Source organism: Symphalangus syndactylus, chromosome 1, assembly GCF_028878055.3.
Source record: "Symphalangus syndactylus isolate Jambi chromosome 1, NHGRI_mSymSyn1-v2.1_pri, whole genome shotgun sequence".
In the NCBI taxonomy this organism is placed as follows: Eukaryota; Metazoa; Chordata; class Mammalia; order Primates; family Hylobatidae; genus Symphalangus; species Symphalangus syndactylus.
Window position 1 is genome coordinate 26,166,729 of NC_072423.2, and position 72,089 is coordinate 26,238,817.

The following is a 72,089-nucleotide window of genomic DNA, read 5'->3' on the forward strand; positions in this document are numbered from 1 at the left end:
AGCTGTTAGAGAGTGATCTCAAGTTCAGCATATCTGAAGCTAAAACTTTCATCACTCCTCTTCTAACAAAGCAAAATTATTTTCCCCGCCCCCACCACACTGTAACACACCAGATCCCACATTCATTCATCTCACCGTATTTGTCGAATATCTACTGTTGAGTGAACAAAACAGACAAATATCCTGTCCCTATGACGCTTTGCCCTTTTTTCAAGATCCTCTATAACCCAGAACCCATCCTGGGTGTCCAGACAGATTCCACATGGATCTCCGTAATTTCTATTCCTTGCCTCAAAACATGCCATCCTTACTCTGGCCTCTCCTATTTTTTCCTTTTTATCTCAACAACTCCCACTCTTCTCAGTGAATACTCCTTATGCTCAACTCAGACTAAAATCAAATGAGAAAATTTATTTGTTTATAAAACTAAATCATCTAGAAATAGCATTAATCTTTCTAACGGGGTAGATCTCAGTGAATCGGAGACTATTGTCAAGGCGCGTATTTCTCCTTGTCTTTCCCATCACTTCTTCAAGGTGTGGTCTTTCTGCCTGCACTTCATCATTCTCATCACTCAGGACACTGCAGTTGGTTTCCACGCCCATCACATTCTTCTTGCCAAAGTCCCCAGTGGCATTCTGCAAGTGCAGCACAATTGACACTTAACGCAGGCTTCATCCATGGACTCTCCCCAGCACATTTGACCTCATCATCAGCTCTCACATTTGATACTTCATAATGCCTTCGTTCCTGATTCTCCTCCTGCCTCCCTAGACTCTTCACACATTCTTCTACCCATTCGCCACATCTAGAAAAACTTAAGTGTTGATTTTTCACAGGGTTTCACCTTTGACCCAAAGCCCTTCTCACTTTCCGTGGACAATCTTGTCTAAACACGTGCCTTCACCAGCTACATATATATTTTAAATTTAAACTTGATCTCTCTTCTGTACCCCAATATTACAGTCTAGCTTTTTCACCTGAACTTTAATTCATCAAAACCAAGCTTATTACCGTCCGATTTCTGGGCCATATTTGCCCTTTTTTCATTGGTAATTGTTGACACCTTCACCCACTCAGTTATCTAAAACAGAAATCTCAGAATTATTCAAGAGTCTTTCTTATGTTTCACTTGCCTCATTCGAGCCTATCCATTCTAGCTTCTGAGTGTCTCTGGAATGACAAAATACCCTTCACTTCCACCCCGACCTCTGGCCACTCTAATTGAAACCTATAGGATTTGGGGACTCGAGTATTCCATTATACTTCTGAGCAGTTGCAAAGCTCAGGGACTTACATTATTCAAAGTGTTGTCTGCCCCACAGCTAGAGTGACCTTTCTAAGAACATCTTGCTTAAATTCTTCAGTGCCTTACCAATGAGATAAAGTTCAGACTCTTTAGTATGGTACATGAAGCTCTTCAGAGACTACTGGCTTTCTACTTCCAAGATTATTTATTCTTTTTTATACAGAATTATTACCACATTCCTGTGCCCCTGCACACTGGTAAAGTTTCATACATCTTTCAATACTCTTCTAAACCATCACCTCTTCATTGAATCACTTCCTGACCTTCTCTGTCAACTTCAGGTAGAAGTAGAGATGTCTTTCTTTGTGGTCTTCCTGCACTTAGTCAATATGTCTCTGTCACAAGTTACTTTGAATTGTGCTTATTTCATCTTTCCCATTGCACTGTCCCTCCATGGACACATGTACTCTTTATATCCCCAGGAAAAGTCATAAGCTCTGGCACATGAATAGTAGTTACAGTGAACTATTGACCATTCACTCATTCAACAACTACCTAATGACCTCATATGTTCCAGGCACTCTTACAAGTGGCAAAAATAAAGAAGTTAAAAATGTAGACAAATATTAGCTCTGATGGAGCTAATATTCCTCAGAAATAGCATACTTTAATAGTCATATGGTGAATTATTAGGAAATCCAGAAGGTACAGTTATTTAGTGAATATCTATCAATTGATTGGATTTTCCTAACATTTACACCTAAGTGATATCTTGTTTCTCGTTAAAATAAAATTTTTAAATATAAAAATGAGTAATATTTTGTATAAAAATATAAATATTTAATATATATTTTAAATACCAACATTTTAATATTTGAAATACTTTTAAACTGCCATTTTACTTTATTGAAATGTTATCTTCTAGAAAAATTAAATGAAATCAGGAAAAGATTGCATAAGTACTTTTCTTTTTCTGTGAGCTATTATTTTGATCTAGTACATGTTTGGCCATTTCTGAATTTTTAACTGTATTATGAAATATACTATTGCCAGTTCAGTTATGGGACGCTGTTTTCTGAAAGTATCAAAGACAAACTACAAAGCTTCCAGAAGTTAGTGACTGGAATGCGAAAAAGGTTCTCATTCTTGTCAAATGGGAAATGGTGGAGAAATAGGAAAGGTTTGCCTGCAAAAATTGATAATAAGAGTAATATTAATGATATTAAAGCTAACATCTATAGAATATTTACTACATGTCACATATTGTTGAATGCTCTTGACTTATATTAACATATATTAACTTACATAAACCGATTTAATGTTCTACCTTTGCAGAGGTCACGTCATTTGCAAGTGGCAGAGTAAAGATTCTGGCAGAGTTCTCTTCTTAAAACATTTTTAATTTCTGTGGGTTCATAGATGTATATATTTGGGGAGTTCTCTTAGTCCTACACTATTCCATTTCCCTATATTAGGTTGCAGTAGACTGGCAGCAGATATAATAACTGTTTTCTGTTTCATGGAAAATGATTAGAAGTCATTTAAAATCAAATCCTGACATAAAAATGTTAAGTTGTTGTTGAGATAATGAGCTGGGCACAATATGATCCAATGTGTGCATACTGTCATTCTGTGATGGGTGCCAAGGATGGGCCTGTGTTCCCCCATCCCCACAAAATCGTATGTTGACTCCCTAATCCAAAACGTGACTATATTTGAAGATATCATTTTTAAGGAGGTAATTAATGCTACATGAGGCCATAAGGGTGGGTTCTTAATCTCATAGGATTGGCGGCTTGAGAAGAAAAGGTAGATAGAAAAATATACCTTCATCTCCCTCTCTCTCTTTCTCTCTCTGTCCACAAACAAGCATCAAGGAAAGGTCACGTTAAATTTTTGTTTTTTAAGCCACCTAGTCCATGGTAATGTGTTATGGCAGCCTATGCTGACACATGACTTATGGAAATATTCAACACATCTCCAGTTCCTTTAATTGGGGTGCAAGGGGAAAATACAAATCATTGGAAGATGATACAAACACTAAGAAAATCTAAATATTAAAACATTTAGAAATATAGTATTAATTGCCTTTTCTGGTAGAAGAAAATGGGAAATGATAAAAATAAACGTGTTCAAAGCCAAGTAGCATGAATAAATTTAGACTATATTATAGCAAAATGCCACGTTGTTTTCAAATTAACTTTTGGTTTATATTAGGGAGAGGGTGTAAAAATCACCTGTGCAAGGTTAGCACCACACACCTCTTTAGAGAAACATGCTGTAGGTTGTTAATCCACATAGAGTTGAAGCTATACCAAGCAAGATCTTATTCAAATCAACTTCTCTATTTACCTCAAGTTAGATAGCCTTTTGGCAGCCTACAAAGAGGAAGACTAAATACAGTTGAGCCTTGAACAACTTGAGGGTCAGGGGCGCCAACCTTTGCGTAGTCAAAAATTTGCATATAACTTTTAACTCCCCCCAAACTTAACTAATTACAAATAGCCTATTATTGACTGAAAGCCTTACTAATAACGTACAGTCAACTAACCCATATTTTGTATATGTATTATACACAGTATTCTTACAATAAAGAAAAAAGAAAATGGTATTATGAAAATAATAAGGAAGAAAAATACATTTGCAGTACTGTACTGTATTTATTGATATAGTTTTTGATATAGTTTATGTCATTTGTTTATAAGACGGATTTTCTGAAATAGTGGGCAGCTGCAGCTGTGGGTTTCAATCTATGGTAGATACTAAGCCGTTCACCTTTTTCTTGTAATGTCATGACTTTTCACTGCTTCTTGGGAACACTTCTGCATCACTAGTGGCACTTCATAGAGGCACATGGTGTAATTCAAGGTTTGTAGTATTGCACAAAACAGAGAAAAATACGCAAGAACCTCAAGAGATCGCTTTTGACTGTGATATGCAATTTATTGGAAAGATGAACTGCTCACCAGAGATGACTGGCCTCACAGGGCATTTTAAGTGAATACTCCCAACACAAGCTCACATACATAACAGCAACAGGAGTTGACTACAGCAAAATTATTGCAGAAGTGCAGTATATACTACAGTTAATTTTATGCAGTTATGACTTAATTCTGCATCTTCATGTTCATTTACACTTCTCTCAACTGCAAATGGTGCCATGTACAATCTTTAAGTGTGTGTATAATTTGATAAATTTTAACTTTTTATAATAACTATTTTATCATAGGGAATGATAAAAATAAACTAGTATCTACACATATTATATGCATATATAGCTAACTTTTTCTTAATTTTTAAAATATTTCCAGGTTATATGGTTTGTGAGTTTTTTCAAATCATCCCAAATCTCCACAAAAAAAAAAAAACTGTCCAATATATGTATTGACAAAAATTTGCTTGTAAATGGATCCACACAGTTCAAACCCATGTTGTTCAAGGTCAACTGTAAATGGAACTAGAAGAATTCCAGTATTTAAATGTAAAGTCATATGAGCATATTCTGAGCTCATTTGTTCAAATAAATTGATAAAAAGACCTAATTAAGCTGTATCTTATTGAACTAGTTATCTCCCTTGTTTTACTTCACTAGTTCTTAAAATGTCACTACTATCAGGAAATTTAATGGAGGAAGAAGCAATTAATTTATCTTGGCTTTATTCATGTCCATACTTTAAGATCTCTAAACATACCACAGTTGGTACCTCAAAAAAATATATTTACACTTAAACTTGTACATAAAATACGCTAATCTTCGCAAAGCTGGGCAGGAAATCAAATGGCCATCTTTGTTTTCCAAAGAGAAGAATAAGATCATTTCTATTTTCACATGGCAACATTTATCTGTTTAGCATTCAAGAGTCTGGGTTCTAATCAATCAGTCTCCCTCTCTCATTAGACTTCAAAAAGAAAAAAAAGATCTCTTAAATTCTTATCTTTGCTATTCCCATGGGTTAAGGTGGTGTCAGACACAAAATAGGCATAAAAATATTGGAAAAATGAAAAAACAAAACAAGAATAATGACTTACAATGTTGTTAAGAGATTAAAATAAAGGGCTAAATCTAACACGGTGAACTTAATAATATAAACCTGCAAAAATGTGTTGAAGTGCAGTGTGCAGAAGACATGGATGAGCAGCAGTGCATCCTATGGTTTTCTGTCTACATGAATAACCATAGTGATGTTCTTGCCAGATTTGCTAATGCAATCTTCAATGAATATGTATAGAATTAGTATGGGGTGTATGAGTAGGGCCAAATTAGAGTGTTTAAGATAATTGTGAAATTTTAATCCATCTCAAATGAGGAATGGGTAAGAACACAGGAGATTTATCCTGGAAGGAGGAAAAAAGCTAATAGTAAATTTAACTATTTTGAAGTACCATGATGTGGCAATGGGGATTATATTTGGTCTGTGAAGCCATAAGAAACAGAACTAGAACCAATAGTTAGAAATTGCATCAAGATTTTGGCTTGATAAAGAAAAGTACTTTCTAATAGCCAAAGTTATCTTGAAAATGTCCTATAACTGAAAGCTCACTGTTCATTGGTTATCCATGCAATTACCAATGAAACTAAATAAAAACCTTAATTCAATTTTTAAATGAGTTAGATTTTTAAATTCAATTTTTAAAATTTTCTATAAAACAAATTCCAAAGAAGGGTATGAGACAAGGAATCGCTAAGTGCTTTTGTATGTATTGGATACATACAAAATGTTCAACGGGAAATTTTCAAATAAAAATAAAATTATGATTTTCATGCAAATATAAAATGAACATATTTTAAAGATTTTATTAATTCATTATTATGAAGAAGCCAAGCATATGTTAGTAACAAATACAAAGGGGAATCCAAAGAACAGATACAGGTACAGATTAGCAACACTGAAGTGAATTTGTAAATTGACTCAAAACTGTTCTTCCATGAAAGGAAGAAAATTAAATTGGGCCTCTGACAGAATCTATTTACCAGTTTATAGTTGAGAATTATTTGCATTACTATTATTTATCAACTACTTACAGAGTCATAAAATTGTAAAAGGCAATGAAAGTTCATATCCTCCATAGAACTAGAATCTGACAGCACAGAAAGGTATGCTCTAAATAATGCAGTTTTCTATTGAAGACACACAGTAATCTTTTTTCTTATTTTAAATGTCCTTGCACTTTTAAGTCCTAAAATTTATGTTATATGGTCAAAAGTGAGGAAACATTCAGATAACTTATTTTTTTATTTACCTATTGCACTGATGCATGAAATAAAATTCTAATTAATACCCTTTATTGGTACTTGAAGATGACAACCTCTTAAGACTATGGCCTTTTCATTTTTAAAAATTCATGAAATTGAAATGGTCATATCTGAATTTGATTTCCTTATAATTTCAAATATTTCCATAGAGCTAATTCTAAAGTTTGATGTGTATTATAAATCTTTCTTTCTTTCCTGGGTCTTTTTGTCTAAAAGCTTATTCTCTTACTATTTTTATTTTCTCCCATAATAAATATTTCATTGGGTAGCCCTAATTATAATAATTCATTATTAAAAAAAATTTCAACAACCAAAGAGAAAATAACAAACTTGAATCATTAAACAGGTAAAACTTTCTGAATAAAAAGACTGCTTTCATAGCGCCAAAATGTAGTCCTTCTTTCATTAATTCATCAGGTCATAAGCAGAGTGATAGGTCTAGTCAGATGAAACAATTACCGAGAAAAAAATGTTAAAATATATGAAACCTAAGACTTTGAGGCCTAAGCATTCAGGCTGACTACCTACATTGATGCGTTTCAATATATAATTGAGAAACTATCCACTTATGTTCCAGTTGTAGACAGATGTAAAAGTATATTGGCTTAACCATGGAGAAAAACAGTCTAGAGACGAAATACCACAAAAAAAGTCACATCAATTGCCAGGTCTGGTTTGGAAATGCCTCTGGTTTGTTATGGATGAAGACAGGTGACAACACGCTGCTTGCTTCTTCAAGATACTGTACTTTCCTTAGGAAAAGTAATCACTTGTAGAGTGCTTTGCAGCTGAAAATAGATTGTCATATACACTATTTTTGAGCCTCACAGTGACTAAGTTAGGCATTATTTGTCTTCTCAATTGACTGATGGGGAAACTAAGGATCAGATAAATGCTGTCTTGTCCAATGTCATTGAATTTTTAATGATGGAACCATGAATAGCATAATTTCTGAAGCCATTTTTGTCATAGTCTAGTGAGAATACATTGTTCAAAACAAGTTTATTGAAAACAACAGAAAGAGAATCATTAGAGGATGCCCTTAAAATGATCTTAACTAATTACATCCACACAGATATATGAATTGGTGAGGAAATATAAGAGAACAGATAATACTGATGATTCAACTCCTATTACTATAACTAGATGTTTCCCCCCCCCAAAAAAAAAAAAAAAGATAAAAAGCTAGGTTACATGTGTTTATGTATGTCATTCTATTAAGTGGTTAATAATTCAAGTGTATCTTATGAGGAAACATTTTAATTGGCTTATTTATTCATATTTATAGTGTATATTGGGGATAGGATAAACCTTAATTTTAGTCCCTCTACAAAAAAATAAGATCAAAGAGCAGAAAATGAATAGCTCAGTTTTTTTTTCCAGCTATATATTTTCATTTCCCTTGTGGAGCAGTGTTTATATCAGAGAGTTAAGCAAGTAACTTTTCTAGCTATCGCTGTGGTGGTTTAAAAGTAGATTTATTTTCAATTTGCAGTAAATTCTTAGACTCTGCTTTTGCAGCTAAATCATTTTTGCCATCCTCACAGCACACTGAGCATGCGAATTCCTTTGAGCAATAAATATCTATGAGACTCTTAAGACAAATATTAGGCTATAATTTTGCTTACTTAAAACCAATATCTGAAAAATAAGCCCTAGAGAACTTCCTTTATTTCATTTTTTCTGACCAAAGGGCAGCCCAGTATACTGACCAAAATAAGATAAGTGCATACTCATCAGTAACTGAAACTTTTCTTTAAAACTTACTTGGTAACAGAAAAATATGTCTTTTAATTTTAACAGAGATACTCCTTTTTCAGTGATGTCACAGCTAGTCATTTCTGATTTCCATCCCAATTTATCCTCTGTCAACAAATACCTGAAGAATTATAAAATCATGCATCAGGTCACCGAGTTATTCACTAAAGTCATATTGCATATTGAGACATAATCAAGGATTTTTACCTCAAACCACTGATCAAAAGACTTAAGCCTCTCACTTTGATCAAGGGAATATTAGTCTTCTGGTGACAGATAATTATCTTCTTGTGACAGACAATTATTCTAGAGTTGATACAAATTCACAAATTCTGATACATTTTTAATGCATCAAATTATACATCTTAAAAAAAAAACAGTAGCATAGAAATACATCCAAGTAACCAAAACTAAGTTGAATGTTTCTTGTTTCTCTAGAACTTTGACCAAATGCTGGTGATAAAAGCAATGATCAATTATTGCACTTTCTAGAGGAAGCTTCAAACACTGGGAGCCACACAACCCTTCCAGAGCTTACTAATAGGCCACTTATTTCCCTCCATCTGCCTATCATTTGCCATCGCCAAGCTATATGCATATCAGACCACAAGAGAAATTGAATCAATGGAATGAGAATTATTTGAATTGTGTCTTCAGTTAGGCAAAGAAGTTAGCTGTAAATGAGAACAGACTTGTTTATCAGAAGGTTGTCCAAAAATAGGGAGATGGGGCAACATCAAAAGATGACTTGATCTGCCAACCAAGCAATGCAAGGTAAGAGGGCTGCTTTGGAGTATACTGAATGCCTACAGGCTACCCAGTCAACTGCTGGCCTGAGCACCCAGCATCATTCCTGATGAGAAATTGATGGGACCATGATACCTGCAGCAGGTGTCAACATAGGCCTCAGGCCAGATGAGGGTCCAAAGAGGGCTGTTTGTGCCACAGTAATACAGCATGACAACTGAATAAGTGCAGAGGATATAGAGTCAGGACTAGACAGACGAGTAGGTATAACCCTGAGAAATAAAGGAAACCCTTGATTAGGGCTGAATGTTTAAATATTGTTTTCACTTATGCAAAATTTATCAATGTTATCAATGATAGATATGTGAGTTTATGATAGAAAACTATAATTGGGTTATAGAAATATAGATAAAAATATGAAGATCTGAACTTTAGCTTAAAATTCACATTTCATTAGCACTTTTATATTGAATATGTAAATGCTTATTCATTGAACAACAACAACAAAAAATCCAAAACTAGAAATGTTGGCTCTGTGACTATAGCAGATTTGCAGTAGATACTGTAAACCTGTCATTAGTAATGAAACACATTTAAATGAAATATCATGTTAATAAAGCTGCAGTTTACATTTTCAAGTTCTGTCAAATACCCAACACCTTACAAATGTACAAATAAAACTCAGGGTACCCTAATAAACTATTTTACATTTACTCCAAACTTATTTTACTATAATTTATACTGCCAGTAAACAGTAATAAATTTAGAAGTTTCTATTCAGCTAGCGATGGCCATGCTTTACTGGGATCAAATATTGATTTGCTTATAAGTCCTGACATAATCTTTTAATATTGATTTCCACACCTTTGAAGTTTAATATAAAATGCAACAGCAACTTATCAGCATCACTGACTCATTTATCCTCTCTACATTCTCCATTAGAATATTACTTGTCTGTTTTGGTCTCTATTACATTCTCAGCACCTAAAATATTCCTGGGCTTACTAAACAAATGTTGAATGAAAGAGTGACTATTTGACTATTAGCCTATAGTCCAGTGACAAAGGCAGAAGAGATACCGTTACGGGCTCAGTTGTAAACCCCCAGAATTCATATGTTGAAGTCCTAAAAACTGTGATTGCATTTGAAGACGGAGCTGTTAAATAGGTAACTAAGTCAAAATGATATTATCAGAGTGATCCCTAATGCAATATGACTGGTGTCCTTATAAGAAAATAAAATTAGGACACAGACACACACAGAGGGAGGACCATGTGAAGATCAAGGGAGAAGACAAGCCATCCACAAGTCCAGGAGGGCATCCTCACAAGAAACTAACCCTGCTGACGCCTCGATCTTGGACTTCTAGCCTCTAGAACTGAGAGAAAATAAATTTCTATTGTTTAAGTGACCCAGTCTGCAATACTTTGTTACGACAGCCCTAGCAAACTAAGATACAAACTTAATGAACTTTCTGGTTGATAGAATTAAAAAAAACACACACAAAGAATTTCAGGAAAAAATTGTAATTTTTTTTTTTACAAATGTTAGATTTCATCATGGAGCAATAATCAAGCTATGATTATGAAATATTATATGGTCCCTGTAATGTTGAATTAAAAGGTTTTACCCCACTTATTGTATTAAAATGACATTTGTGAAACTATGCCAAACATTGTAATCCTGATACAATCCATCATCAATGATCATAAAAGCAGAATATTACCTATATTAAATGTCATTGCCTAATCCAGGAGCAGGCATTATATTTAAAATTACTAGAACCCAAACAGAAGCAAAGGCTATGATATGGAAAATATCAGATCAGAATTGTAAGCGTACTTGACTGCTTGGACTTTTAAGCAGCAGTTGAACGTACTGTGACTAAATTTAATTTTTATAGAAAATTTGGTCTCCCCAATTACGCATAAATAAACAACTTTATGGAATTTTGGAGGAACGGAAGGCTAAGACAATTGAGCTACAATAAAAATGTGACTTGGGAATATTTATGCTTTTTGGATTAAAAAAACTTTTGATGATTTTATATCCAATGAGTGTGCAGAGGTTAAATAATAATGTTTACATAATCACTCAAAATACTGTTCATTTAAACAGGCAAAACTCATTTAATGTTAATAAATCTTGTGTAAGGAAATTTCCCCAAGATAAAAGCTATGGCTAGCTGCAAAACCAGCTACAGAGTAATATGTTTTCAAAGTTCTAAAACTTTAAAGCCAAATGAGAGTCATGTCCTAGAGTAACAGAATTCACATTGAATGACATTGTTGACTGGGGAAGTGTGAGGAGCAACTGAAGCCAAAGGATATTATTTAATTGCCAGAGAACTAACATCTGTTATTAATCTTGTTAAAGAGACTTGAGTCTAGTGTTAGAGTCATCTTGGTAAAACTATATCCCACTAATTGCACTAGACAGGAAATCCATAAATAGAACTATGTACTTGCTTTGGAAGATTGTGGCTTGCCACATTTGCAAAGAAGAATTAAATTGAGGCACTAATCTAAAAGTTAGTATGCCTTTTGTTTAATACCAAAAGGGGCTGTTAGTAAGCCAAAGGAGAGTAAGTTAAATAATAAAAACAGGCTCTTTTCCTCTCACATAATTTTTAAGAAAAGAACAGTTTCTCTATTAACTAAAGAATCCAAGTGCCCTACACCTATTAAATATAATTGTATATGGGCCGGGCGCGGTGGCTCACGCTTGTAATCCCAGCACTTTGGGAGGCCGAGGCGGGTGGATCACGAGGTCAGGAGATCGAGACCAAGGTGAAACCCCGTCTCTACTAAAAATACAAAAAATTAGCCGGGCGTGGTGGTGGGCGCCTGTAGTCCCAGCTACTCGGAGAGGCTGAGGCAGGAGAATGGCGTGAACCCGGGAGGCGGAGCTTGCAGTGAGCCGAGATTGCGCCACTGCACTCCAGCCTGGGCGACAGAGCGAGACTCCGTCTCAAAAAAAAAAAAAAAAAAAAAAATATATATATATATATATATATAATTGTATATGACGTTGAAAGCTAAAACAATGCAATAAATTTTTGTATCCATAATTCCACACAGTTGACTGTCATTAACTGTTCAAAAATACTTAGTTTATTCTCAGTTCATTAGTTAATAATCACATCAACAGGCAAAATGATGGTGCATATAATTATGAAATGTCAATGCATCAAGGCAGTGGATGCGATATGTGTACAATACGAAATGGACATGCTATGCTATTCAATATATAAGAATGGGGCCAGGCTCAGTGGCTCATGCCTGTAATCCCAGCACTTTGGGAGGACCACTTGAGACCCAGAGTTCAAGACCAGCCGGAGCAACAGAATGAGATCCCATTACTACAAAAAAAAAAAATTAATTATCTGGGAATGTTGGCATGTGCCAGTAAGCCTACCTACTGAGGAGGCTGAGGAGAGAGCATCACCTGAGCCCAGGAGTTGGAGGTTCCAGTGAGTCCTGATTGCACCACTATAGTCCAGCATGAGCAACAGAGACAAAGAAGGGAAGAAAGAGGAGGGGAGGGGAGGGGAGGAAGGGAAAATGAAAATCTGGTAGAAAACTTTGGTTATTTGAGATCGCCTTTGAGTTTTCAAGCTGGGATGCAACTTTGAAGTATTTTTTAAATCAAAGCATACATGATGCCACATACTCTAGCAATACTGTGTTTTGAATCTCAGGAACTTTGGAGCATAGATCACCATGATATTGGCCTTCTGGATGCTAACCTGGGAAACTTCTTGGATGCCTAATTAAAGTCTCCAAAATAAGCTGCAACTATGTGTTCGTGTATCAGGATATCCTTGATACAGACATTATGGCAGACAAATGAATATGTCATCATCTGCTTCTATTATCTGCGTGCTCACTCTCTCAATTTATGTAATCTATAGGCAAAATCACCAATCTATTGGCTCTCAAATCTATAGCTCAGACTTCACTTCTTGATAGACATATAATTAACTGGCTTTTGGCCTTCTCTGTCTGTGCAAAAAACTTATAATGTCCAGAACTGAATAGTAATCTTTTCTTACATTGTTAGCACTGTAGCGTGAAGGCACATCTAATCATATAGCAGGCCAAGATAGAAAATGAACTTATTCCTGACTCCTTCCACTATTTACTCTTACAATCCAATGAATCACCATGTTGCAAATTTCATTATATTCCTACTTACATGAAAAAATATCTTTTCATCTACAGTCCTATTACCAATGTTCAATATCAAGTTCTTGTTACTTAACTAGCATCTAACATTATTTTAAATTATATCTATCCTTTTAGAATAAAGTCAAACATCTTCAGAAAAGTCTTCTATAAGATTTATGCCAACCTAATTCCCCTCTCCTCCCACTTTCTGAGTCTTACTTTATATTCTAATAATCCTTATGTGACTCATATCCATTACACCCCATGCTGTTTCTTACTTCCATACCACTGACCATTGCTAAAGTTGTTCCCTGGGTCTGAAATCCCCATCTTTCTTTTGTTCCATATTATTTACTCTTACTTAATAAGATTTGGTGCAGGTGTTATCTCCTAGGGAAGCCCTCTGTGATTCCCTCCTGAGCTGGGTTACATATTCACACACGGTACTCTCTTAATATCTCTGGTTAAGTATCTTTCTCTGAATTTCCACACTATTTTATCGGGGCCTACTTGTTTATACTAGTATGCAAACAGCTTGAAAGAAAAACTGTAACTTATTTACTTGTTTCTCTTAAGGGTACTAGCATAATGCCTAGTATAGCATAGACAGTAAATAGTGAGTGAATGAATAAATGAATGAGTGGGTAGATGGCTTAAGGAGAGACAGATCATTGCAATAGATACACTATTATTTTCTCCTTTTGATTCCCTATAAAAGATGTAATTTTTTTTTCTCTAAATTTTAAAGATCTTTGCCTAAGATCATTTGGGCTTTCCTATACCTAACTAAAAGTGTCAGAAAATAGTGTGTTATGTTTTAAAACAGATGAAAATTATTAGGATAAATAATAACCCAAATATGTTCTAGTAAGCAGGACAAAATAATCATTCTAATTAATTTCAGAGTCTCGTGTTCTCTAAACATATACAACCTCTCAATTTAATAAATGAAGATACTGTTAAGGAACTATTTACCTATTTTCAAAGGAAGAAAATAACTATATTTGGTTTTTAATTTTAATTTCTGTGTTAGTCCTTCTCTTTGAAGATGGTAAACATTGAAAAAAAATATTAAAAATTCACTAAAGAAATATGTATAAAAGAAATCTAAACCTCTCAAATGATTTTTTTATGTTTGTGGCATTTGTACTTCTGATGCTATAGTTTGAAACTCTGCTAAAATGTTGAGACACTGTGTACCTGGAAATTCTCTTTAGAAGTGCAATCATTATTACTTTTCCAGTCAGATCTGTTTCAAGGACATACATGCACTAAGTAGAAAGACGCCTGCAGATGGAGAGAAGAAGCTACTAAAAATGCTCGTAAGATGGCTACCCTAAGTGTGGGTGGAGGGAAAATCTACTCTGCATCTAAAAGATTTCAAGCAAGTTTGCAGCATATTTTCTTAGAATCCAATCTGCCCACATCTTAGGCCTTAGTTTATATTTCAAGATCATTACTGGCCACATCTTCCATCTTTGCAAACAAATGACATACCAGTAAAAGACACTTTAATTGTGTCTGCATGGAAAACATTGTATTTATGATAAAACTTTTGCAATGTACATTTTAAGCTAAAGGACACATTGTCCTAACACTTTAACAGATATTTGGAAGGAGTTATAAAATGTACTAATCTAAAATTGTCACAAAAGTATATCGCTTCTTGGGGTGAAAGAAGACATAGAACATTTCATTATCAAATTTTTGATTTTTAAAGATCCCCATTTTGATTAAGATTAGTATATGATTTAACAGCTATTCTGGAATAGACTGCTATTTTAGGCCTTATTTCATCTCTGAGTTGGCAATTAAAACATTCACATTATCTGTGGCCACACTTTGGCTCGCTCTTACAAACAGAATCCAAGAGTGTAAAAGGTCGAAAGGAATTGTAGTGGTAATCCACTGTGAAGGTATACAGACTTTTTTAAAAATAATATGCAACCAAGGTCCCTAAGAAAAAGAAATTGCAGATAGGAAGATGGGTGTGACCTAGCCACCTGCACTGTAACTTGCTGAGATTAACTTTCCCCGCAGTTCTTGTCTCAGGTTATCATTGTGACAGCTAAGTGGACTTCCACGGTGAAGCCATTTCTTATTTAAAATCATAGCCCAAAGAGAGACAAAACTCCCTTTCTTGCCTTTTGAACAAGTTGCGTGATGACCAAAAGAGGGCCTAGCAGAGACTGTGTACTAAGCTCCAACCATGGGACCTGCCCCCAACAACCATCCCCTTTAGGTGAGGCTCTCCAGGCCACCACCATTCCTGCTCATGGAAACCTATGTTGAATCACTTTGCCCTTGTGGCCATCACAGCTTACTGGATATGGAGATGATACCTAACATGAGAGGGGCTACTCAGTGTGCTGGCTTGTGGCCTGTGATGTGCTGTGGCATTCAATACCCTCTCAGATATTTGAACTGAAACAAAGAATAAACTTAAAGGTTAGCAGTGGGTGCTGAACATGCAGTTTCTATAAGTTAGTGTTGAGGTCATGAGGAATCCAGGGCAGGCTGAAGTTAGTTTCTACGGAAGGCTGAGGTACAGGATGAGGAGCCTAGACAGAAAAAAACAAAGATAAAATGGAGAATGGAGAGAAAAAAAAAAAAAAAACATGGCATCATGTGGAACAGACTGAAGGGGTTGTGCTTGGTCCCTAGAACAGAAGTTCAACCCTTAATAGAGCCTCATAAACCCTTGCATTTGAAGTAATTTGAGTTGACTTCATTCTTCCTTGCTACTAAATAGCTTGCTTGAAAAAATATGTGGGAGGCAGTAAGGACCCAATGTTCTGCAGTCTCCAGGTGCCTCACACACATGACCTCAGATGTGATCATCTCTGACATCTCATACCTTGCGACAAACCCAAACGCTATCACCATTTTTTTTTCCATCCAGGCAAACACCTGGTTTAAGGGATTATGGGCAATACCACCTTCTCTCTCCAGTGAAGGATACACAGTCAGACACATAGCTCAAACAAGAGAAGAAACATCGCACATCCTTAACTTCCCTTTTGATATCTTAAAAAACAAATTGAACAATTTCTTGCCAAATGCAAATGCAACTTGAATACAAATAATTTATGAAAGAAAGTTCACGATGTATTTGTTAGGTGTTGTAGGACATCTGATGGAGTCTCAAATCCATGAAATGGCAAAACTCACTATTTACAGGATATGACTTCACAAAACATTCTGCAGGCATTTGTGGACATTTTACTTTGTAACATCACTGAAATAACATTATTGCTTCTCCTTCCTATTATAAAAGATCAATTAAAGTGCAAAAAACGTGCATAATCTCTTATTTTTCAAGTCACAGGAAAATCCAAGAGCCTGGTGTGTGCTCTCATACAAAACTATTAACTCTATTTCACCAGATGTACTCAAAAACAGTGAAACAGCACAGGCATGGTCAGAGGCAGGCTATACAAGAAAATCCAAATTTATACAATCAGGAATGGAGAAATACCAGGTTTTATTATAAATTTGTTACAGTTTTATCTACGTAGAGATTTACCTATAATGTCTAAGCACAGATTATTAACAGAAATGTTGTAGTAGATAATGGCAGAAGACTCAATTAAAAACATGAAAATTTTGAAGTTTAGATTTATGAGAAAGCTTTTGAGAATGTGTTCACTGCACACAGAAACCTAAGATTTTAAGTATATATTAGTTTTTTTGAATATTTACTGGAGGAAACTTAATAAAACAAGGCACCCTACCATAATGTCTTTCCCTACCAAGGCAAGAAAAGATTTTAAATATCCTACTCTTCTTTTCCCACACCCCATATTTAAGGAAAATCAATCAAAGGGCAAGAACTAGGTTTTCTCAAAAGTGACTAATTGGTACAAAGACCACATCAGGTTCCTTATAAAGGAGGATTCATCTCCAGATTTTGATTACAAGACTCCATTTATATATAAGCAAATGAGCCCACTGGGTGGCTAATTGTAACCTACATGTCATTGAGCATAAAGTGATTAAACAGTGCCACCCTGAGCTAGCTGTGTTGAGAATAGAAGTTTAATGGTATGTGAAGTATCACCGAGTGTTTGCACATAAAGAGGAATTATTTCAGTGCTTACATGGATAAGAAATTGGATTTCAAAGTCTCAGGATACAAAATCAATGTACAAAAATCACAAGCATTCTTGTACACCAATCACAGACAAACAGAGAGCCAAATCATGAGTGAACTCCCATTCACAATTGCTTCAAAGAGAATAAAATACCTAGGAATCCAACTTACAAGGGATGTGAAGGACCTCTTCAAGGAGAACTACAAACCACTGCTCAATGAAATAAAAGAGGATACAAACAAAAGGAAGAACATTCCATGCTCATGGGTTGGAAGAATCAATATCGTGAAGATGGCCATACTGCCCAAGGTAATTTATAGATTCAATGCCATCCCCATCAAGCTACCAATGACTTTCTTCACAGAATTGGAAAAAACTACTTTAAAGTTCATATGGAACCAAAAAAGAGCCCGCATCACCAAGTCAATCCTAAGTCAAAAGAACAAAGCTGGAGGCATCACACTACCTGACTTCAAAGTATACGACAAGGCTACAGTAACCAAAACAGCATGGTACTGGTACCACAACAGAGACATAGACCAATGGAACAGAACAGAGCCCTCAGAAATAATGCCGCATATCTACAACTATCTGATCTTTGACAAACCTGACAAAAACAAGCAATGGGGAAAGGATTCCCTATTTAAGAAATGGTGCTGGGAAAACTGGCTAGCCATATGTAGAAAGCTGAAACTGGATCCCTTCCTTACACCTTATACAAAAATTAATTCAAGATGGATTAAAGACTTACATGTTAGACCTAAAACCATTAAAATCCTACAAGAAAACCTAGGCAATACCATTCAGGACATAGGCGTGGGCAAGGACTTCATGTCTAAAACACCAAAAGCAATGGCAACAAAAACCAAAATTGAGAAATGGGATCTAATTAAACTAAAGAGCTTCTGCACAGCAAAAGAAACTACCATCAGAGTGAACAGGCAACCTACAGAATGGGAGAAAATTTTTGCAACCTACTCATCTGACAAAGGGCTAATATCCAGAATCTACAATGAACTCAAACAAATTGACAAGAAAAAAACAAACAATCCCATCAAAAAGTGGGCAAAGGACATGAACAGACACTTCTCAAAAGAAGACATTTATGCAGCCAAAAAACACATGAAAAAATGCTCATTATCACTGGCCATCAGAGAAATGCAAATCAAAACCACAGTGAGATACCATCTCACACCAGTTAGAATGGCCATCATTAAAAAGTCAGGAAACAACAGGTGCTCGAGAGGCTGTGGAGAAATAGCAACACTTTTACACCGTTGGTGGGACTGTAAACTAGTTCAACCATTGTGGAAGACAGTGTGGTGATTCCTCAGGGATCTAGAACTAGAAATACCATTTGACCCAGCCATCCCATTACTGGGTAGATACCCAAAGGACTATAAATCATGCTGCTATAAAGACACATGCACACGTGTGTTTATTGCGGCACTATTCACAATAGCAAAGAGTTGGAACCAACCCATATGTCCAACAATGATAGACTGGATTAAGAAAATGTGGCACATATACACCATGGAATACTATGCAGCCATAAAAATTGATGAGTTCATGTCCTTTGTAGGGACATGGATGAAGCTGAAAACCATCATTCTCAGTAAACTATCATAAGGACAAAAAACCAAACACCGCATGTTCTCACTCATAGGTGGGAACTGAACAATGAGAACTCATGGACACAGGAAGGGGAACATCACACTCCGGGGACTGTTGTGGGGTGGGGGCATGGGGGAGGGACAGCATTAGGAGATATACCTAATGCTAAATGACGAGTTAATGGGTGCAGTAAAACAACATGGCACATGGATATATATGTAACAAACCTGCACATTGTGCACATGTACCCTAAAACCTAAAGTATAATAATAATAAAAAAAAAGAAATTGGATTTCATAACCAAAAATATTTTTAAAAACTGCTCCCATAATCTCAGTGTGCCAAAATAGGTGAATCCTGAAAAGAATATGTAATTCCCAGATAAACTCCAGATAACTATTTAGTAGCATAAACATAGTTTTAGAAAAATATAAATAAATATAGCTACTTCTTGTCTAATATTTACTCTGTGAAAGGCCCAAGTCAAAGTGCTTCATACATATTAGCTCATTTAATTCTTACAGTAACCCTTTGACATGATGATATTATCCTAATGTTGTGGAGATGAAATTGAGACAATCACTTAAAATTTTTTATACATATACACAGTTATTTTGCCAGACCTAACTAGCAGTATGTTATTTTATTTTTAAGTGTGATCAGGATTACTGAGAATGTGCTAATCTAGTGGAAATTATATGTCTATATTTGTATGTCTAATTTTGATCAGTAGTGGTACTGTGAGTAAAACAGGCACACAAAAATCAGTGACCACAATGATTTCAGAAAACAAGAACCAAGAGTTTATGCAGAAAGGCTGATCTCTCCAAGGTACTCCTGATTGAAAGTTTATTTTCCTCAAAGTTTTTTCCACCTTGCTCCATTATTTAAGAGGTTTTCATTTGTGATATTCAGAGATACTTGGACCTGGCTTGAGAATTTGGAGGATTAGACTACTGTTGCAGATTGATTTCATATACGAGTAAGTCAGATCTCTGAACTAATATGAGTGCAGTATAATTAAAGGGAGTGAAATATAGCTGTAATCACAGAAAGAGTACTGTAATTCTAACTCTCACATTCATTTGGAGTATGAACTGGGACAACTAACATAATTTCTTTGGTACTTAAAAATTTATTTTTAAAATAATAAAATTAGTCTAGAAAATCTTTAAACTCCTATTTAAATTAAAATTGTGTGAGTATAAATAAGTGGACATCAATAACATAGGTTTCATTTAACAAAATAAGAATGATCTTAGCAAAATCTTAGATAATATAGATCAATTATCTAAAGACAGAAACTACCAAAACTCACTCAAGAAAAAAAATAAACTGAATAGTATGATGCATACATATTAAATACATTAAATGTATATTTAACTGCTTTCCAACAACAACAAAAACTCCAGACCCAGAAGCCTTTGCTGGTGAATTCTGCCAACATTTATGAAGAAATAATGTCAAACCTACAATGCAAGGACCAGTTCTTTTATTTATTTATTTATTTATTTATTTAGAGACAGAGTTTCTCTCTTGTTGCCCAGCTGGAGTGCAACGGTGCGATCTCGGCTCACTGCAACATCCGCCTCCCAGGTTCAAGCGATTCTCCTGCCTCATCCTCCCAAGTAGCTGGAATTACAGGCATGTATCACCACGCCTGGCTAATTTTTTTTTTTTTTTTTTTTTTTTGGTAGAAATGAGATTTCCCCATGTTGCTCAGGCTGGTTTTGAACTTCTGACCTCAAGTGATCCACCTGCCTTGGCCTCTCAAAGTGCTGGGATTACAGGCGTAAGCCACTGCGCCCTGCCCAAGGACCAGTTCTAAATGCAGTAACACCAAAAAAGTAAATATGCAAGTGCAAGTCTTAACAGAATGTGGGTAGAATCTGTATGATGTAAACTATAAAAGACTGATGAAAGACGCATGAAATTACAACCACAAACTGAATCTTACTGTAGGTAAACTTCAAAATAAATTTTTAAACATAATATAGAAATTAGAAATTATAATTCATCCATCCAACAATCAATCAAGGTTGGAAACCTCTATTTTTCTCCTGTCTTTTGTTAATTTTGTAAAACACTGTGGATTACTGAAAACATCCTAAGAATAGTAACTGGTCCTTGATTTGGAAAAAGTCATATGCCTCTCAGGAGGACAGATATACAAGCAACAAATGATAAAAGAGTAATCATTATGGCACAGTCTTAAAGGGCTGAGGAGAAGAGTTCAGGCAACATTTATTGTACTCTGCTGGGGTAGGGTAGTTGTGTGAGAGAACACTAAATGCTAAAGGCAAGAAAGGAGTTGTCATTTGAGATGACATTATTCCAGGGTAAGGGTGGCAGGAGGGAATTACATAAACACTCTTTGTTACTTATTTCCACTATTCTCATAGTCAAGATCCTGGGAGATATGTTCAACAGTAGCATACTTATTCTTCCCCCAGGCTGCTTCCAGCCAATAAGTGTGCAGCAGGGATACAAAATCAGGTCTATCACTGGGAGACACGGGACCCATCTGAAAGCCAGCTTTAGTTTGAGTGCTCCCCAGCAGTCATGCCAACCTTCCTTAGACTTCATAGGAGGTCTAGGACACCTCCCTCCAAACTTTCTTCCCTCTCTTCACTCAGGGGCAAGTTCATTTCATGATTTGACGAGTTTTTTTTTTTTCTTTTAGCTTGTCCTGGCTCCTCATTTTCTTCTTCACAGTTACTTTATTAGTTAAATCTTGCATGCTTAATCCCATTTTGGTATCCTCTTCTGAAAAGACACGCACTAACACAGTGAGCCACTGTGCCCTGCCCAAGCACCAGTTCTAAATGCAATAACACCAAAAGAGTAATATATAAGTACAAGTCTAACAGAATGTGAGTAGAATCTCTATGAAGTAAACTATAAAAGACTGATGAAAGATGCATGAAATTACAACCACAAACTGAATCTTATTATACAACTCCATATTATACAACCACAAACTAAAAAGACGCGCACTCCTTTGCCTATTTTCTCACATTTGCCTCAAAAATACATGTGTTCCTCATTATTCTGTTTATAGTGCCCTGTTTCCTCCCATCCTAGTAGAAGCCGACAGTTTCCCCTACAGCATATATCTACTGCAACGAAAATATGTCTTCCTACTAGATCATTCCTTTTCTTTTCTTTAGAGATGAGGTCTGTCTCTGTTACCTGGGCTGGGGTGCAGTGGTGTGATCATAGCTCACTGCAGCCTCGAACTCCTGTGCTCAAGCAATCCTCCCACCCCAGTCTCCTGAGTAGCTGGGACTACAGGCACATGCCACCATGTTCAGCTAATTTTTTTTTTTTTCAGAGATGGGTTCTCACTACGTTGCTCAGGCTGGTCTCAAACTCCTGGCATCAAGTGATCCTCCAACCTCACCCTCCCAATGTAGTGGAATTATGAGGATGAACTACCATGTTCAGCCCTATACTAGATCATTCTTTTGACCTCTACATCTAATTTTGCTTAATAGATATGTTCATTTAGATGTGGCAAAAACACTGCAAATTCAAAATTTCAAAAACTAAATGTGTTTTATCTCTTAATAAATTTCTCTCTCAATACTCTGACTGCATATAACAATCAGGATTCAATACAGAAAACAGATATATTCTCAGCATATCAAGTAGAAGGGGACTTTATACAGGAAATAAAGGTGCTTACAAATTTGGGGATGGTTGTAGACCTTCAACGATTTTATTTCATTCCAATTTTATAGCACCTGGGCTGTGATGTGCAGATCAGAAAGCTGCCATTGGTACTGCTATCCCTGATACATAAAGAGGGTAACCAGGTACATAAAAGTGGAGTTGCCTAATGCCAAAGCCTACATCTGCCAGAACCTCTTAGCCAGCTACCATGGCTGCAAGAAGATGGCTTCTGCCTCACTTATTAATAAGTCTATGAAGACTGTATCTAATTGGGAAAAATTAATTCACATACAAAACTCAGGCTGCAAAGGACCCTAGGCAATATAGATTTTAGCTTTCTAAACTCCAAATTGAAACAGATCCAAATGGAGATTAAGAGAGCCAGCCTGTGTAACTGCTAACTTAATGGCACCAACATAACCAATTCGCCCAAGCCAAAAAGTAGAGGGCGTTGAAGAGTTCTTTCTCTTCCTCATTCAGTTGATGGATGAATAGTCTTATTCTTACTTAAGCTGCTACTGGCTTACCTCAAGCCTTCACAAACTCTTATTTGGGCTTCTGAAATAGTATCTTGGTAGTGTCAAAGGGTATATTAACTCCTCACTTTTACCCTTCATAATTCCATGCGTGCTTTTCCTAAAGTGTAAATGTTATATTCCTCCTTCAGTCTCAAGGCTGTTTATCCGAAAGGCAATGTAGGACTCATTCAAGGTTTGGAAGGAATGTCCTGGGCCCCTGGCACTCTGGCATGATGTGCAAAGCCTTAGATAACCTGTTGCTTGCTGACATCTCCACTCATTTCCTACGTCTCTTCTTTGTGTACTCCAGCCATTCCAAAATATTTGCTATGCCCTAAATTTGAAATATCATATTATACAACCAGAATTTGTGGAAATTATTCCCTCTGCCTTGAATTCTAGCCCTCTTTACCTCTTTTACCAAGTTAAATGCTCCAATATTTATCTAAATAAAATACCCCCGCCCAATAATAAGTTAAGACTCAGCTGAGCAGAGATTTCTTGAACGGATGGCTATTATTATATCACTGATCACAAATGCAGGAACTATTAGCTTACAACTAATTAGGCCTAGACTCCCTTGCAGCCTGAGTTCTGCATTAAGACTCCCCATTTTGATGCCATCTACACTGCAGTTCCTCCATGGCAGAGCACATATCTTTTTTGCCTCCATTTTGGGAACATAGTAGGTGCTCAGTAAAATACTGGTTGATAGAAAGAGTGAAAGAAAAAAGGAAAATTAAGCCAACTGGAGAGGAGTTTAAGACAGCCATAGCAAAACTTTACAATGAATCTTGCTATAAGCTAAATAGGAAGGAAATGCTGAAATGCTAAATTTCCTAACATTTTAAGATAAAATCATATGTCATAGTGTCAAGTTTATAAATAACATATTGGTAATATTTCATTAGCATTAAAGATATTTTAATAAACTTATATGATCTTAGTGTTGTTTAATTTAAAATATTTAGCAACAAAGGAGTTATATAACTAATTCCTTAGAGAACAATAGTTATTTTATATTAAAAATAAATATGGGCTTCAACAAAAGTATTTTATCATATTTTATATAATTTTTCTCTAAAATATATGTTAAACATCATGAGAAAAATTGTGTTTATCTTATAATGGGGTATAAAATGTTCATATGTTAAGTATCAATACCTAATGATATACATTTTACTGGGACATTCTATATGTGGACAGCAGTTATGCCAACTAGGAGACATGTAAGCATCAGCCTATAGACATAGGAGCTACATTTTAATAAATTAGGATTATATTTCAAAAGGTAATTATTACTCATTTTTAAGTGAGCAGAATTTTTATAGTCAGAATAATTTGGTCAATGTTTCCCAAATTGTGATTCAGTGAATATAATTTCCAAATTATAGTTACATTTAGTTCTGCTGTAACATAATATATATGTTCCTTAAAAATCAGTGTGCTATGAAAAATCATGCAAAAAGTAAAAATAAAAACAACAGAGCTTACGGTAAAAATGGCACTAGGCACATAAAACTCAAAAACTTTATCAGTGATACATTTAAAAAAAAAGAACCCAATAAAACCAGGCCCATTGTCTTATAGTTAAAACAGGAGCACGCCAAATAGTTAAAAATACATAAACCTGCAATACATACAGCACTTAAAAAAAAAAATCTGCAGTCCGCTTGTGGAAGTCAGTTTCAGAAGGGTTGTAGCTTAAGAGTTATCAAGTAATAGAAGGATGGTTATGTAAATTCTCACAAGAAATTCTAACACCACTTGTGGATGGCTGTGCCTCCTGACACTCAGGGAGCTGTATTGTTTGAGGTGTTTGTATTTTGCCTGCTCCCATGTCTTGGTTCAACCAGATGCACTTTTCCCCGTTCACCTACTGTCTCTCTTAGACAAAACTGTGCAAAAATACACAATTTGTCCTAGGCTCAAAATGTTCCCTGATATATGAATTAAGTTTGGAACAAATTTACATTTCAAAACAAGCATTATAACAGAAATGAGTGTAATAGGTACTTAAAAATAAAAGTGGAAGAAGGAGGGTTCTACGTTCCAATAAGTTCAGGAAATATGGAGGTTAAGCAATGTTTATTTTTGTATTAGGCAATTTCTGAAACTTTGTTTGCTGATGTAAACTCTGAAATGTCAAGAGGGCAATGAGTTTGCAATATTTTAAAAATTACTTGACATGAGAACATTCCCTTTCATATTTTGTGGTGGAAAAACTCTTAACTAAAAATAGTGTTCCATGTAGCATAGTTTGGTAAACATTTTTCTATATTAACGTTTCACATTTATTGTTATAAAATGTAAAACAAGATTTTTTCTCTCGGAACAGAAATAAATTACGATCTAATTCAATTTTGTGAGGATTACAAAAGAAATCTGCAATAAATTTTCAAAAATACTATCAATGTGTCTGATATTACTGGTTGTATTTCTTCTGGCTCATAGAGAACTATGAACCATGGCAGACAAATAAAATACCATATTGGAGATCATCTTTTCAGCACAATTAACCTTACAATGAAGATATTATAAATCTACACTCAATGATTAAATTTTTGATGTTAAAGGTATGTGATTTTCTGGGACTTCAGCGTGATCCTTTTGTTCATAAATAAAACATTTTTATGGGAAAAAAATTTTAAGGGAGTAATTTTGTTCTTTATTACTAATTTTACCTATTATTTCTAAATTAACATTTTTATTTTATTCAAATTTTAACCAATTCTTTTATTCTGTTTTTATATGCAAAGTTTATATAGGATTTAGAATAAGTAGGAAATAATTATTTGATCAATTATTAGATAGTCTGTTAAGGAAGAAAATTGCCATAGATGAATCTAATATAATTTAATCTTTTTTCAGATAAAAGGCAATAGATGGAAGATGGGAGTGAAAACGATAGCATCAGGAAGACTGAAAATTCTCTCATCAGTTAAAGCAACTAGAGCACTTGCAAAACTTCTCAGAATTAACACTTTCAGAACTCTGAAAATTGACCAGTACTTCAAATAACCCAAGGTAAATTTATTCAGGAAAATGGCTAAATTGCAGTAAGAAGAGTGAAACTTGCAGCATTTTAACTACACATATTTTCCCATTCCCAACTCACCAGCTCTGCAGTAGCTTTGACAACTAACATCCTATAAAAATGTTTAAAAGCAGCAGCCTAGCAGGAAATGGAGGGTGCAAAATGGGGTTGGATCCTCTTCAAAGTCCCATTCCCATTACCAGAGATGCCATCATTATTTTGACCTATCTGTTGGTTTCCTGACAAACTCTACTTGCAGGGGTTTCTTATTTGACTTAACTCAGAACTCACCCACAGAGAACAGTCTTTTCCTTAGGGACATTTGCTGGAAACAATCAGAACAACTGTTTAATATCACGGCTGCCAGAGGCAATGGATAGAAGTAGGCGGAAAAAAAAAAATCAGCTATTCAAAAAGCTTAAAAGAAAAAGCTCAAGAAAATGAGATGTTCATAGGAATTTATTAAAACTCTAACATATTCCTGAGAATCTAGAAAGCCATACATACATGCAGGACTGTGCTTACGATCAGAAAATTAAAAAAACCAACAAAACAAACAAACAAACAAAAAAACCTAAGAAGGCCTTGAGCTCTCACCTCTGGCTGACTTTTGTGGCTGTGTGTAAGCAGAAAGTAAGGCCAAGGCAGAGTTGCCCAGTACCTGGCTAAGTGTCAAAGGCATGCCCACCATGCACACAGAGTCTCTCAGCAATGACTAGGGGAGATATTGGTTCCCAACATCTAAGGAAATCTCTGTCCAGTCATCAGCTGACCAATCAGCTATCAGAGCAGAGACCTCATTGATTATACAAGACAAAGAATAAAGAATAGACTTTTTAGAATTATTTAAGACAAATTACTGAACAACAACAATAACAAACAACAACAACAAACCCTGGGTAAGAGAGAAAATCTGATTTTCAGGGTTACTGGATTGTATTATTCAAAATTTCCAGTTTCTAACAAAAATGAATAAATAAAATGCAGGCAAATAAGTAAGAAAATATAGCCCGTACACATTAGGAAAAGGAAGTCAGCAGAAATTATTCCTGGGGAAGTCTAGATGTTGCACTTAATATATTAAGCCTTTAAATCAGTTCAAATATGTTCAAAGGATTAGTGAAACTATATCTAAAAATTAAAGGAAATTATGAGAACAATTTCTCTTCAAACAGAAGATATCAAAATATAAGCGTAAACTATAATAACCATGGGTTAGGCAATCCTTTTTTAGATATGATCCCAAAAGCTCAGGCAACCAAAAAAATTTGATAAATTTAACATCATCATAATTAAAAGGTTTGTGGTTTCAAGAACACTATCAATAATTGAAATGGCAAAAGTACCCAGAATATGTAAAGAGCCATTACAACTCAATAATAAAAAAAAAATCCAATTAAAAATGGGCAAAGGATTTGAATAGGCATTTCTCCAAAGATTATTACACAAGTAACTAGTAAGGATGTAAAATCATCTTTGGTATCTTTAGGCATTAGGGAAATGAAAATCAAAAGTACAGTGAGAGTTCACTTCATATCCTTATGATGGCTAAAATAAAAACGATGGACAATAGCAAGTGCTAGCAAGAATGTGAAGAGATTTGAACCCTCATACATTGCTAATTAGAGATGTAAAATGGTGCAGCCACTTCAGAAAACAGTTTGGCAGTTCCTCAAAACAAGAAACAGAGTTATCATATGATTCAGCAATTCCATTCCTGGTTGTGTATCCAAAAGAATTGAAATCATATGTCACACAAGAATTTATCCATAAATATTCCTAGCAGCATGATTCATGGTAGTCAAAACTGGAAACAACCCAAATGTTCCTCAACTGATGAATAAATTTAAAAATATAATGTATACAGCCAGGTGCAGTGGCTCACGCCTGTAATCCCAGCACTTTGGGAGGCCGAGGCGGGCGGATCATGAGGTCAGGAGATCGACACCACGGTGAAACCCTGTCTCTACTAAAAATACAAAAAATTAGCCAGGTGCGGTGGCAGGCACCTATAGTCCCAGCTACTTGGGAGGCTGAGGCAAGAGAATGGTGTGAACCCAGGAGGCGGAGCTTGCAGTGAGCTGAGATTGCACTACTGCACTCCAGCCTGGGTGACAGAGCGAGACTCTGTCTCAAAAAAAAAAAAAAAATATATATATATGTATATATTTGTATACAATATATATATATATATGTATATATTTGTATACATACAATGGAATATTATAAAATGTATACATACAATGGAATATTATTCAGCCATAAAAACAAATCAAAACTGGGCGCAGTGGCTCATGCCTGTCATCTCAGAACTTGGAGAAACTGAGATGGGAATACTGTTTGAGCTCAAGAGTTTGAGACCAGCCTGGACAACATAATGAGATTCAATCTCTACAAATTTTTTTTTAAAGCTAGTTGGGTGTGGTGGTATACTTAGTCCCAGCTACTCAGGAGGCTGAAGTAGGAGGATCACTTGAACCTAGGAGGTTAAGGCTGCAGTGAGCCATGATCATGCTGCTGCACTCCAGCCTGGGTGACAGAGCAAGATCCTGTTTCAATTTTTTAAAAATCAAATTCTGATTCATGTTATAGTGTAAGCAAACCTTGAAAATATTATGCTACATGAAAACAGTGAGCCACAAAAGGCCACATATTGCATTATTTCAATCATATAAAATGTTCAAAATAGGCACGTTTACAGAGACAGAAAGTAGATTAGCAGTTTCTAGTGGATAAGGAAAGGGTAAAATGGGGAGCAACTGCTAATGGGATAATGAAAATGTTTTGGAAATAGAAAGTGATGATTATGGCACAACTCTGTGAATATATTCCCCCAAAAATCCATTACTAAAGAAGTGATTTTTTTAGTATGTGAATTATATGTCAATTTTTAAAAAGAGAAAAAATAAGGCAAGAGGAAGGTAAGATTATTTCCAGCTCATGATGTTCAGGAAACCCCATTCCAGCATTTTCCAATATACAGGTGATTAGGCATTCAGAAATACAGGGGAAGGGAGTTGGAGGTGTGAGTTCTGCTCTGTGCAGTCATTCAAGAGACAGGCTCCTTTCATGATATGGTCCTGCCACCTGTAACATGAGATTTCAAAGATGCTGTATAGTTATCTACTTACAGGCAGGAGAGGAAACTTGTGTAAAATTATGAAAGAGCTAATGCGATGAGCCTCACTGCCCACATGCCATTAGCTAGAATTTAGTCATAAGGTCCTACCCAATTCCAAAGGTGGATGGAGGATGTTAATTTAGCTCAATGCTCAAGAACAATACTTCGTATTGTCTCTGTCACAAAAGAAAGAGGATACATTCCCAACCTAAGTAACTGAGATTCAGAATTAACCCTGAAATAAGCAGCTACAAACTATAGAGCACTAAAACCAAAAATAATCATAGAAGAAAAGAATATACAAAATTTCGTATAATCTGTCGTTCGATTAATTTGGAAAGTCACTTTGCTGCGTTCTTTCAAACCACCTTAAGCAAAATATTCAGAAACTTCAATAAATAACTAGTATCACCAGTCTTGGCTTGATAAGTAAAGTTACTAAGGTATTTGTCGGTTCAACTTACAAAACATTAAACTATGGAGGTTTAAAAAAAGTTGCTTAAAAAAAACACAGAATGCAGCTTGTTATTTTCCTGAGCTCAGAGTAAGCATAGTTACATTAATGACATATGAGTTTAAAATATTGTAAACAAAAAGCACCTTTTTTCAGCTGTAACACAAACTCTTCGATAGAGAAATACGGGATATTAGTGCATTAAAATCAACCCCTTTTGAACCCATTCATAATTTATAGCTACCTACATAGTTCTTCCAGCCATACCATGTGTATCTGTATCACTAAATATCCTCTCTGTTTTTCAGGTATTTTAAATTGAAGCACTACTGGCTGGGTTCTTAATAAAAACAAAAAATTAAGAGGGTAAATGAATTCAGTATTCTAGCCAAAAAGCAGAGTATCTGTTTCAGGAACACAGGACAGTCTACTTTCCATTTCATTTTACACACACACGCACACACACATGATGTCTTTTACATAAGAATGAACCTGGCTGCCTCAAGATAGGTTGTTTTATGGCTGCCTCAAGATAGCTTGTTTTGGTATCACAGAATGGCCTCTAGAGATCAAGTTGTTTCCCTTGAAAACTTAAAAAGGGAAATTCAGTCTCTCTTATCCGGCTTGCTTCTCGACTTCAGACTTCAGGAGCTTCTGCATCTGAATCTGTGTCACCCTGCAATTTGTGTCTCTGAAACATAATCCTGTCTCACAGACTCCCATTGCATTGGGATTGGTCAGAAGGAAGCAGAGGAGGAGCCACTGTGAACATGTTTTTTTTCTCTCCACACATCATAAAAATCAGCAGCTGGCGCCTACAGCTCCTAACACTCAAAGCAACGCTCAGGCTGGAAACAGAAGCTTCCGAGAGGCAGCCGATGTGAGCATGTGCACACAGATTCGTCTCCCAATGGCATGGCAGCTTCTAGGAAAATTATTTTGAACAGACTTGAATGCATAAGATTAAAGTTAAAGCAGAAGTGAGAACAAAAAAGCAAAGAGCAGACTCCTTCAACTGAGACTGAATATTTTGAAGCCCAAGATTTTAAAGTGATGATGATTAGAGTCGTACCTAAAAGAGACTAAAAACTCCATGTCAAGCTCTGGACTTGTGACATTTACTCACAGCAGGCATGGCAATGTTAGCCTCACAACTTTCAGACAGATAAGACTTGGAGGAAATAACTGAGACGACTCTCTGACCCGGGAAGTTAAATCAATTCAGGGGGACACTGGAATTCTCCTGCCAGCATGGTGAACTCCACCCACCGTGGGATGCACACTTCTCTGCACCTCTGGAACCGCAGCAGTTACAGACTGCACAGCAATGCCAGTGAGTCCCTTGGAAAAGGCTACTCTGATGGAGGGTGCTACGAGCAACTTTTTGTCTCTCCTGAGGTGTTTGTGACTCTGGGTGTCATCAGCTTGTTGGAGAATATCTTAGTGATTGTGGCAATAGCCAAGAACAAGAATCTGCATTCACCCATGTACTTTTTCATCTGCAGCCTGGCTGTGGCTGATATGCTGGTGAGCGTTTCAAATGGATCAGAAACCATTGTCATCACCCTATTAAACAGTACAGATACGGATGCACAGAGTTTCACAGTGAATATTGATAATGTCATTGACTCGGTGATCTGTAGCTCCTTGCTTGCATCCATTTGCAGCCTGCTTTCCATTGCAGTGGACAGGTACTTTACTATCTTCTATGCTCTCCAGTACCATAACATTATGACAGTTAAGCGGGTTGGGATCATCATAAGTTGTATCTGGGCAGCTTGCACGGTTTCAGGCATCTTGTTCATCATTTACTCAGATAGTAGTGCTGTCATCATCTGCCTCATCACCATGTTCTTCACCATGCTGGCTCTCATGGCTTCTCTCTATGTCCACATGTTCCTGATGGCCAGGCTTCACATTAAGAGGATTGCTGTCCTCCCCGGCACTGGTGCCATCCGCCAAGGCGCCAATATGAAGGGAGCGATTACCTTGACCATCCTGATTGGCGTCTTTGTTGTCTGCTGGGCCCCATTCTTCCTCCACTTAATATTCTACATCTCTTGTCCTCAGAATCCATATTGTGTGTGCTTCATGTCTCACTTTAACTTGTATCTCATACTGATCATGTGTAATTCAATCATCGATCCTCTGATTTATGCACTCCGGAGTCAAGAACTGAGGAAAACCTTCAAAGAGATCATCTGTTGCTATCCCCTGCGAGGCCTTTGTGACTTGTCTAGCAGATATTAAATGGGGACAAAGCACGCAATATAGGAACATGCATAAGAGACTTTTTCACTCTTACCCTACCTGAATATTGTACTTCTGCAACAGCTTTCTCTTCTGTGTAGGGTACTGGTTGAGAATATCCATTGTGTAAATTTAAGCTTATGATTTTTAATGAGAAAAAATGCCCAGTCTCTGTATTATTTCCAATGTCATGCTACTTTTTGGCCATAAAATATGAATCTGTGTTATAGGTTGTAGGCACTATGGATTTACAAAAAGAAAAGTCCTTATTAAAAGCTTAACAATGTCTCTTTCGTGTTATTTATAAGCATTGGACACTTTGTGTGCTTTCGTAACATAGAAATCAGAGCCTCATTAAACATATTCTGATAAATGCTTTATTTTATTATACTATCCACCATTGAAATGTAGAGAGTTCATTCTAGCAGTTAAGGGAAAATATTTAAAGAATAGATGCATAATCATTTTTAAAAATATCATCACTGAAATTTCAAGTAATTTAATTAAAGGATTGTTCATCCTCCCTGTGCAGAAGTAGAAATGAAGCTCCTCTAGAGAGAAAAACAGGTGCTGAAAAAAGAGAGATGCTGAGTTAGAAAACTATGTGTGCTTCTCAGACACAGAAAGATGCATCTCCCTTAGCAAACAGCATGATATTTCACACAGGCAATTCGGTTTGGGGTGGGTGGGAAAAGGCAGCTATGGGGATGAAAGTGTCCTGGAAAACCTACGTTGCCATGTCAAGCTAAATTTCCTGTTACCAAATTATCCCTAAACAATATTAATAAAACAGAGAATGGGGATTTATGCCCCCCTTTAAACAAGGATTCAGGGTCTGCTGAAGTGTCCAGAAAGGGTAATATTGTACTGAGAGATTTAGCTTCCTGTTTCTAGAGAAGTACAGGACTGACATCAAATTCTTTCTCATTTCACATGAAAATGACTTACTGTTTACTTATTGCTGATTTTTTGAACTGGAGTACAAATGTTGATTATCAAGGATTTTAAACTTCAAAACCAAATGCATAGCACAAATGTTTTCTGGCAATATTTGTAAATATCTAAAATAAGGGTACCTGTGATGTGGCACATTTTAAGCAGGAAGGGAGGCACCTACCGAACCCCAGGGGATGTCATGCAATAAACTAGCCTTCCACAGCCACTTCTTGAAGAGGAAATATGTTTTGCTCCAAAATAATCCTACAGATTTGGCCACTGAGTAATAAAATTTGTACTGTACTTTCTAATCTGTGTGTAATTTAAAATAAAGGAAAAGAATATATTAGGTTGAGGATTACCAGTAAACTATATTGCAATTTACAGGGTCTTCAAATGCTCATGGGCAGAGGTCATATGCAAAGGTACTCCTTAACTCAAATCTAAATGTTTTACACTGATTATAAGACCCAAGAAACACTTTCAACATTCATCTGAAAACACTACCTTGAAGGATAATAGTGAAGTTAAAGTTTACACATAAGAAGTGGTACTAAAGCTGAAATTTTAATTCCACTGCAATTCCTCTATTTTGAAGCAAAAGTGAATATGAAGATTTAAATATACACTAATCTAACAATCATAGTCTATAGCAGTAGAGGGACACAGTTATGTTTTTGTCATTGCCACATTTCTTGTCCATTCTTTCATTTCATGAATCTGAAAAATCCCAGGGACTAGAGATATGAAAAAGAGAGCTATGAGCACGCCCCATCTTCTGTGGTGGCTGCCCTTCCCAGTTTATCCTATTTCTCCTCCAAGTGTCATCTCAGATGCTCAGAAGGAAATCCTGGCTCCTCCTTCTTCAGGTTCATACCTTCTCCTGGGGTGGTTTAGAGTGTTAGGGTGTGTATAATTCATGAACGAGCCATATAACACCACCCTCCCCTATATGCCCATGGTACCGTATTGGACTTTAGCTCTTTTAAGTGCGGAGACTGTCTCTTACTCATTTTTTCTATTCTCCAAATCTTCCTCTATTCCAGTTACTTCCTTTTGTTCAAGTAAAATCAAGATTCCCTCAGAGGCCAGGCCTTACCCAAGCCACCTCTAAGCTCCATTCCACATCCAGTGAGATTTGGAGCCCCACCAGCTCTAGTTGGATTGTTATTGGATCAATTGGGGAAATGTTATGGTTTAAAACTGTAGGCTTAAGCAAGTATATTTAGTATGAATATAGGAGGGAGCAGAGAATGAGAGTGGGACTGGAGATTTGGAAGAAACAAGCTTGAAGTACACGAAATGAAGATACTGTAGAGACCATGGCTGCTAGAGCAGATGCAGAGAAAGTGGTTATTCCAAGTAGGTAACTTTAAATACATTAGGAGCAAAGAACTGAAATTCACAGAATTGAATGAGAACATTCCCCACAAGGAAAGGGGATTCTATTTCTGCTCCATTCACCTTACATCTAATAACAACATGTCATCATGACTCCAGACCTTATCCAACCATAATATTCAGATTCCTGTTTGGAATCCCCAGTTCCATATTGCAGTCTCACTTTCCTTGCTGTTTTATTTTTGTGCATTCTGTCTCTTCTGTTAGCATGTAAGCCCCTTAAAGACAAGCCTTATGCTCATATTTTTATTGTGACAGAGAATAGCATATTTCATATTTAACATATTAGAGAGACTAAAAAAATCTAGAGACAGATAAAATATTCTTGACTTCTGAAAGTGGTTTCTCATTTAGTCTCACCTTGAGCATTCTTGATGCTCCATCTATTTCAGTGGTGGCAATGATGACAGATCAGGGGAGAAATTTCTTCTGGAGCAGCTGCCTAGCCATCGTCTCGCCCTACCTTGAGTGTCTTCAGGGAAGGACAATAGAAGCCATGGTGGTCACTGGGGAAGCAAGTGGGTCAGGCATTGGTTGCACACAGAAATGTGATAAAGGCAACCTCTAGCCACCCTTCTGAAAATCCATGACCAATAAATAGAGAGATGTGGAATCATAGCATGAATGAAGTAGTAAGGAAATGTCTGTCTCATCAGATTATCTTGGTTTTACTACAGACAGTAGAAGTAATTAATCATTGTTTAAGCCATATCAAGATTGATTTGTCCAGTTATGGTCTTAGGAGTTAGAGCTATCTGTAGCTAAGGACACTGGCATATCTAAAACTTAGCACAAATGACAATTATTCTTCCACATGCATTAGGGAGAAATACATATGAATTATGCTAAATGGAAAGCATGGTACCATCCTGTGTCTGGGACATTCCATCTCCACCCCAGTGAAGTACCTCCAAGGAAACTGAGCTGTAGCACATGGTTTAGCCTACAGGCCCCAAACTGCCCCTCCCTCCCTTCTACTACATCCACAAATTGACATCTTGTCACCTTTCAACCAACAAAAGACTACCTGAACATCATGGTTAAGAAGAAAAGAGAATGAAATGCAAGAGAGAGAGGGAGAGAGACAGAAAGAGAAAGAATGCTTACCAGGTTATAGATCAGCTTTCTACTTCAACCTGATGAAAAAAATAAACAAACAAATAAATACTGCCATAAAACACATACCCACGAGCAGGGGCTTTAAACACATATTAGCCCAGGAATTTCTACATGAGGCAGCTTAGGGTGCAGTGTGGTTCAGAGGAGTTATAATGGACTGTCTTGAAGGTTTTGGCACAGCAGTTGTCTTCTTTCAGGTTGCATAGGTTCTTGAAATGTGTTGGGAGGGATATTTGAAGATTATACCTTGGTGAGATTAATAAACATGGGCACCATGGGTGTTCTAGAATCTGACTTCATCAGGCAAGTGCTTCTTTATGGTGAGGAAAAGGGAGAGGAAGGAGACTGGAACATGGTAAAGAGTATTGTCTTCTCTTCCATCTTTTAAAAAGTTATTCCATTAATTAGATGTTATTCCTACAACTTTTTTTTTTTAACTTGTAGGCTATTTTGTCCTTTACTATTTCTCTTGCTAATCTAGAAGCCAATAGTGTTATACATGATATGTTTTCAATGAATGCTTCTTACCTGACTTCTTGTTTTATATTTCTTTTGTGTTTTTTTCACTCAATTTTTCTTAAATTGCTTTATATTATTGTGATACACTGATGCAAGGAGAAAGAAAAATGGGAAAAAAATTCAAATGTTCATATTAGTTTGGTTCAATGGACCAATGCTTTAAAGTGCATAAAAATGTGAACACATTGCATTTGCATTTGGCCTAAGCTGTTTTGCTTTACAGAATCCTACTGGAAAGAAAGCACTTTTAGCGGAAATAAGAAGAGGGTAGAACTCTACAATTACTGCAAGGACACTGCAGCATAGTAATCAAGGCCCCAGAAATGCACTTGTATCACCTATCCATATTATGGCTTAACCAAAGGAATAAAGGAAACTAGATAGCCTACATTAGTCAACTTGAAGTACAAACAGATGTTCCCTTGGAATATTCTTAAAGAATGGAAATAAATGTTGCCTGCAAAAAAGAATTTAATTATAGCATTGGAGTGGCCTTTGACAAATGGCTTTTATAAATTTTATGGTATCAAATTCACATTTTTAAAAGCTAAATTAATTTTCACAATTGTAGAGGAGGTAGCAAAGTAGATGCTTTTATATCCTTTTATGTTGAAATATAAATTGATACAATTGCATTAGAGGACATTTTGCAATGTGTATCCCAAACCTTAAAAACACCCATTCCTTATTATTTCCTTATGATTAATTTTAGAAGTATGATTGTTAGGTTAGGAAGCCACCACTAATAAAAGGCTCACATCACCTCCTAAGTGTAACTGTCTGAGGATCATTGATGTGACATCTGGTGTACCTACCCTCAAAAATTCCATAGCTTATTAGTGATAAAACTTTGCATCATTATTCTGTTGTGAAAATATTGGTAGATGAGAATAAACTTTCTGATAAAACCTTGTAATATCAGACACGTTTTGTTATTGTGTTTGATATGTAATTTTTTGAAGAAAGCATGTTTGAAGTTCACAGCAAGATTAACCAGAAAGTACAGAGATTTCTCATGTACCCCCTTCCCCACACATGAAAAGCCTCTCATTATCAACATTCACCACCAGAGTGGTACAATCGTTATAATAGATGAACCTACCTTGACACATCATAATCACCCAAGTCTATAGTTTACATTAGGGTTCACTCTTGGTGTTGTGCTTTCTATGGGTTTGGACCAATATATAATGATCTGTAACCAATATGATAGTATCATACAGAGTAGTTTCTAACAATCCTAAAAATACTCTATTCCCTGCCTATTTATCTCTTCCTCTCCCCAACCGCTGATCACCATTGGTCTTTTTACTATCTCTAGTTTTGCCTTTCCCAGACTGTCGTGCACTTGGGATCATATAGTAGACAGCCTCTTCAGATTGGCTTCTCTCACTTTTTGAATTTAATTATGCATCTAAGTTTTCTGCATGTCTTTTTATGGCTTAATAGCTCACTTCCTTTTAGTATTGGATAAAATTCCACTATAGGTATATACCACAGTTTATCCACTCCCCTGCTGAAGAACATCTTGGTTGCTTCCACATTTTGGCAATTAAATAAAGCTGTGTGGACCTAAGTTTTCAACTCCTTTGGCTAAATACCAAAGAACAGTAATGAACTTTTAAAAACTCCAGTATGGCAATCACATGAAAAAAAGCTCAACATCACTGATCATCAGAGAAATTCAAATCAAAACCACAATGAGATATCATCTCACACCAGTCAGAATGGCTATCATTAAAAACTCATAAACTAACAGATGCTGGTGAGGTTGTGGAGAAAAGGGAATACGGTGGGAGTGTAAATTAGTTTAGCCCTTGTGGAATAATGTGTAGTGTGATTCCTCTAAGACCTGAAGATAGAAATACTATTTGACCCAGCAATCCCATTACTGGGTATATACCCAAAGGAATATAAATCATTCTGTTATAAAGATACATGCATGCATATGTTCATTGCAGCACTATTCACAATAGCAAAGCCATGAAATAAACCTAAATACCCATCAACAGTAGTAGACTGGATTAAGAAAACATGGTACATAGACACCATGGAATACTATGCAGCCATATAAAGGAATGAGATCGTGCCCTTTGCAGGGACATGGATGGAGCTGGAGGCCATTATCCTTAGCAAACTAACTCAGGAACAGAAAAACCAAAAGGCGTGTGTTCTCATAAGTGTGAGCTACATGATGAGAACGCATGAATACATCGTGGGAAACAACACGCACTGGGGCCTTTCAGAGAGTGGAAGGTGGCAGAAGGGAGAGGATCAGGAAAAATAACTAACGGATACCAGGCTTAATACCTGGGTGATGAAATAATCTGTACAACACACCCCCATGACACAAGTTTACCTATGTAACAAACCTGCACGTGTATTCCCGAAGTTAAAAGTTTAAAAAATAATAATATTAAAAAATACAAGAAAACAAAAAAACTCAAGTATGCATATGATGATGTTTGTGTCTATCCTTTAATCTTTAAAGGATGGTTAGTTAATATTTGAACGATGCTGGTCAGAAGCATACACTTCAGACATAGCTGGTAAGTGCCATCACATACTTCTATTAAAATGTTCACAGATGGCCAGGAGTGATGGCTCATGCCTATAATCCCAGCACTTTGGGAGGCTGAGGCGGGCAGATAACCCGATGTCAGGAGTTTGTGACCAGCCTGGCCAACGTGGTAAGACCCTGTCTCTACTGAAAATACACAAATTAGCTGGGCGTGGTGGTGGGTGCCTGTAATCCCAGCTACTCAGGAGACTTAGGCAGGAGAATTGCTTGAACCCGGGAGGCGGAGGTTGAAGTGAGCCAAGATCAGGCCACTGCACTCCAGGCCAGGTGACAGAGCGAGACTCCATCTCAAAAAATAAAAATAAAAAATAAAAAATAAAAAATCACAGAGACTCAATTAATAAGTGTAGGGTATAATAGAAGTATTTTTTTCATTGGTGAAATGGGTGTTTTTCAAAACTTGTTGACTTAAAAGTTGCATAGCAATTGCCACAACTTGCATGAAGAAGGTACAAGATTTCCACCCACTCAGCAGCTTGCTTAGCACTTGGACTCTATGTCCGAAGCTGCATATATAGTTCCATGTATCCCCCACCCACCTCAAGAAGGTCTCTGTTGCCCATCTTAAATATTTTGATATTACTAAGAACAATTTTCGAAGCAGTATTTACATTGGTTTTATGTTACAAGGAACATACAAAACAAAATACTTAGCATGATATCAATTATCTAGAGGAAAGTACCACCATCTTACTTATATACCTCCTGCATATTACCTTTCATAAGTCACGAGCAATTGGTAGTCATTATTCCTGAGTGATAATATTGAGGGGCATGTCTATTTTCTTTATTGAGTGTGTTTCTATTATGTACATTTACTACAATAAGCACATTTTAATGTTTTATTTTAAAGAATAAACATTACAACAAAAAGATGGTTGGTGGAAATGCAATTGCCAAATTACTGATTTGTGGAGAATTTATGTTTGAATAAGATCAGATCTTGGCGACTATATCACCTTTCCACCCTTTAAGTAGACTCAGAGGGCCTGCCTGATGGCGCATGTGTAGTCAGTGGCAGCAGTGAAACCCAAGACTCCGTTTCTGACTCCCCATCTAGGTTTCCCTTGTACCAAATTTCAAGAACCTTGTTCTGTAGGTAAATATGGCTTTCCCAGTCACAAAGACCTAAGATTGAATTCTGGTTATACTCTTTTTAAGCTGTGAGATTTTGTGGAAGTTAATTTTCTCATAATTAAATCATTGTAATAAAATACTTGCCTAATGGGAATCTTTAAAGGATAAAGGCAATTAAATAAGATCAAGGGTGTTATGTTCCACAAAACTGTTCTCAATACATGTAGGCACTCAAAAATGGTAATCATTATTGTTTTTAAAAATATAAAATGAACAAATGCAGACTTACTAGTTTTCTATCTTTTTCAGCCATTCAGTGTTATCAATAAACATAACTAGGACTTAAGCTTAATTTTTATCTTTTCTTAAGTCATATTTTAAAAATTTCCTTGGGTTTGATGACATTTTTATATAGATAAATATATTTGAACATAATACATGGGCATATCTGTACTCCAAAGGATAATTTGTTATCACCAAAAATGTTAATTGATTTAATTTGCGGTGTCACATTTAATATTGGAAAAGGCTAATTTGAAGATAATGTGCCAAATATGAAATAACCAATTAGCTCATTTATTCAGAAATAGATTGATACTTACTACACTTTATCCCATGAATTCAAATGTTAACATAAAAAATCATTATCTAAGTTGAGATTGCTGATATTAAATGTAAACCCTTGAAAAGGAATCATAAATAATAAATTTATGACCACATCTTTATGTTCAGCTAACTATTGTATTAGTCCATCACATACACACTAAAGCTGTGTGCATGAGAGTAGAAAGAACATAAGATTTGAACTAAATGAGTATTGAATTCAAATCCCAGATCTGCTATTTACCAACTGTTGAAACTTGGCCAAGTTACTTGAATTTCCTAAGCACATAAAGTCTAATCTATGAAATGAAGATAATATCTGTTATCTATCAAACGGTTAATGATAAATATTAAATAATGTAAAATTAGATAATTGATTTTTAAAACCTAGTACAGCATTTGTCACTATAGGCAGCTATGTTACAAAAACAATCAGATTACACCCAGACGATTATCAGAGCTTAGATCCTAGAAGAGGTTAAATGGTGATAGGGACTTGGATATCCTCACTTCTCTAACATGGAGAGACAGCAATCCATTCAAATCTGTTTTTGATACTTTATTTCTGACAAGTGGAGCAAGTAGAAACAAACTCCTGTTTTTCTTATTTTAAATATAAAGATAATTTGAACATTTCAAAAATATTCAGGCAAAGTAGTGAGTGGAGGTGTGTAGCAAGATAGTTTGTTTCAATGGCTTCAGTAATCTTGGAATTCTTATGTTAAATCATGGGTTTCATGTATAATTTAATATTGTGCTTTACAGCTTGGAGACATATGACATATTCTTTTGTATGTATTTAGTATTACATGAAACTTAAATTAATATGTTTATTTTGTAATATTTGTGATGAGCAGGAACATACAAAGCTACATTTGCTTATAAGAAATAAAGGATCCCTAGGCACATCTGCCACTTGGAGAAAAAAAAAAAAAAGAGCTTTGATCTGTGATAGAATGGTTGATTTGTCCTTGGGTTAATAAAATTAATAATCACAATTTATAATTATTAACAGTGCTTTCCCTGACAAGAGACACCTGGAGACCACACAAATATAAAGCCAAGTGGAAAATTTTTAGCATCTCAATCAGTAAGCGATTCGATAAGTTTTTGTATAGGATTCATCTGCAAATGAATAATCACATTTTAACTTCTAAGATTTTAAACAGTGTGGGAAATGTCACTGTTAAATGTGAGTCATCACTAAATAAAATTTAAAAGTAAATATATAACAATAACTTTGATCGCTATTCTTCCTGAAGGGGGAAAAAAACACTATGCTAAATTTTTTTTTTTTTTTTTGCAGTAAGTTTAATTCCGCAATTTAAATCTGTTTCATTTGTATTACCGAGATTTTAAAATGGCCCTGTCGAAAACAACACATTCATATCCTATATACGTTTCACAATATTTGGAGATTTTACTAAAATGACACATAGTATTTATATTTTTATTGAATTCTTTCATTTATGAAGAAAGCTAGAAAGCTTTGGGTATTTCTTTTTTGTAATTTTGTGTACATGGGATCACTGATATGATGTTAAATATTGTGCTCTGGATATCATTTTTATCTATTAGTTATAAAGCTGTTTACTATCAATATTAGAAGAAAAATCTTTACCTTTTCACCTTTGGCTTACCTCTAACTTTCCTTTCTAAGATATCATGTCACATCTCTACCTTTTCTGCATCAATGTCTTACTTTCACCTTAAACTCAACGTGTCTAAAACTGAAGTGTTCCTTGACACAAAATTTGACCCCTGCTTTTTATTTTGTTTTCATCATCCCATAATTCTCCTTGAAACAGAAACTCCAGTCAATGCACTTTCACTCCAACATTAGAGAGATTTTGAATGAAGATCATAGAGTCTGACACAAATATCTGTGATTTTTTGGATTTACAATGGAGAAGGAAAGGAAAATTGGTTCCTACAAATTCATAAATCTTCTTGGGAAAAAATAAGACAAGGACATGGACAGGACATGATTGATATGGTTTGGTAGTTTTTTTTTAGAATCCTGCTTAAAAATCAGGTACAGAGAAGTCTGAAATATAGATATAAATTTGGTAGTTGAGTATGTACAAAGATAGTGAGAGATAAGTACAGTTAGAGAATCCTTATTGTAAAAATCCTACATCCAAAATGCTCCAAAAACCTTTTGAGCACCAATATGATGGCACAAGTGGAAAATTCTGCACCTGATCTTACGTTACATGCTGCAGCCAAAATGCAGACATATAGTATTATTCACAACAGCAAAGACATGGAATCAACCTAGATGCCCATCAACAGTGGATTATATACAGAAATTGTGGTACATATACACCATGGAATCCTATGCAGCCATTAAAAAAGAATTCAATCATGTCCTTTGCAGCAACATGGATGCAGCAGAGGCCATAGTCCTAAGTGAATTAATGCAGGAACAGAAAAACAAATACACGTGTTCTCACTTATAAGTGGGAGCTAAACATTGGGTACATATGGACAAAATGATGAGAACAATAGTCACTGGGGACTACCAGAGGAAGGGAGATGGGGAGGAAGGCAAGGGCTGAAAAACTACCTATTGGCACTAAGCTTACCACCTGGGTGACAGGATCATTCATACCCCAAACCTCAGCATTACTGCACCATGCTAGCTGCAGTAAACAGAGGTGAGTTGTGGATGTGGAAGGCTTTTTATTAAAAAGTTTAGCATGAAGGAGGCTATATATGCTGATATCAATGCTTGGAACACAGTGACTAAAGGCACAGTGTGCTTGCCTGGCACAAACTTTGGCCTGTGACTATGTTCAGTGATGATGATGAACAAGATGATGACTTTGAAGAATTGAGTATGTCAAGTGAGAAAAACGATGTCTATCCTCCTTACATGTGCGAAAAATAGACCTTCAGAGTTTGTCAGCAATCCGGAAGTGGACATTAAAGAAGTTTTTAACATCAATAATGGGGTTTCTGTTGTTCATTCATTGACTGATGGTCAGCTAGGGTAAAGTAGCCTAGCTCTGAAGCAAGGTGATTGTGACAATAGTGATGATGATGATGTTTACAATGCAGAAAAAGTGTCTATAGACAACACAGTGAAAATAAATGATGGGCTCATTGAACGGATAGAACAGCACGCATTCATAACAGAACAAAAAAATGATGTCACTTAAAATCAAAGAGAGACTTGTAACACAAAAAGAAAAAGAAAAAAAAGAAAGGTTAATGAGCTGGATGAGTCTGGAAGAAACACTTTTAAAAGTTATCCAGGGCTGAGCACGGCGGCTCACGCCTGTAATCCCAGCACTTTGGGAGGCCGAGGCGGGCGGATCACGAGGTCAAGAGATCGAGACCATGCTGGCCAATATGGTGAAACCCTGTCTCTACTAAAAATACAATACAAAAATGGTACGTCTGTCTGGGGCACTTACCATGAGCAGAGCTTGCAGGACTGGAAGTTGCTCTGGGCGAGTCAATGAGTGGTGAGTGAGTGTCAAGGCCTAGGACATTACTGTACACAACTATAGACTTTATAAAACTTGTGTAATTAGTATACACTAAATTTATTTAAAATGTTTTCTGTCTTCAACAATAAAATTAACCTTAGCTTGCTATAACTTTTTACTTTATAAGCCTTTTATATTTTTATCTTTGTGAATCTTTTGTAATGACACAGCTTAAAACACAAATACATTGTCCAATTATACAAAAATATTTTCTTTACATTCTTATTTTATAAGCATTTTTACTATATTTTTTTTTTTTTTTACTTTTCAAACATTTTGTTTCAAAACTAAGACAGAAACATAGGCCTTAGTTTTTTTAACCAAAACTAAGACATTGACCTAGACCTGCAGAAGGTCAGGATCATCAATATGACTGTCTTCCATCAATATGACTGTCTTCCATCTTCACATCTTATTCAACTCTTTGAGACAGTAACACACATGGCATCTCCTATGGTAACAATGCCTTCTTCTAGATACCTTATGAAGCACCTACCTGAGGCTGTTTTACAGTTAACTTTTTTTAAATAAGCAGAAGGAGTACACTCTAAAATAAGGATTAAAATAGAGTAAAAACATAAATAAGTAACATAATTGTTGATTACCATTATCAATTACTATGTACTATATATAATTGCATGTGCTATATTTTTACATGACTGGTAATGCAGTGGGTTTGCTTACACCAGCATTACCACAAATAGTATGGAATGCATTGCATTATATGACTCATACTATGGCTATGTTAAAGACTTCTAAATTTGTATCTTCAATTTATATAGCTTTCTTCAATAGCAGACCTACTTACTCAACTATTTTCTGAACATCTCTATTTGGCTTTCTAAAAGAAATCCCAGACTTACAAGTCTATTTTGAATGCCTAGATTTTCTATCCAAAACTTCTCTCTTACTCCAAGGAACAGCAAGGAGGTCCATATGGCTGTATCAAACATGCCAAGCAGCCCTACCTTAGGGACTTTGCGTTGCCTCTTACATCTATTTGGAAAGTTATACCCTAGATTTGCACATAGCTAACTCTCTCATCTCCTTCAAGTTTTTGCTCAGATGTCTCCTCTTTGAAACCTGCCTTGAGAATTCTTTTTAAAAAGGCAAACTCAGTGCACCAGCCCAACATTCCATATTCCCCTTATCTTTTCAAATATTGTATTCACAATGCCTTCTAGCAAATCACATAGTTTACCAAATTATAATATTTTTGTCTGTTTCCACTTAGACCTAAAACTCTGTGAAGGCAGAAAACTTTTAATTTGTTCATTGATGAATTCTAAATACCTGGATTATAACTTTTCTATAATAGAAGCTGGATAGATATTGGATGAATGAATAAAGAGAGGAAAATGTAAAAACAGGAGGAAAAAAGCTAAAGTTAGATGCTTTGTTAATAGCAGTGTTTAAGGGGTTAGTGACCGAAGAACAGGCCAAGAAATAATGACTATAGAAGTAATGGTAAAACTAGAAAGAGTGACAATATGATTCAAGCCCAGGGAGGAGTGAGTTTTAAGGAATTAGTTGTCAATCATTTCAGCAAAGAAAAAAGACTTTCAGAAAATTTTACAACTAGAAATTTAATGTATTTATTGGAGAATAGAATTGCAAAGAAGACTGAGATTTTGATGAGATTTTGATGAGATGACTTTTTAGAAATATGAAACATGAGAGGAAGAGCCAATTTTCAGTAAAATATTGAAGCCAACATCAGATTGACTGAGGCTCATCTGGGGACACAGAAGTAGAATGGGACATGGAGTAGAGAAACTGAATACAGATTCTTCTGCTAACAAGCTGCACTGAATAGAATGAAGCACATAGTAATAAGAGATAATTTCCTCAAAATGGGTAAGTTTTAAGGAAGATTATATACAGAGACAAAGAACCGACACAGACTAAGAGGTTGAAAATACTGAATATTTATTGAAAACTCAATAATACAGCTAAATTATTTTCCCATAATTTTCCATAAATGTTACCTTTCTAACTGAGTTAATGTTGTCCTAATTATGCCAACAAGTAGTTCTGTGAAGAGCTCTTCTTAGGAACTGTACCTTCCAAAACACCAGGAGATGAAATTGAAATGCAAACATCTCCCTCACCCCAGATAACAGATGACTAGCTAGCTCGGCTGAGGACGGTGACAGTAAAGTCTAGGCACACTCACCCTTTTCTGTCCAGAGCAAGAATCTGGAGGCAGTGGTTTTTGTTTTTGTTTTTTTGAGACAGCCTTACTCTGTCACCCAGGCTGGAGTGCAGTGGTGTGATCTCGGCTCGCTGCAGCCTCTGCTTCCCAGGATCCAGCAATTCTCCTGCCTCAGCCTCCAGAGTAGCTGGGATTACAGGCGCCCACCACCATACCTGGCTAATTTTTGTATTTTTAGTAGAGACGAGGTTTCACCATGTTGGCCAGGCTGGTCTTGAACTCCTGACCTCAGGTGATCCATCTGCTTCGGCCTCCCAAAGTGCTGGGATTACAGACTTGAGCCACCATGTCCTACCTGGTGCAGTTTCTATTATTCATGGATGCATGGATGGAGTGAGCCTTACTTCTCTCTAAGTAAGCGGGAGCCATCCACTCATCGATGGTCTCCCTACATATCAAACAAGAAAGCTGGAGCCCCAGCTGCCAGGGATAGACTTCAGAACCCCACAGAAGCATGCTGAGACCACCTACAGCTGTTACTGTCCGCAGAAAAAAGGTAAGGAGGGTCTTCTCAGGCATCAGTGATAGCCAGTGTGATTGCAGAAAATGAATGGGACAAGGCAAGGAGTATGACACCACACGCACACACACAGAGTTATGGCCAAGTGTGACAGAGGGCTGTACTTGAACAAGATTCTGGCTGAACTGATCTTTTATTTAAATTCTTCTCCAGAATGGGAGCAGAGGGGTCAACTATCCACACGTATCCCGGATACACACTGATTGAACTTAGCTTTTCTTCCTTTATCAACATACTGACCACTTTCACTGAAGTCATAGAGAATGCTTATTTTTGCTTGATTTATTCATTGTAATACTTAGGTAATTTTGTCCTGCATTATATTGTTACATTTTTATTTAAATATTTTGTTACATAATGTCTTAGAAAGTTTTGAAAACAGAGCCTTGCTTTCATGTGATTGTTTTGGATAAAAGGAAGATGATCAGATTAAAAGACACAAGTAGAGTTAAAGACTGAATGTCAAATAGGCCTTCATCAAGGAGAATGGCAGAAGCCTGAGATGGAGAGGACCTGGGCCTTGATGACATCACCACATCACAGAACTAACCAGGCCTGGGGCCTAGACAACAAAATGCCTCCTTTTTCTCATTTATAAAATGGAAAAAATTATACACTTACCTTATGGATTATTAACAAGATTACAAGAGTCAATATATGTGAAGTGCTTAGAATAATGCCTGTAAGGAGGGAGAAATGGGGAAAGAAACAGAGGGAGGAAGGAAGGGAAGAAATAAAAGGGGGAATGAAGGGAAAGGGAAAGGAAAGGAAGAAAAAGGAAGAAAGAAAGTGAGTGCTTTGGGAGAAAGTAATATGCAGTTTCCAATAAGAGTATTATAAGAGAAGGCCTAACTTACCAAAGGAATTTCAGGCTGATAAATCTCAGGGAGTAGAAAGAAAAAGTTATACGAGACGTACAGATAAAATAATGAGAGGAGGTGCTATAAAAAGATGCTGGAACCACGCACAGTGGCTCACATCTATAATCCCAAGTACTTGGGAGACTGAAGTAGGAGGATCACTTGAGGCCAGGAGTTTGAGACCAACTTGGGCAACATAGTGAAGCCGCATCTTTAAACATGTTTTTAAAAGATTAGCTGGACGTGGTGGCACATGCCTGTAGTCCTAACTGCTCAGGAGGCTGAGGTGGGAGGATCACTTGAGCTCAAGAGTTCAAGACTGCAGTGAGCTGTGATCACACCACTGCACTCCAGCCTGGGCAAAAGAGCAAGACCTCATCTCTTGGGGCGGGGGGGGGGAGAAGAAATAAAAAAGGATAGTCGAACGTGATAAATAAGGGAATTGAGATTCTATACAGAAACATTGATATTAACTCTACACAGACAAATATGCTTGAAGTGAGTTTTGAGAGTACTGACTCACTACTGCTGTGTGGGTCTCCTTTTATTCAATGAGATTCTAAGTCAAACAAGAACAGAGTTTATATTTTATACTAATTTTTATAATCCTTCTTAACAGTTTAACCATATTAGTTTCTTTAAAAAATTCTTAGTTATAATTTTAAAAAACACAAAAATTATGTACTCTGGTGGAAGCCATATCCAATTTTTGTATACTGTTTTTTCTGATGTAGCTATCACAAATAATAAATGAGCTGTAAAATACTATTCTTATATTTTTTCAACATTTGGTATCAACACATTTGAAATCACATTTTTAAACTACACATTCTATTTTGATTATGAAGACAAAGGACAGAGTAATACTTATTCCTAACGAGTAATTCATTTTTAGTTTTATTCCACTTATTGATAAGCCATTTATAAATGAGAAAACAAATTCACATGATGCAATTGATCTAGAATTTTTAAGGACTTTTCAGCTTTAATTACTGATGCTTTATGACAGATTATTTACTTTCTTTTTATCAAGGGTATAATATTAGATTTTTTTCCCTCAAAGCAAGTAGTGGCCGATCTGGAAATGTAGGCTTCAAGAAGTCAAAGAAAAGATGAATTTTGTAACCATAACCAATTTCACTTTCAATCAAGCCTAAATATGGGAACCAAAATGTTCTGCCATTTGAATGAGCATTTACTAAAAATCCATTGTGTTCTATGATTTAGCAGAAATCTGCTGAAAGTGAGAAAACATTATCCGTGTTAACCACTAAATTTTTTTTAATAGTGTCTTTATCATGCCTTAACAGCATAGCAATAAAAGAAAACGAGGCAAATGAAGGAGGAAAATTTTAAGATGTAGGATATGGTCTTGAAATCAGAACTGGAAAATCTGTTATGTGTGGTCATCAGATGAATACAATCTGTGGTGATAACTTTTTCTATGAAAATTCTGAGTACTAAATTTTAAGCTCCTTAATGTCTCAAATCTTCTCTTTCCTGGTAAGCACTTCCAAGGGCCAGACACTTTTACACAAAATGGTAAAAAAAAAAATATATATATATATATATACATGTATATATATATGTATATACATGTATATATATATACATATATATATGGCTTAAGATGAACTTGAAAAAATGTAATGAATGTGAAAAGAACTTCATACTCAAAAAGTTCTGACTTAGATAAATCAGCCAAAAGCTAGTTCCCAAGGGGAATAAAAATTAATAAGCTAAAACTTTATAAAAGTGCTTGAAATCCCTAGTTCCTATAAAGCAACATTTAGCTTAATGTTTAAAATCAACAGGGCACTATTAAGAGTGCCCTGGCCCAAATCACCTTATGGATCAGGATTTAAAATTCACTTCCCCTTCTTTAAATTGTTTTTCTATTTGATTTTGACTATTCCTGATTTTTATATTACTTGCTAAATTTTCCTTAGTTTGCATGTACAAGAATTCTGGGGTCTTATTAGTTTTTCAAACGTGTTCCTTTAGAAAAGAACATGATGGCCTTAGCTCCCTTGAGGAAGGTATCATAATACCAAGTATCCTGAAATTCCAGCTACATAAAGGTCCATGGTTGTTCACTCCAGCTTTGGTTATAATGAACAACCCAGAAGCAACCAGGGACACCATGGTATTTAGAAATCTAGAATCCTTCTGTAGACTCGGGGATAGGCCTCTGTGTTACAGACTTGAGCTAATCTAGAGCTGCGAAGATCCACCAAGATACTATTATGTCGTGTATGTGGAGGGCTGATCCTACCAGTAAAAGCTTCTGGAGACTTTTCAAAATTGATTTATCCACCTCCAGCAACTACCAGATGTATGAAGTTAGCTGAGAGTAAGTCTGTATGCTGAATCTTACACTTTTGACCTTCCCAGGAACATCTAGAATTCAAGGCTATTGGTTGCTGCTCCAGGGCTATTTTGTGTTCATCTATTCATGCAGGCACTCTGGTTATTAACTACTCAATCAACTGATAGAAACAATGGTTCAAACCTGCCTACTTCCTGAAAGATTTTGGTATAGTAACACCAGGAAAAATTTCTCTGCTAGAAAAAAAAAAAAGTGAGTCATCTTAAACAGGTACTTCAAGCTCAAAATCTGTTTTTGCAATATTTTATATTTTGAGATTAACTTTTTGAAATATAAAATTTGTTAGTCAATAAAAATATCTCTTAGAAACAAGATAAGACAGCATTAATATTTGTTTTCAATGTTTCCCTGCTAAACATCATGATTTATAATCCTCAGACATTGAATTAGTGTAATATTTGATTCCATTGCTAGTCAAGTAACAGTTTTCAAATGTGAGATATTAGTACTTCCAAATCAAAAAAACTGGCAAAAATGAAGGAAATGAAGTAAAGTCATTACAGGAAAAGACCAAGAGGAGGGGAGGCATCATCAACGTCAGCACTGAGAGTGTGGTTTATCATGTTTGGTGTCACATGTACCAAGAGATACAAGGAAATTGCCTGCATGAAGCTTGCAGTCTAACTGGGTAGATAGCTTGTTGCCTTTTAAAACATTTTAATAATTTGTTTTTCTGTTTCTATCTAAAAGTTCCAAAGGAGTGATAGTCGCAACTTTTACACCCCAGAAAATGATAGACAAGAGTGGATTAGGTTGCTTGAGGGGTTGAAGGAAAGGATAACCTAGACTGGCAGAGGGAACAGAGTAGAAGAACAGTGGATGTGATAATCTGCACATCAGATTCAGAGAATAATAAACCGGCTTTGCCTAAATGCAGAGTCTAAATGAGGAAGAGTAATAGTCTGAAGAGGTGAGATCTAAACTGCAGAGGATCTTAATCTTCAGGGACTCTTGCTTCTCTATTGCAGAATTTTCTTATCATTTTCCAAATATACACAATAGCAATAAAATTGTGTTAATACTTTTGAAAGTGTCAAACATCTATTGAGCACCTCTTTTGACTTAAGTGTTAAGCACTTCTAATGAGTTAGCTGCTATAATGCTGGCAACATCCTTTAGGTAAGTATTATTGTCTCCTAAAATTTTACAGAGAGTGAATGTTGGGATACCGAGGATGAGTAACTTGCCCGGACGCACATAGCTAGGAATAGGTACACGTGTTGGTTAATTTCAAGTGTCAATTTAACTGGATTAAGGACCAGCTACAGAAATGGTAAAGCATTATTCTGGGTGTGCCTGAGACGGGGTTTCCAGAGCAGGTTGGCATTTGAGTCCACATGGACTGAGATGAAGATTTGCTCTCCATGTGGGTGGGCATCAAACAATTGGCTGGGGATCTGCACAGAACAAAAAGGCAGAGGAAAAAGTTTCCTCTCCTCCTGGAGATAGGACACACTCTTCTCCTGACCTTGGACATTAGGACCCCAGGCTCCCTGGCTTTGGGACTCCAGGACTTACATACCAGTGGCCTTCCTGAGTTCCCAGGCCTTTAATCTCAGACTGAAAATTGCATCATTGACTTCCCTGGTTCTGAGGCATTTGGACCTGGACTGAGCTACACTGGCGTTTCAGAGTCTCCATTGCAGATGGCCTGTCGAGGGACTTAGCTTCCATGCTGACTAACACAGTAGTTAAAACCCATCAATATGGAACTTCCTAAAATACCTCACCTCAACAAAACATGATTCTAGAAATCCAAAATTATTTCCACTCTCAAATTTAACATTTGTGAGTTTTTAGTGTAGCCTTCAAAGAACAAAGATAAAATAGCAGAATTGGTGCTGTATTTCTTTCTGAAGAGCAACGTAAACTAACCTCACACCAACACTGCTGCCCATTAGGAAACAACAGAGATAATTACATCTTTTCCTAGAGCACCAAGGCATCTCTTTATGGCATCATAAATATATTAATTAATTCTGTCTGGTCTGCAGTTAAACAGTCATCATAAGTAACCCACCATCCCATCTGTGTGACATTTAAATTATAATTAAGTATGAAACATTCAATGGCCATTTCTGGCATTAAAGTAAAATTGTTCTACAAGTGTATTTGATTGCGTAGTTTAGAAAAGAAATATATAGAAATATTAATAATTCAGAATGCTTGCCTTAGTTCAGCTGAACAACATGATGCCAGAAATGACTCATTAGGCAGAGGATACATTGTCAGCAGGAAAAAAGGAGGTGATGAGTCAGTTTGGTGTAAGTGGATGGTGTAACAATGTTTTGGCATTTATAGGGTATGCTTTAAACCCCCATGGCTGGTGTGTTTAAATGATATTTGTGGTGTTCAAGCTGTCTAACTTTTATTGAGGTATGATTCCAGTGTTATATTTCCCTCTCTGCCCCCCTTGATGCTCTTTCTGAATTGCTAACAGGTGCAGAGAGCTACACCCTGCAGTGCTTTTGTGGTTGTTCTTTCTTGTACAAATTTAATCATCAAATGATTTTTTTTATCTACTTCCTTCTGTAATGCTTAAGAAACACACCGTTAAGCTTGTACATGATTAGATTTCAATTCCAAAATATGCACAAAGCAAACTAGGCACATTGTCACAATGCCCTTAGAAAAGGGGATGACAATCTTACTCCTACTTTTTTCCTGGACTCCAAAACTCAAACCCAGGCACCTGAGTTGATGCTCGATTTTCCCGTAATGTAATGAAACCTTAACTTGTTTCAATATTGGCCATTTCACATCTTCTGAACAGATAACTTACCGGGTATCAAGATATTAATACGAACTTGTCATTGCATTGAACTTCTCTTTACTCCTATTTTAGGGTCTACTATCCTGTGGTATCGGGCTCCCTACTTCTGTAGTTCTCCTTCATTCACTTAGGAAGCCCATACACAGGGCCAGCTTTATCCCAGAACTAAAGACAAGCCTAGGCTTAGGCAACAGGACCTCAGGCAGTGGTTCTGAAAGATGCCATCAAATTACCCTTGTTAATTATCCACTCTCTCTTTGCATCTCAGCTCTAAGCACTGATCACTGGGTTTCTGACTTGCTCCCTGACCTTTTTATCTGCTGTATGCTCCAGCCTTCCAGGATTTAGGGTAACTGTAAGTCAGCTATCTGCTGTCCGATGTTACTGCCTGCTGCCTGCTAACAATCCATTGTTAGCAATCCAACAAATGTCTGTCCAGAGAGACATTTCCTACCTGTCTCTGAAAAACCGCCTGACAATGTGAGCATCTCTGTTCTCATACTTGCCAGGGATGAAGATTAGAAAGGCTTTTACCTTAGATGCTTTCTATTGTTCACCTGCTATGCAACACTGTCCACACACTGAGCCTCAATGAGATATTCTTGTCCTATTATTTAGACGGTTTTTTACCTGCTGAATCACACTTCTTTCTGCCCCTCAGGCTGTTGACCCAGCAGCAGCCGCAGCCTTCTGGATGATAGAATTCTAGGTGCTGGCTTCCACCATTTTGCACTATGTCATTGCAGTTATAGAATTACAACTATCTGGCATAGTTTGTCCTGCCCTCAGCTTTCATTCTTCTGAATTCTTGGAATATCGTCCAGAGTGGACCACTTTTACATTCTCACCTCCTACATGGTGATGCTTTGGGGTTATGTTCACCTCTCCCACAAGAGGTAATACATCTATATGGCCTTGTATGGTAGTTTCATGGGGAACAGACCAAAGTGGGGTTGAATCCAGGTTAGCACCTCTGTTGCACCTCCTTGGAGTTCTATGTAGGGATGAGCAGTGAAGTAAAGAGGGGTGGGGAATTGGCAGGAAAAAGAACCCCAAAGAAAAAAATGTCCAAGTGGAAAACGTGGGAATAGACATGAGACACCCCCCACCTCCCTACATATACTGCCAGAAAGTTACTTTGAAAATGAGGAAGCTGTGGCTCATTCATGTTTTCCCATGTGGCTCCCTGATTAGCAAGTATGGGGTAAGTAAAATACTGATTACACGTTGTTATGGGCTAAATCGTGTCTCATCAAAATTCATATGTTGAAGCCCTATCCCCCAGTACTTCCAAATATAACTGTTTGGAGATAGAGTCTTTAAAAGAAGTAATCAAAACAAAATGAGGTAATTAAGGTGGGTCCTAATCCAATATGTCTGATGTCCTCATAAAAAGAAATTATGATATGGACACACACAGAGGGAAGACCATACATAAGTAGGAGAAGATGGCCATCTACAAGCAAAGGAGGGAGGCCTCAGAAGAAACAAGCTTGATGACACATTCTTCTTGGACTCCTAGGCTCTAACACTGTGAGAAGATAAATCTCTGTTAATAGTGTGTTACAGCACTTGTCATGGCAACCCTAGCAAACCAATATACAGGTCAACCTAAAAAAGAATAATCTCACATTCAAGACGTGACAAAAGTGTTTCTGAACTCCCTCTAAGGTGATGTGAAACTCCCCGTCTTGCGTATAGGAAAAGGTTACAAAAGCAGTTGGCAGAAATAATAGAGAATGACCTCAAGTAAGCCAGGCATGGTGGCTCACATCCCAGCTACTTGGGAGGCTGAGGTGGGAGATCACTTGAGCTCAGGAGTTTGAGGCCACAGTAAGACATTATCACACCACAGCACTTCAGCAACCTGGATGACAGAACAAGACCTGGTCTTAAAAAAACAAAACAATAAAAGAATGACCTCAAGTAACAGATGACTAATCTGAAGTCAACCTTGAGGTTCTGAAATTCAATGAATATGTTTATCTTTAAATTTACTTCGCTACCACATTTCATTGAATGAATTCAATAGTTAACCCTAGCTGAGTCATGTATTTTCTGTGTGATATTGAACAAGTCTTCTTAAACTCTCCCGATAGAGTTTAAAATGTAAACTGTAATGCATCAATCAGATGGTGTCATTCCCTTTCTTAAAACTCTAAATGATGGTTCATCCCTCTTAGAATAAAATCCAGATCCTCCCATTCTCCTACCAGATTCTCCGTGACTAGGCCCGGCTCATGCTGTGTCTCATTTCCTGGAATCCAGGAGCTCCATCCCCACCTTCTTTGTGCCATTTCCCTAACACAAGATCCTCCTCTCCCCTCAGGCCTTTTCACACACTCTTTCCTCTTACGGTGATAATCTTGCCCAGACATCCATGAGTTTCATTGCTCAATGCATTCAAAGTATCCAAAGCATCATGTTTTCTAAAAGATTGTCCTATCCAGTCACTCACTGCCTTCCCATGCTTAATTGTCTCTATCATTTCTCACCCCGATATCAAAGATTCATTTTTTATGAGTAAAATATCAAAAATGTTTATTTTAATAGCTTTTGAGGTACAAGTGGTTCTTGGTTGCATGGATGAATTGTATATTGGTGAAGTCAGATTTAGTGCTTCCATCACCTGAGTAGTATGTACTTTTTTATCCCTCAATCCCCCTTCTGCATCTCCAAGGTTGATTATACCACTCTGCATGCCTTTGCATACACATAGCTTAGCTCCCACTTATAAATGAGAACATATGGTATTTGGTTTTCTATTCATGAGTTTCTTCACTTAGAATAATGGTCTTCAGCTCTATCCAAGTTACTGCAAAAAACATTATTTCATTCTTTTTTATGGCTGAGTAGTATTCCATAGTGTGTATATGCCACATTTTCTTTATCCACTTATTGGTCCATGGGCACTTAGGTTGGTTCCATATCTTTGCAATTGTGAATTGTGCTGCAATAAATAACATGTGCAGGTGTCTTTTGGATACAATGAACTCTTTTCCTTTGGGTAGATACCCAGTCGTGGGATTGCCGGATCAAATGGTAGATCTACTTTTAGTTATTTAAGAAACCCCATAATGCTTTCCATAGAGTTTGTACTAATTTATATTCCTACCAGGAGTGTATAAGCACTTCAGTTTTCACTACATCCATGACAATGTCTATTGTTTTTTGACTTTTCAATAATGGCCATTTTTTGCAGGGGTAAAGTGGTATCTCATTGAGGTTGTAATTTGCATTTCTCTGATACTTAGTAATGTTGAGCATTTTTTCATATTTTTTGGCCATATGTATAACTTGAGAAATGTCTATTTATGTTTTTGCCCACTTTTTGATGAGATTTGTGTTTTTCTTGCAGATTTGTTTGAGTTCCTTGTAGATCCTGGATATGAGTCCTTTGTTGAATGCGCAGTTTGCAAATATTTTCTCCCAATTTGTGGGTTGTCTGTTTACTCTGATGATTTATATATTTACTTATTTATTGTTGTACAGAAGCTTTTTAGTTTAATTAGGTTCCATTTATTTGTTTTGAGTGTGTGTTGCCTGTCTTTCCCACCAGATGCTGGCTCAGGGTGAGCTGGGGCCAGGTTCTAGCTACTGCTATATCCCCATAAGTCAAATGGCACCTGGCACAGGCATTCAGCTCACATTTGCTAAAGAAATAGTATAACTGCAGACATTAAATATTCTTCATAGAGAAGAATATTATTTAAGGCTACTTGTGCTTAGAATTATGTGTGCAAATTTTTCATAAGAAAAATTGATGTTTTTAGCTATTATATTATAGAAGCAGCAGATAGGTAAAGAAAATTCATGAGAGGCAGGCATGGCATAGATTATATAGTGCCACTACTACAAGGACAACCTTGCTAGCCAAAACCAGCGAGTTTTCCTTACCCTCACTCAGACAAATGTGAATTAAAGAGACAGTGAGCTTTAAGGGAGATAAACATTACTTAGCGATGGCTTGGAATCAAAATAAGTGAAATATGATGCTGTCTAACCCTGGCATTTTCAACATTTGAGCTGAAAACAGGATTAAAGTTGAGAGGATTAATTTTTCAAAAATGAGTTTTGCCAATAGAGGTAAATATTTTGCTTGAAGAACTGCAAATTCCAGAAGAAGATGACTTACCTATTTTACTTTAAACAAAAATGCTCATTAAAAAATAAAAACAAATGATTTTTAAATTACCCCTATCACTGATTCCCTCTACTGGCATAAACAATTAGGAACTGTCTATAGGACTCAAATACCAATTTAAATCAAGCCAACAAGAATATTAAATGTCAAAGCCATACCCCTCTCCCAAACCTGCATGTCCTATTTTTATCTCTGAATTTTAATTCAAGAAAATGTGTATCTGCATAATGCTGACGCACTACAATGTGAATAGTGCACCTTGGTTTCAGGATGTATAACTGATAAACTGGCAGTCCCCTTAGAAAATTACCTACCCTCCTCCTCCTCCTCTTGGCAAGTTCTCCTCTATTTTATACCCTTAGTTTTTTGTCTCCTAAGCCCTTTAGACTGTTTCAATGTTTCTTTTTCTCTTTTCCTCAGAATGTAGAATAAGTAATAATAGCCATATTACCAGATGAATAGGGAAGATGTTTTCTAGGTGTTTAACTGTAAATGAGATAGTCCCACACATTCTTATTTACCGTAGCTATAAAGGAAAAGAAATAAATGTTCTTCATTTTAAACATACAGAATTCTGGCCGGGCATGGTGGCTCACGCCTATAATCCTAGCACTTTGGGAGGCCAAGGCAGGCGGATCATGAGGTCAGGAGTTCAAGACCAGCCTGGCCGACATAGTGGAAACCCGATCTCTACTAAAAATAAAAAAAATTAGCCAGGCATGGTGGTGCATGCCTGTAGTCCCAGCTACTCGGGAGGCTGAGGCAGGAGAATCACTTGAACCCAGGAGGTAGAGAGAGGTTGCAGGGAGCTGAGATCGCACCACTGCACTCCAGCTTGGGCAACAGAGTAAGACTTCATCTCAAAACAGAAACAAAAACAAAAACAAACAATTCTGCCAGCTACCATGAACAAATGATCAGAGCAGATCTTTCAAATTTATATACATTTTTCATTTTTAGTATATTTGCTTTTATAAGAAGTATTGATATGCAAATTTTCTACTGGATGAGTTTGCCAAAGGCAGCCCTGAGATTCAATGCCTAAATGTGATTAAAGCCACATTTAAAATTGAAATCTCCAACAATGAGATCCTATGGTGAAAAAAATAGTAGCCAAAGGATCTTACCTGAAAATCAGACTTGTGCTCTTTAAGCCCCATAGAAGTGAAAATGGTAGGAAGACATTTTCTTTTATATAGGGCGTTTGAAAGCTGTGTAAATCAAAGCCATACTAAAATGTATGAATAGAATTAGAGAACTAAAGATAGAGAAAAATGAAATAGATCGGTAAATAACGGAATGTTATATTTTTAAAACAAGCTTGGCATTACTAGACACATAAAATAGTGACAACAGACATGCTCCCTACCTAAAGAAACTGTCAGTTTCTTTTATGAATTGTAAATTTAAGTAAAAGCAAATATTGGCATTGACAATATCATCTCAATAACATGCTCTAACAAAAAGATGCATTTAGTAATAAAAATGAAATCCTACTAAAGAAGAATATTGATTTGAAGGAATAATCTGCTTTGGGAAATTTGCGACTGATTGCATTTATGTTTTCAACAAGATAGCTTTTAGAAAATAGGGAAACTTGTTATATTTACCAGAGATTCATTTATGCCTTCAACAAATATCTCTTGTGCCTTTAATATGTGAAAGAAGAGATCAATTCACAAACACTTACTATTGATATTTAATTTACGTTTGTTTGGAGATTTTTCTAAATTGTAGCAACTAACTTTTTTCAGATATTTAGTAGTGGCATCAACTCCATGAAACCAGTGCTCTCAAACCAGAACCATACACAGGAGGGAAAAACTTCTCTCTACCCTGTCAGGTTCAAACTATGGCTGGTCCTAAGAATGAAACTGATATAAGACAAATTAATAGGAGAAAAGCATACAAATTTTTTTTGTGTATACACAAGAGTCTTTAGAAGGAAAAGGAAGACCCAAAGAAGCTATTAGACCCCAAAGCTTATACAGGCAGACCTCAGAGATATTGCAGGTTTGGTTCCAGACCATGGCAATAAAGCAAATATTGCAATAAAGCCAGTCACATACATATTTGGTTTCTCGGTGTATATAAAAGTCTTGTTTGAACTCTGCAGTCTATTAAAGTGTGCAGTAGCATTGTTTAAAAAATTGCTCATGCCTAATTAAAAATATTGTATTGCTAAAAAATGTTAGCAATGATCCAAGCCTTCAGAGGGTTGTAATCTTTCTGCTGATGGAGGGTCTTGCCTCGATGTAGATGGCTGCTGACTGATCAGGGTGGTGGCTGCTGACGGTGGAGGTGGCGGTGGCAATTTCTTTAAAATAAGACATTAGTGAAGTTCACTGCATTGACTGACTTTTCCTTTCACAAAAATTTCTCAGTAGCATTCCACACCATTGGTACCATTTTGCCCACAGTAGAACTTCTTTCAAAATTGAAGTCAGTCCTCTCAAACCCTGCTGCTTCTTCATCAACTAAGTTTATGTAATATCCAAAATCTTTTGTCCTTTCAACAACGTTCACAGCATCTTCACCAGTAGTTTCCTTCTCAAGAAACCACATTCTTTGCTCATCCATAAAAAGTAGCTCCTCATCCAATCAAGTTCTATCGTGAGATTGCAGCAATCTCACAATAATGCATCACGTTTAAGCTCCACTTCTAATTCTAGTTTTCTAGCTATTTCTACCACATCTGCATTACATTCTCTACTAAAATCTTGAACTCCTCACAGTCATCCATCAGAGCTGGAATAAACTTCTTCCAAACTTTTGTTAATTTTTAATATTTTGATTTCCTCCCATGAATGACAAATGTTCTTAATGGCATCTAGAATGGTGGATCCTTTCCATAAGGTTTTCAACTTACTTTGCCCAGATCTATCAGAGGAATTACTATCTATGGCAGCTTTAGCCCTATAAAATGTATTTCTTAAATAATAAAAGTTAAAAGTCAGAATTACTCCCTGATCTATGGATGTTGAATTAGAAAGCATGAAAACAACACTAGTATCTTTGTACATCTCCATCAAACCTCTTGAGTGACTAGACGCCTAGTCAATGAACAGTAATATTTTGAAAGCAATATTTTTTTCTGAGTAGTGGGTCTCAATAGTGGGTTTAAAATATTTAGTAAACCATGTAATAGACAGACGTGCTGTCATCCAGGCTTTGTTCTTCCATTTACAGAGCACAGGCAGAGTAGATTTAGCATCATTCTTAAGGGACCCAGAATTTTTGGAATTGTAAACAAGCATTGGCTTCAACTTAGTGCCACCAGATGATTTAGCCCTAATAAGAAAGTCGTTCTGTCACTTGAAGCCAGACATTGACTTCTCTAGCTATGGAAGTCCTAAATGGCATCGTCTTTCAGTAGAAGGCTGTTTCAATTACATTGAAAATGTGTTGTTTACTATAACCACTTTCATCAATGACCTTGGCTAGAGCTTCTGGATAACTTGCTACAAGTTAATTTTTACATCAGCACTTGCTACTTCACCTTACACTTTTATATTATGGAGATGGCTTATTTTCTTAAACTTTATGAGCTAAGCTCTGCTACCTTCAAGCTTTTCTTTTGTAGCTCCGTTATGTCTGTAAGCCTTCACAGAATTGAAGAGAGTTAGGACTTTTCTCTGGATTGGACTTTGTCTTAAGGGAATGTTGTGGCTGGTTTAAGCTTCTATCCAGACTGCTAAAACTTTGTATCAGTACTAAGGCTATTTCACTTTCTTATCATTCATGTGTTCACTGGAGTAGCACTTTTTTTTTTTTTTTAAGAAATTTTTATTTGCTTTCACAACTTGGCTAGCTGGCTCAAGAGACCTAGCTTTCAGCCTATCTCAGCTTTCATCATGCCTTCCTCATTAATATTAATCATTTCTAGCTTTTGATTTAAAGTGAGAGAAGTGCAACTCCTCCTTTCACTTGAACACTTAGAAAGCCATTGTAGGATTATTCATTGACCTAATTTCAATATTGTTCTGTCTCAGGGAACAGGGAGGCCTGAGGAAAGGGAGAGAGGTTGGGGAGCAGCCAATCTGTGGAGCAATCAGAACACACACAACATTTATTGATAATGTTTCTTGTCTTATATGAGCCCAATTTGTGGGCCCTAAAAGAATTACATTGGTAACATCAAAGAGCATTGATCACACATATCAACAACCAACATAATAATAATGGAAGTTTAAAATATTTCAATAATTACCAAAAGGTGATACAGGGACATGAAGTGAACACATGCTATTGGAAAATGGTGCCATAGACTTGCCTGACACAGGGTTGCTGAAAATCTGCAATTTGTAAACAAAACACAGTATCTATGAAGTGCAGTAACAAAGCACAATAACACAAAGTTTGCTTTATACCTTTTTAACACAAAGAAGCATAAATTGTGCAAATGTGACAGAACACAAGGGCTTGGGTTAGGGGTAGTACAGTGACTAGAAAATACACGGGTAAAACTAATGAAAGGTAAGTATTACTTTAGTAGGTTTGTTTGTACAGATCCATTTCAACATGAATTCTGGTCTCTTGAGATAAAAGTGTTATTTTTTTCCTGGTACAGGGAGGGTACCTTTCTGATTAGGAATGTTATGACCTGCTTTTAGGTAGACAGGCAATGTAAGAGATCCTTATCTGCATCTGCTGCTTTACAAGAGTCTTCAGCTCAAAATAACCAGTATGCCAAAAAGGCATATTTTGTGGGGACATGTTTTGAACCCTTTCAAAAGTTTATTGTTCTTGTTTATGACTTCACAACTTGTCTATTCTAAGAAACCTGGAGTTGTGGTATTCTAATTAAGAATATTATAGGCCGGGCGCGGTGGCTCATGCTTGTAATCCCAGCACTTTGGGAGGCCGAGGCGGGCGGATCACGAGGTCAGGAGATCGAGACCAAGGTGAAACCCCGTCTCTACTAAAAATACAAAAAATTAGCCGGGTGTGGTGGCGGACGCCTGTAGTCCCAGCTACTCGGAGAGGCTGAGGCAGGAGAATGGCGTGAACCTGGGAGGCGGAGCTTGCAGTGAGCGGAGATCGAGACACTGCACTCCAGCCTGGGTGAAAGAGCGAGAGTTCGTCTCAAAAAAAAAAAAAAAAAAAAAAAAAGAATATTATATTCTTAATTAGTAACTTACAAAGACTGGTTAATTCTACCTTTGTAGTGTGATTCATGAGTCACCATTATTTGCCATCCTTTTTGTCAGGAGTTGCATTCACACTCAGAACAGGGTAGTGATATCAACTGGGGTACACCTGTATATTTAAAGTGTAAAATTAGTACTGAGAATATTTTCTAAGTAGAATTAGTGGTCAAAATTACAGGGAGAATTGAGGAGAAAACAGGTTGACTAGAAGAGTAGTTTTGTCACAACCAACAAAGATAATTGTTTCATTTCAGATACAGTATAAGACTTCCAGTAGGAAATAGTAATTAGAAGACACTAAAAGTGCTTATAACCTTAAAATTCCAAGATTCTATAAATAGTCAAAAAGTAATTAACGAGTTTTATTTTATCTTAGATCATTCAACCAAAAGTTTGTAGTTCAACCTATAGTCCTGAATTTACCATTCGTTTGCCTGAATTATTTTACTGACCTTGAATATGATAAACTACAGATTTTAAGGAATAAAGGGCAGCATATGGTGATAAGAATTAACAGTTGGAAAGCCATGAGAAATAAAAGCCAACTTTCTCAATAAGCTCTGTCTTGACACAGCTGGAGGTTTTAATGAACTATGTTTCATTTTTGGTCATTTGTTTCTGTTTATATAGTTTGCAGATTTTTTCATGCTTCTTGTCTTTCCATTAAAAATCTGAATAAGATAACTCAGATTCAAGACACTGCTTTCATCTGAAAGGAAGAATGAAAATGAGAATTATCTTGGCAAGCTATAAAAGTTTTCAGGCACACAGCAAAAGCCATTACTTTCCTTTACTGCATTTTTCAAATGGAAAGAATGACACATTGTTGGATTAGAAATTGTAAATTAGCCTCTTTCTTTCCATATCTGTAGAGGACTCAAGTGTCATTTTTAAAAACGTTTTTGTTACACTCATTTAGGAGGAAGAGAAAATCTACCGTTGCTCATAATATGGGCTCATCACAACACAATGGTCATTTCTCCACTGTGCACATCTTTCTCTTTTGCTCTCCTTCCCTTACACTTTATTCATCTCCCAATTTCTTTAATTAATACGATTTCCTTACTCTTTTTTGCACTCTCCATCATTTCCTTTTAATATGTCTAATAACTAAGAGCTACTTCTTGTCACTGAGGACTGAAAATATTTTTATTCTCTGAAAAAACTTGACTCAAGGAAGTTCCTCAAGTCCAGTTTGCAGCAAACAGAAAATACGAAGGGTGCCCAAGAGAAAAGCACTTCTCCAAGCTTTAGAACAAAGCTCTCAGAGAAAAGGACGCTGCTGGAACCCTCTTTTCCTAAAATTTCTTATTGCTTGGCCCTTCTCACCTAATATGTCTCAAGTCAAATATCATGTTCCCAGAGAGCCCGTCCTGAACACTAAAGAAGATGAGTTGCAAAATAAGAGGGATCAAGCCTGAACCTGGAACTGGAGAGACGATTTCCAAGAGCAATTATTTGAGAGAGAGTAAGCACACTTAAAAATGAAAAACAGCTGGGCAGGCCTTAGTGACTGGGGCTGCAATCACTGGCACCAGGCTGCTAGGCACCTGAGCTCACCTGCAGGGATCAGCCACCCACCAGCCACTGCAGAGCCTTCTCACCTACTTCTACCTACAAAGAACATGATGTGTGAGGTGATGCAGATCAGGTGTCAGGTGAAGCAGAAGGTCCCCCAGGAGGAAGTAGGAGTCAATATAAAACAGAATATGAATAGAATGAAAAGAAAGAAACGTATGATCTCAATTGACACAGAAAAAGCATTTGACAAAATCCAACCTTTTTAATGAAAAAATCACTTTAAAAACTACAAATAGAAGACAAATTCCTGAACTGGATAAAAGCATCTATAAAATTAACAGCTAACGTTACACCTAATGGTGAAAGACTGAAAGCTTTTGCCCTAAGATCAAGAATAAAGGAAGATGCTGGTTCTCATCACTTTTATTTAACATTGCACTTCAAAGTTATACCTAAAACAAACATAGTAGAAGAATTAAAGGGCAGCTAAACTGGAAAGGAAGAAGTAAAACTATTTCTACTCACAGACGACATGATCTTACATAGGAAAATATGCCCTCAAAATGCTTAAAACATTTGAGTTAATAAATTTAGCAAAGTTTTGGGATATAAAATCAACATGCAAAAATCAGTTATATTTTTGTACACTTGCAGTTAACAATCTCAAAATGAAATTCAGAAAACAATTCCAGTTACAGTAGCATCCAAAAGAATGAAACTCTTAAGAAAAAAATGGGAACAAGGAGGTGCAAGTTTTGTGCACTGAAAACTACAAAACGTTGAAAGAAATAAAAGAGAACTTTAAGTAAAAAAAAAAAAAAAAATCCTACGTTCATGGATTAGAAGAATCAATATTGTTAAGATGACAATATTCCCCAGATGAATTTCTAGATTTAGTGCAATCACTGTTAAAATTCCAACTACCTTTTTTGCATAAATGGAGAAGTATATTCTAAAATTCATATGAGGCCAGGTGTGGTGGCTCATACCTGTAATCCTAGCACTTTCGGAGGCCAAGGCGGAAAGATCACTTGAGGCCAAAAGTTAAAGACCGGGCTGGGCATCAGGGTGAGACTCCATCTCTACAAAAATGTTTGAGAAAATAGCCAGGTGTGGTGGTGTGCACCTGTAGTCCAAGCTTCTTTCAAGGCTGAGGTGGGAGGATCTCTTGAGCCCAGTAATTCAAAGCTACAGTGAGCTATGATTATGCCGCTGCACTCCCACCTGGGTGACAGAGCAAGACCCTGCCTCTAATAATAATATAATAATAATAATAATAAAATTTATATGGAATTGCTAAAGTCCCAAATAGCCAAAATAGTCTTGAAAATAAGAATAAAGTTAGAGGAGTCACGCTTCCCAATATCAAATTTTACTACAGAGTTACAGTAATCAAAACAACATGATACTGACATAAGCATAGACATACAGTATAGATCAATATAATAAAACTGAGTCTAGAAACAAACCTATACTTCTGTGGTAAACTGATTTTCAACAAAGATGGCAAGATTATTTAATGAGGATAGAATAGTACCATTTTTAACAAATGGTACTAGATCATATCCATATGCAAAAGAATGAAGATAGCCACCTCACACAATAAAATTTAGTCAAAATGGAACAATGACCTCAACGTAAGAGATAAAACTATAAAACTCTTAGAAGAAAGCACAGGGCTAAATCTTAATAACTTTATATCTGGCATTTTTGGAGGAATATTTTATTATTGTCTTAAGTTTTTATTTTATTTATTTTTCCATAAATTACTGGGGTACAGGTGGCATACAGTTATATGAGTAAGTTATTTAGTGGTGATTAGTGAGATTTTGATGCACCCATCACCTGAGCAGTATACACTGCACCATATTTGTAGCCTTTTATCCCTCACCCCCTCCCATTCTTCCCCCCAAGTCCCCAAAGTCCGTTGTATCATTCTTATGCCTTTGCATCCTCATAGCTTAGCTCCATCTCTACAAAAATATGATATCAGTGAGAACATATGATGTTTGGTTTTCCATTTCTGAGTTACATCACTCAGGAGAATTATAGCCTCCAATCTCATCCAGGTCACTGCAAATGCTGTTGATTCCTTTTTATGGCTGCATTGGATTCCATCATATATATATACACACATACATACACACACACCACAGTTTCTTTATCCACTCGTTGATTGATGGGCATTTGGGTTGGTTCCACGATTTTGCAATTGTGAATTGTGCTGCTATAAACATGCATGTGCAGGTATCTTTTTTGGATAATGACTCCTTTTCCTCTGGGTAGATACCCGATAGTGGGATTGCTGGATCAAATGGTAGTTCTAGTTCTTTAAGGAATCTCCACAGTTTTCCATAGTGACTGTACTAGTTTATGTTCCCACCAGCAGTGTAGAAGCGTTCCCTGTTCACCACATCCATGCCAAAATCTACTGTTTTTTGATTTTTTGATAATGGCCATTCTTGCAGGAGTAAGGTGGTATCGCATTGTGGTTTTGATTTGCATTTCCCTGATCATTAGTGATGTTGAGCATTTTTTCATATGTTTGTTGGACATTTGTGTATGTATATCTTTTTTAAGAATTGTCTATTCATGTCCTTAGTTCACTTTTTGATGGGATTTTTTTTCTTACTGATTTGCATTCGTTGTAGATTCTTGATATTAGTCCTTTGTCAGATGTATAGATTGTGAAGATTTTTCTCCCACTCTGTGCTGTCTGTTTACTCTGCTGACTGTTCCTTTTGTCATGCTAAAGCTCTTTAGTTTAATTAGGCCCTACCTATTTATCTTTGTTTTTATTGCATTTGCTTTCGGGTTCTTGGTCATGAACTCCTTGCCTAAGCCAATGTCTAGAAGGGTTTTTCCAATGTTATCTTCTAGAATTTTTATAGCTTCAGGTCATAGGTTTAAGTCCTTAATCCATCTTGAGTTGGTTTCTGTATAAGGTGAGAGATGAGGATCCAGTTTCATTCTCCTACATGTGGCTAGCCAATTATCCCAGCACCATTTGTTGAAAAGGGTGTCCTTTCCCCACTTTATGTTTTTGTTTGCTTTGTCAAAGATCAGTTGGCTCTAAGTATCCGGGTTAGCCTTACAAGTAGTGTGAAATCAGGTAGTGTGATGTCCCCAGATTTTTGCTTAGTCTTGCTTTGGCCATGCGGGCTCTTTTTTGGCTCCCTGTGAATTTTAGTATTGTTTTTTCTAATTCTGTGAAGAATGATGGTGGTATTCAGATGGGGATTGTGTTGAATTTGTAGATTGCTTTTGGCAGTATGATCATTTTCACAATATTGATTCTACCCATCCATGAGCATGGGATGTGTTTCCATTTGTGTCATCTATAATTTCTTTCAGCAGTGTTTTGTATTTTTCTTGCAGAGGTCTTTTGACTCCTTTGTTAGGTATATTCCTAAGTATTTTATTTTTATTTTTTGCAGCTATTGTAAAAGGGGTTGAGTTTTTGATTTGATTCTCTTCTTGGTTGCTGTTGGTGTATAAAAGAGCTACTGATTTGTGTATATTAATCTTGTATCTGGAAACTTTGCTGAATTCTTTTATCAGTTCTGGGAGCTTTCTAGAGGAGTCCTTAGGGTTTTCAAGGTAAACGATCATATCCTCAGCAAACAGTGACAGTTTGACTTCCTCTTTACCGATTTGGATGCCTTTTCTTTCTTTCTCTTGTCTGAGTGCTCTGGCTAGGACCCAGTGCTATGTTGAAGAGGAGTGGTGAGAGTGGTTATCCTTATTTTGTTCCTGTTCTCAGAGGGAATGCTTTCAACTTCTCCCTACTCAGTATTATGTTGGCTGTGGGTTTGTCATAGATGGCTTTTATTGCATTAAGTTACGTCCCTTGCATGCCGATTTTGCTGAGTTTTAATCATAAAGGATGCTGGATTTTGTAGAATGCTTTTTCTGCATCTATTGAGATGATGATTTCATTTTTAATTGTTTATGTGGTGTATCACATTTATTAACTTGTGTATGTTAAACCATCCCTCCATCCCTGGTATGAACCCCATTTGATCATGGTGGATTATCTTTTTGATATGTTGTTGGATTCTGTTAGCTAGTATTTTGTTAAGGATTTTAGCATCTTTGTTCATCAAGGATATCGGTCTGTAGTTTTCTGATTGTGTCCTTTCCAGGTTTTGGTATTAGGGTGATGCTGGCTTCATAGAATGAATTAGGGAGGGTTTCTTCTTTCTCTATTTTGTGGAATAGTGTCAAAAGGATTGGTACCAATTCTTCTTTGCATGTCTGGTAGAATTCTACTGTGAATCTATCTGCTCCTGGGCTTTTTTTTGTTGGTAATTTTTTAATCACCATTTCAATCTCACTGCTTGTTATTGGTCTGTATAAGGTATATAATTCTCCCTGACTTAAGCTAGGAAGGTTTTATTTTTTCCAGGAATTTATCCATCTCTTCTAGGGTTTCTAGTTTATGTGTTAAAGATGTTCATGGTAGTCTTGAATGATCTTTTGTATTTCAGTGGTGTCAATTGTAATATCACCTGTTTCATTTCTCAGTGAGGTTATTTGGATTTTCTCTCTTCTTTTCTTGGCTAATCTTGTTAATGGTCTATCAATTTTATTTATCTTTTTGAAGAACCAGTTTTTTGTTTCATTTCTCTGGTGTATTTTTTGTGTGTTTCAATTTCAGTTAGTTCTGCTCTGATCTCGGTTATTTCTTCTGCTGGGTTTGGGTTTGGTTTGTTCTTGTTTCTCTAGTTCCTTAAGGTGTGACCTTAGGTTGTCTGTGCTCTTTCAGACTTTTTGATGTAGGCTTTTAGGGCTATGAACTTTCCTCTTAGCACTGCCTTTGCTATACCCCAGAGATATTGAAAGGTGAGTCATTATTGTCATTCAGCTCAAATAATTTTTTAATTTCAATCTTGATATCCTTTTTGACCTAATGCTCATTCAGGAGCAGCTTATTTAATTTCCATGTATTTGCATGGTTTTGAAGGTTTCTTTTGGAGTTGATTTCCAGTTTTATTCCCCTGTGGTCCAAGAGAGTGATATAATTTCAATTTTCTTAAATTTGTCGAGGCTTGCTTTGTGGCATATCATATGGTCTATCTTGGAGAAAGTTTCACGTCCTGTTGAATAGAATGTGTATTACGTGGTTGCTGAATGAAATGTTCTGTATAAATCTGTTAAGTCCATTTGTTCCAAGGTACAGTTTAAATCCATTGTTTCTTTGTTGATTTTTTGTCTTTATGAACTGTCCAGTGCTGTCAGTGGAGTACTGAAGTTTCCCACTATTATTTTGTTGCTGTCTATCTTATTTCTTAAGTCTATTAGTAGTTGTCTTATAAATTTGGGAGCTTCAGTGTTAGGTGCATATATGTTTAGGATTGTGATATTTTCCTGTTGGACAAGGCCTTTTAACTGCTATTGCTTTAAAGTTTATTTTGTCTGATATAAGAATAGGTACCCCTGCTCACTTTTGGTGTCCATTTGCATGAAATGCCTTTTTCCCCCCTTTATTTTAAGTTTATGTGAGTCCTTATGTGTTAAGTGAGTCTCCTGAAGGCAGCTGATAGTTGGTTGGTGAGTTTATATCCATTCTGCTGTTCTGTATCTTTTAAGTGAAGCATTTAGGCCATTTACATTCAATGTTAGTATTGAAATGTACCTCACATTTTGTTCTCTGTTGTTGTTTTTGCCTGTATGCTTTGGGTTTTGTTTTTTGTTTTTGCTTTTAACTTGTATTTTTGTTTTACAGGTCCTATGTGATTTATGCTTTAAAGAGGTTCTGTTTTGATGTGTTTCCGGGATTTGTTTCAAGATTTAGAGCTCCTTTTAGCCATTCTTGTAGTGGTGGTTTGGTAACGGTGAATTCTCTCAGAATTTGTTTGTCCGAAAATGACTGTATCTTTCCCTTATATATGATGCTTAGTTTCGCTGGATACAAAATTGTAAACGATAATCCTTTTGTTTGAGGAGGCTGAAGATTGGTCCCCAATCCCTTCTAGCTTGTAGGGTTTCTACTGAGAAATCTGCTGTTAATCTGATAGATTCTCCTTTACAGGTTACCTGGTGCTTCTGTCTCACAGCTCTTAAGATTGCTTCCTTCATCTTAACTTTGGATAACCTGATGACAATGTGCCTAGGTGAAGACCTTTTTATGATGAATTTCCCAGATGTTCTTTGTGGTTCTTGTATTTGCATGTCTATGTCTCTTGCAAAGCTGGGGAAGTTTTCCTTATTTCTCCAAATATGTTTTCCAGGCTTTTAGAATTCTCTTTTTCTTCAGGTACACCGATTATTCTTAGGTTTGGTCATTTAACATAATCCCAGACTTCTTGGAGGCTTTGTTCATATTTTATTTTTTTTTAAATTTGTCTTCATTGCATTGGGTTAATTCGAAGACCCTGTCTTTGAGCTCTGAATTTCTTTCTTCTACTGTTCAATTCTATTGCTGAGACTTTCCAGAGCACTTCACATTTCTAAAAGTGTGTCCAAAGTTTCCTGAATTTATTGTTTTTTCTTTAAGGTATCTAGTTCCATAAGTAGTTTTCCCTTGACTTCTTGTATCATTTTTTGGATTTCCTTGCATTGGGCTTCACCTTTCTCTTGTCCCTCCCTGGTTAGCTTAATAACTAACCCTCTGAATTATTTTTCAGGTAAATCAGGGATTTATTCTTGGTTTGGATCCATTGCTGGTGAACTAGTGTGATTTTGGGGGGCTGCTAAATAACATTGTTTTTTTCATATTACCAGGGTTGGTTTTCTGGTTCCTTCTCATTTGGGTAGGTTCTGTCAGAGGGAAGGTCTAGGGCTGGAGGCTGTTGTTCCGTTTCTTTTGTCCCACAGGGTGTTCCCTTGATGTAGTACTCTCCCCATTTCCTATGGATGTGGCTTCCTGTGAGCTGAGCTGCAGTGATCGTTGTCTCTCTTCTGGGTCTAGCCACCCAGCGAGTCTACCTGATTCTGGGCTGGTGCTGGGGGTTGTCTGCACAGAGTCCTGTGATGTGAACCATCTATGGGTCTCTCAGCCATCGATACCAGCGTCTGTTCTGGTGGACGTGGCAGGGGGTGAAATAGACTCCATGAGCAGTCTTTTGTATTTTAGCTTTGGTGGTTTAATGCTCAATTTTTGTGCTGGTTGGTCTCCTGCCAGGAAGTGGCACTTTCCAGGAAGCATCAGCTGCATAGTGTGGAGAGGGACCAGCGGTGGGTGGGGCCCTAGAACTCTCAAGATTATATGGTCTTTGTCTTCTGCTACCAGGGTGAATAGGGAAGTACCATCAGGTGGGGGTGGAGGTAGGCATATCTGAGCTCAGATTCTCCTTGGGCGGTTCTTCTTGTGGCTGCTGTGAAGGATGGGGATGAGATTCCCAGGTCACTGGAAGTGCGTACCGAGGAGGGTTATGGCTGCCTCTGCTGAGACATGCAGGTCATCAGGGAAGTGGGGGGAAGCTAGCAGTCACAGGCCTCACCCAGCTCCCTTGCAAACCGAAGGGCCGGTCCCATTCCCACCAAGCTGCAATAGCCCTGAGTCTGTTTCTAGGCAGAGAGCAAGATGGGCTTGAAAACTTGCCTGAGGCTATCTGCCTCCCAGCTCTGAGAGAAAAGAGCTTTAGTTCTTCCCTGACCTGTGAAGTATGCATGCCCGATCTGCAACCTCCCCTGAGTTCTGGCCAGGAGGCTTCTCATCCCATTCAAATTGTTACAAAGTTCAGATAGAGAATTCCTTCTCCCTGTGGAGTTTACCCCCGGCTCCTCTGGCCATCCTCCCGATGGATCCCTGTGGTGCTAGGAAGGAATGGACTGCTTGAGGATGCGGGGAGCTCCCACAGCCTTTCTGCTGCTTTCTCTACCCCTGTATTTCACTCAGCTCTCTAACTTGACTCAGCTCCAGGTAAAAGTCAGAAATTTCTCCCACAAACAGACCTTCAGCTTCTCCAGTGAGAGTGTGTCACATTGATTCTTACATATTGCACCAAAAACACAAGCAACAGGAGGAAAAATAGATAAATTTGACTTTATCAAAATTAAAAGCTTTTGTGCATAAAGGACACTATCAACTATGAAAAGACAGGCTACACAATGTGGAAAAATATTTTTAAATCATATATCCCATCAGTGATAAGCATCTAGTATCTAAAATATATAAAGAACTCATAACTCAGTAAGACAAATAATACAATTAAAAATGGACAAAGGAGTTACATAGACATTTCTCCAGAGAAGACAGACAAATTGCCAATAAGCATATGAAAACGTGCTCAGCATCATCAATCATTAGAAAAAAATCAAAACCACAAGGAGATACCGCTTCACACCCACTAGGATGGCTACAATCAATAAAAGGAAAAAAAAAACCACAAGTGTTCATAAGGATATGGAGAATTTGGAAACCTCATATATTGCTTGTGGGAATGTAAAATGAACAGCTGCTGTTGAAAACAATTTGGTGTTTCCTCAATAAGTTAAAAATAGAATCATCAATAGCCTAGCAATCTGATTTCTAGATATAGGCCCATAGGAATTGCAAACAGGAATCTGAACAAAAACTTACATGACATCATTATTCACAATAGCCTCAAAGTAGAAACAATTAAAATGTCTTTCAATTGATGAATACATAAATGAAAAGTGTATGTGTGTGTGGGTATGTGGGTATATTCCATTATTTCATACTAATAATCCATTTTACATGTATCTTTATAATTTAGCCATCAAAAGGACTGAAGTGCTGATACAAACTGCAACATGGATGAACCTTAAAGACATTAAGTGAAAGAAGCCAGACGCAAAAGACCACATCTTTACTATATGATTCCATTTATACAAAATATCCATGAAAGATAAATCCATAGAGATAGAAAGTAGATC

The 72,089-nt window shown here is 36.5% G+C and overlaps 1 protein-coding gene across 1 annotated transcript; it reads left to right on the forward strand.

Annotated features, from left to right (window-relative positions):
* The first annotated feature begins 30,516 nt into the window (after nt 1–30,516).
* Nucleotides 30,517–32,264, forward strand: MC4R (melanocortin 4 receptor). Its single transcript, XM_055292174.2, has one exon. The coding sequence runs from the start codon at nt 30,942–30,944 to the stop codon at nt 31,938–31,940; it is 999 nt and encodes a 332-aa protein (XP_055148149.1). The 5' UTR covers nt 30,517–30,941; the 3' UTR covers nt 31,941–32,264.
* Nucleotides 32,265–72,089: the final 39,825 nt, after the last annotated feature.

What these genes read in the sequence shown, in the direction of transcription:
- MC4R (XM_055292174.2), top strand. Translation starts at nt 30,942, where the DNA reads ATGGTGAACTCCACCCACCGTGGGATGCACACTTCTCTGCACCTCTGG.